This window comes from Centroberyx affinis, unplaced genomic scaffold, assembly GCF_046629955.1.
Source record: "Centroberyx affinis isolate AG114_WGS23_722 - 3 ecotype Tasmania unplaced genomic scaffold, CSIRO-AGI_Caff_v1 ptg006002l_1, whole genome shotgun sequence".
In the NCBI taxonomy this organism is placed as follows: Eukaryota; Metazoa; Chordata; class Actinopteri; order Beryciformes; family Berycidae; genus Centroberyx; species Centroberyx affinis.
Genome location: NW_027283053.1, coordinates 34,910 through 106,998, shown reverse-complemented (window position 1 = coordinate 106,998; position 72,089 = coordinate 34,910). Strand labels below are relative to the sequence as shown.

At 40.8% G+C, this 72,089-nt stretch overlaps 1 pseudogene; it reads left to right on the top strand.

Annotated features, from left to right (window-relative positions):
• The first annotated feature begins 16,225 nt into the window (after positions 1 to 16,225).
• On the top strand, positions 16,226 to 37,014 carry LOC139668057 (uncharacterized; annotated as a pseudogene).
• Positions 37,015 to 72,089: the final 35,075 nt, after the last annotated feature.

Genomic DNA, 72,089 nt, shown 5'->3' with positions numbered 1-72,089 from the left:
CACTGGGAATCCTCACTTAAATCAGCATTTTCTTGCTCATTCCAAACAAACAGCTGTATCTCAAAAATAAAAAAAAATTGACAATCACAAATGTTTCCATTTAAAAAAAAACACAACTTTCCCTTTAATTTGGTACCAAATACATGGCAAGGCGATTCAGGGCGTCTCCTTACTTCAGTGTCAACATTCACAGTATGACAACAAAACAGATCCTTCCTATCTTGGCTAACGATAGCTTTCAAAATCCATGCAAAACCTCCAGCGGCTCAACCCACACAGTAATAAGATCAGACAGTAACAGTCGCCAAACAAATATGGAAAAAGTCGACAAACAAATATGGATAAAAGTTGCCGCAACCCGGTCAGTCCTCCTACCGACTCTTCGGCGCTCTGCCTCCCGGAAAACAGCGTCCGTCTCCAGCGGTGAGAGCCAGGTAGGTCCCGCTGTTTAGTGAAGGTGATCTTGTGTCTTGTTTTTTATCGAGCAAGAACAAGCGATTTCGATCAAAAGACAACTCACAATATCTTCGTAACTTTCCACTACATACGGCGGGTCAGGTTCTGTCTCACAGCAGAATCTGACAGCTTCCAGAAGGTTTTAAAAGCGTGACGCTTAGCTGGTAAAGCCATTTTTAGATTTACCGGTGGAGAACGACTAAACCCGGGGAAAATCAAACGTCTCAGTGTCACCAGATAAATTTTCCGGTTCCGGTTCATCGATGACAACTTGAAATATATAAAAAACAAAGCTGATAACTTGATTTTCAGTTTTTGGTACATTTTAAACGATTTAAAAATGACGGGCGCTCTCTGGCGCTATGGGGTGTAGAGGGTTAACTCTCACAGACACGCAGTTGTTGTATCAAAAGCTCAGCAAGCAATTTCAGGATCACAAACGCCTTCAATTGAGTGAATCAGAACATAAACAAAGACAATAGGAAGACAACAGGAACACCATACTGCAATTAAAGATCAACGCTTTAATTACACGTTTTGTTATTCTATGTCCTATTTTACTATTCTCTTGGTGCCAACTTGGTTGTTCTTCAGCATGTCTCTGCTCTGCGTTCCCTGTTCTGCCACTGTGACTCCATTGATATGTCAAAATGAGATGCTGCATGCACCCTATCCTCCAGAGCTCTGTTTTAATCTTGCACGTTATTTTTGTGTATAAGAACATTACTTCACACACACACACACACGCTTTCTGTAAATACAACCTTGTTGAGGCAGAATTGATTGGGAGAGATAGCATCAGTGAGTGAGAGCCAAAGAAAACCCACCCGTGCTGGAACACCCACACAACTTGCAGAGCTCTGCTATTTGTCAGAGTGCTAAGCATGGTTGTGGATACGGATGACAAAACCTAGTTTGAAGAGAATGCAGTGTTTTGACAGTATAGAAAAAAAAACTGCTCTCAAAGACATGAATGGCATATTTCTCTTTAATCCACTGAAAGAGTTTTTGCATGCAGTTCTGAGGCAGAGACTTTATTCGTGTGGCTATCTGGTTCTGTCCCTCACACTTCACCAGATTCCTCATTTCAAAGTGCAGTCAGTTACATCTCAGCTTTTTAAAAAGGAGTTATTTTCTCCATATACATATAGCTAGATAGACAGACAGACAGACAGAGGAAGACAGACAAAAAAAGAGAAGAAGGAAAAAGATACAGATGGGTTAATTTACAACAATATTCATCGCTAATACAACCATTAATCTCTATCTGTTGGGAACCTTACACATGAACAAGTGCAAACTAGCTTAGTGCTAATTTCAAGCTCACCACCTGTTTTGTCTGTGAAGCTGACCAACAGCACAGCGTAAAGCATCAAACCCAATATATCAATGTACATTCACAGTTTCCAAGAATTCCCAATATCTAAGTTATGCTGATGACATCACACAAACAGCAAAAATTAAGCAATAAAGCATAAACATACGCTCTCTCCCTCTCTCTCTCTTTCACACATACACACAAACATTGCAACAACTTCAACTGGTTAAACTTGTTCGCTGCACCCCTTAGTGGCCTTAGCCAAAAATATATGTAGCCTTACATTTTTAAATGACATTAAAGGTCCCATATCGTGTAAAACAGGATTTCCCTTGCCTCTTTGATTATAAAGGAGTTGGATGTGCTATCTAAACATAGTGAAAGTGTCAAAACGCACGGTCGCCAACTAAATCCGCACAATCCATATTAGAAAACCGAGCCTCTAAACGAGTTGTTAAGACTTCCGTAACTTTGTGGTGTCACAAAGGTTCGCTCATTATCGTTTTTGTAAGAAATAATAGACTAACAAAGTGTTTTTTTCAAAGCGGTTGTCATTGTTTATTACCAGAGAGTTTTCCCTACCTGTAGCTGCCAGGCTGTGGTGTCTCACATTTCACTCTTGAAACGGTTAGCCAATCAGAAAAGAGGGGTTGTTGATATTTATGAGCCTTAAAGGCACAGCGAGATGCTGGGAAATGAACACGTAAAAATGGTTTGAGAGTGTTTTTGGTACATGACACCGCACAAACAGCTTTTAATGGACCTCAAGGCATAAAATAAAACGCTGAAAAGTGTAGAATATGGGACCTTTAAAAATGTTTAAAAAGCACCAATGCGTTGCGGCACATACACAGCCTTCCTCAGGGTGCAAGCTGTGATAGAGTAACAGTTGCCATATATAATCTTACCCCTCGTACCACTTCCAACACTCTTACTTTTAAAGAGACTGAGTTGCCATGTTTCACATCCCTATAGTGTATAGCCATAGGATAGTTTTAATTTGTGACTCAAATTGCATTCTTATGTTCTGCCAGTCTGTTTTGTAATCTCCTCTTTGTTCATCCCACATAAAACCATCCACATGGACATTCCAACCTGTAGATTACATGTGTGGTAACTATGTTGTGAACAATGATTACAGTGGCTACATGGGAAGGTACCTTCTGAAAAGCAATACATTTCTAGATGCACATGGGGAAAGGACGTACCGTATAAAATGCTTTCCTTTGTTAACTGCAATACCACAAATGTAATCTACAGGTTGGAATGTACATGCGGATGTTTTTATGTGGGACGAACAAAGAGGAGATTAAAAGATAGACTGGCCGAACATAAGAATTCCCTTACAGTCACAAATAACGGTCACGGTATAGGGATGTGAAGCATGGCAATTCACGCTTTTTAAAAGTAAGAGTGTTGGAAGTGGTACCCACAAAAAACGAAGATGGGGCGACAGACTTAAGCGACGGGGAGACAGACTTCAGAGACATTTTTGATTGTAAAATCCTTTTCTCCTCTTCTATAAGAGTTCTATATGGTATTATGGTTATGAGTTTCGGATTATTCTTTTTTATATTTGTACTCTTTCCTTTCTTTCTGATGTATTTGGGGAGGATAACTGTGTCTTCTTTCTCTCTGGTGTTGGTATTGGCACCCAACATTCCCGTGAAGAGAGCTTCACTCAGTACTCTTGTTTAGTCGGATGCTGCAAACATACAACAGTGACAATATGTGGTGACGTTTTCCAGGAATAATTAAACCACCAGGAAAAAAAGAGCCAAGAAGCTGTGGACACAGGAAACATAAAAAAGGAAAGGTACTTCAGTGAAAAATGGAGAGTTTGAGAAAACAGGGAATGGCACATCTGGTTGGGTTTGATTGGAGCACAGACATCATGTTTTGCTCTGTGTGCCGGGAGCTAGCCTCCGAAAACAGCAAGGGAAATCCATTTGTGGGACTAAAAATCTGAAATTGGAAGCAATAAAAGACCACAAGGAATCTAAAGCCCACAAGGAACATAATAGCTTAGAACACAATACATTTTTTATTTTTTATAAAATAACATGTTGTAATACAAATAAAAGAAAGTGATGCTATAATGTGTTTAATTCCAATGTTTTCTGCATTGGTGTCTTTGCTTGGCTATTTCTTTTGGTTTCAAATATACATATTCATCATGAACTGATGAGTGAACATTCCTATCTATATTCTTATTTATATTTAAATTTTTAATTACATTCCTGGGGCAGCTTTTGCCATCTCATTTTCCCTACACAGAATTAACTATAATAAAATCACTGAAATAGCGATTCCCTAAGGCTGCGTTCACACACAGCGTTTTTTCCCCAACCGCCAGCGCCCTTTTCATATAAAAAGTAATGGGAAGCGGCCGCAAGGCGCACAAAAGGCGGCCGCTCCCGAAAAGCATTGCAGCCCGCGTTTTTTTCGTCTGAGCGGAACGCTTTCAAAAGTTGAGAAATGTTCAACTTTTCAGAAGAGCGCCGGGTGAGGTGAACCGCTTTTTTCAGCCGACCAAATGCGATCACAGAGACGCTGGCCGTTTCCCATAGCAACAACAAATATGGAGAAAGTGAAAGTGCTGGTGGATAAATTAGATGTTGTAATAAGTGAATTTCCGTTTGAATTTCCGTTAAGCGATCTTAAAGGCAGTATGGATCATACTGGACATGTATTGGAAATATTTGGTAAGCCTTTGCTTGTTGCACAACACTGTTTTGTCTGCTATAAGAGCTAACCAGCTGGTTAGTGAGCTAGCAGCTGCTCAGCTAACGTCAGGTGATGTTGCCGTGATCCGCTTTTTATTTCTCCTCACGAAAAGCGTTCCAGGCAGCACTTTTTCCACATCAAAAAACGCTATGTGTGAATGCAGCCTAAGACAAAGAAATTAATCACTTAATCAGTTTCCTTCTTGCACTTTACATCTGCGCTCTCATTCTATATGAATTTGCTGTTTTTGCTGCATGCTGGATAAATTTTGTCTCATTCCATGGTTCCAGAAATGTGTGGACCCCAACGGAGGTCTCACACATGTTGCTGACGAGCTGGCTGAAGGTGTGATGTGATCGGTGTAGACTATCCCCCCGTCCCATTTACGGCCCCTAAACACTCCCCCTCCGTTTCTGAGTGACACTCAATTAGAAGTGATAGTGATGTATCAAAAGGGCCAGAGAGGGGGGTGTGACCCGTAGCTGCTCTGGGACGCACTTCCCTCTGTCATCACTTCTGTCGACGTGGCATTTCAGCTGTCGCCGCGGTGTTCGGTGTTATGAATTCAGTTTCATTCGAGATGTGCAGCGCTGCTTAGCAAGAAGAAGACACCTGCGTCGCATGATTGGCGCATTACATCAGATTGAGGTAAACACATTTTCTTAATATTGTTAGTATGTTGGTATGTTTTTTCAGAGCTTTATAGGGGAAACTGGTTTAACGTATTAAAACATCAATGAAAATAATCAGACTATCATAAATTAACGTTGAAATTGTAAAATGTACTGTATGTTTCTACCTAAGAGGTTACTCTTTCGTTTTATATCAACTTTGTATCATATAGTTTAACCATGTTTTCCTTTTTAGAATAAGTGCATAGTTGTCAAGCAGTCCTATCCATTCCTTTCAACCAAAATGTGGCAAATCAACATCTATTTTATTTACTTCATTTCTTATAATTAAATATTACAGTAATTTCAATTGTAGCCAAGTAATTTAGAGCTATATTATTTCACTTGTTGGAAGCTGTCTCCTCCTCTGCCATGCTTTCCACAGTAGTTTGTTATTGTAGTGCAATGCCTTGTTGGGCCAACCCACATTCACTTTTGAGCCAGTATAATCCCTCAGTTTGGAGGGAGCGTCTGAGGGCTGAACAGGCACTCGCCCTCGCTTTCTTTGGCCCACTTGGTAATGGGACACCCTCGAAAATGGTGTCAGGTCGTGCAAACGTGCAAATCTGAGGGTTAGTTCCCCCCCTAAGTAATCTTAGGGGGGGAATGTAAGAGGGGATACAGATGTGCAGCTATCTTTTCTAAGATATACACTCTACAGAGCTAGAATGTGAGGGCTTCTTTGATGACAGCGAAATTTCTGACACAGCATGACAGCAGCTCGTGGGTTCTCTTAGGAGCTTTTGCAAGGGCCTCTAACCCATATAATATGAGATTTCCACACAGCACCAGACCCTCTGAGGCTATAAATTGAGTGTGTTTTGAATTAAAAAGGAAAGCGTTATATTTAGTGCAATTACACCATTTCTTTCTCATTTAAACCCATCATTTAAATAACAGCCAGATAAACCTCTGCCAAAATCCCTCAAATTGGACATTTTACAGGTTATTTGTGAACTTGATGTTTACAGCATTTTACGCTCTTTAAAGTGTAAATTGGAGCAGCTGTTTCAATACCCAGGGTGACGAAGAACTAATTTTCACTGCTGTGAGTGTCATCACACTGTTCAGAAGGATGCTTTGAAAAAATGAGTTTTTACAACAAATGGCTGAAGGACATATTGTTTTGTACACATCAGTTGTGAGAACATAAAATGGACATTGCTGGCTTCTGTTGGTACAGTATGAGTGTAATTTATTTGTGAGCTTCTAGATATGCTGTTTGTTGTCAAGAGATGACATGAGAAGAGGTTGAGAAAACATGAAACTTGTGAAAATGTATTGTTCTTTGACATAATTTTTTTTAGCATACAATATAATGTAGTTATATCAACTTAAATTAAAAATAAGATTTTACATCAAATCCTCATACCTCTCTCTCTAATCACTCTCCCCTGTGCTGTAATTTAAATACATTAAAAATGCATGAATGCAAATTACAGTATATGGCAGAAGCCTGGCAGGATTCAAGGTTTATGTATATAATTACAATCTACAGTTGTAATTATGAAGGCTGCAGGTTAATCTCTCTCTCGGTCAATGGGAAATGTTGTGGAAATGGAGAGTTTACACCTGTTAAAGCAACCAAAACGTGAAATATCACAACAAAAAATCAGTTAAGTTTGCAGGCAGGCAACTGACAGACAAAACAAACTAAATTTGTGATGTAACCAGAGAAAAACTGGGGTGGTATTTTTCTGTTTGCTATGATTGCTTGGAAATTATGAGATATTTGAGAGGTGGAAGGGCCTGCTGGCGAGTCATAACTGGATTATATTCCACGCCTTCTTTAAACTATAGATGCAATCCCGCCTGTGGGGGCTGATGACACTAGGATTCACACCATCCTTAGTCCTTGCTTGCTGCATATCAGAACCGCATCAACTAGCTGCAATATGCATCTGCAATGTTCATTGCCACAGATAGGAAATTAGACCCTATGGTGGATGAGTGTTACATGAGTGAATCCAGTCTGCCCCCAAGAGCCCCCTAACTTTTTTTCCCTGTGTGTGAAATTCATTCGATTCATAATTTGAGACGGAGGATTATGTCTCGAGGTGCTTTATCACCTCCAATCCCTGTTATGCATTGTCAGAGTTTAAGGAGGTTTTTAGGTGCAAAGTCATTTTTATCAGTGCTCCTGGATTCTTGTGGGTTTAATGAAGATTTCCCTCCCTCTTTAAATCCTTCTTCCTGGAGTTCATTCTCCCCTCTGTCTCATAATTAAGTCAGTATATGAGCCGTAAAGGCTGAACTCTCCAGAAATAAACCCTACGAATTCTAGACCATCTGCTCCTCTTCTCTCCTCCACTGCTGCTTCCCACCATCACAGCTATACTCTCTGCTACTTGTTACTGTAGGCATGATCAATGCATGCAAACACACAAAAATGACTGTAAACACACACACAAATACAAGTATGGACTCATACACAAGGACACACCTTATTCAGTCATGAGAGACGCTCAGTTAATAGATTATGTAGCTAGCCTCATTAAGATTATACACAACAAATCAGTCCAGTCTCTCTCTCTCTCTCTCTGTTTCTCTTTCTCTCTCTCTCTGACTCACTCTCCCTATTCTCCCCTCTCTACAACCTCTCTCTTTCCCACTCTATTTCTCTGCAGTTGAAATGGGCCAGAAACAGAAAGCAAGGTATGAATGAATGGGCTGTCTCCTGCATAATTGGAAGCATTCATTGATTAATGATTTTGTGCATGCAGGCGTTAGAATTAGCAGCTCCCGCTGAGGGGGAGGATTCTGTATAATCAGCTGATTTGCTCCCATTCTCATCCTTTTAAAGCGCCAACCTTGTCAGGATGCCGCAAACTCACATTGTTAAATGTGAGGCAATCATTCCAACCGTGGTCCTCTCATCAGAAACAAAATACCCCCACTTGTTACATAAAACCTAATCTTTCCAGTGCAAGATGAATGCACATCTTTCTTTTGTGTGTAGCAGTGAAACTCATTTAGACCTCCCAGATGCATCATAGCAGCATACAATGTTGCTGATATAGAAGTCCCACTTTTGAACGGATGTGGCACATTCAACAATACATTACAGCAGTACTGTTGCCCCACCCCAAGAGGAATTGATTGGAAAATAAAAATGTGTTTTCTTTTCAGAATTTAGATGGGGTGGCAGACAGTTGACAGTTGTTTAATATTTTTAAAGGATGATTCTGGTTATTTTCAACTTGGGCCTTTTTTTTTGCCACTTCACTGTAGAGCTTTAGTGTATCTCCAGTTTGCAGGGAGTGCCAGAGCAATCTCCAGCAGTTGAACCCAAAAAGGGATTAAAACACATCCTTACACCCCTACCTTAGGTCCAGGGTGATGTCTTGTGGTCACAAAATGACAGGTTGCGTGCCTCGTTTGGGTCCAGCTCTCAGTGAAGCAGCTCATGTCGACTGTGCCCAGGTCACATATATCAGTAACTGTGGGCTGATGGCCGTGTAAGCCAGTCCGATCACTCAGCGTCGCAGAGCCAATCCCTCACCTTTATTCACCTGGCTGGCCTTCATCGGCTCCTGTCTGTCCTGCACCATTAATTATCCTGCAGCCACATGTAAACAACAACACGCTACACACCTCTCTCATGTAGTGCAAGGCGCCACTCCTACAGCTACAATATGAATCCTGGCTAATCACTGTTTACTTACAAGTGAATTGTTAAGGTATAGCCCACTTTATTCAAGGCTCCTCCGGGGATTGTGAGCATAAGGACACAAAATGCAACAAGAAGAAGTTGCAAAGCAATCCAATGAGTGCTCTGCTCCTTATTTCAGTCCAATGGGAATCTGCTGCCAGGTATTCTCCATCACATTGCAAAAATGCTGTTGTAGGCTTGCGTCTGCCAAATGCAACACTGACTTATACGGGGCAGTTTTTAACAGCTTCAGACTTCAGAAGAGTTGAAAATTTGTCAGGTTGAGAATCTGATTGTAAACTCAGTATTAACAAAATAGGTTTGTATGTGACTGTGTATGTGGGAGTGTGTATCTGTACATTTTATCCGTACTCACATGCATCAGGAAGTTAAAGGCCCCGAGCAGGAATGGAGCACACATACTGTACTGTATATAAGCATGTTTACATGTGCATACTACGCCCCCTCCCCGCCAATACACACACACAAAATCCTAAAGGCAGTTTTTGACTCAAGTACAGTCCTGTAATTTTTCTAAATGCAGTCTGAGGCACCAGTATATAGTCCAGGCTTAAAGCTATAAAAAATACCTACATTACCTTCATATGCTTACTCAGGACATTTACAATACTTCATAGGCATAGCCACCACAGCATATAGAAGGCAACAATACCTTTAAATAGGCTTTGCTTTAATTGCACAATATACATTATATTGCACTTCTCCAAGAGGACGGCAAGGAACGAAGACGCTTACTTTCTCAGCATCAAACATAATGCGATGAAGAGGAAATCTGAAGTGCTTGAAATCAACTGACTTTAAAAAAGCCTCACACAAAACTGCAGCAACTCAAATAAACCTTTAGCGAAAAACAAGGACAGGAGCGGCGTCAGGCTGGGGTGTGTGCCGTGTGCTTTCTGTGTCACGGGTTCATGTCCGACCTTCTCCCATGTTCCCTGATTCTCTATACTGTGGACTATCTAAAAGAGCAGAAATGTCATAAAAAATAATCTCAAAAACCCAATGTCATATCAACATCAGCCATTCTTTTCATCTATTCAGCTATTCTATTTTCAAACATTAAGTGCTGACCCAGGAATAGCTGCTTGCCTTTTGCAATCCCTCTGGGTGTACTGGGTGTACTTTTTATATTTTGTTTCTACTCTTCATAGAGAATCTTTACAAGTAGCATTGTTTGTACTGTGACCGCTCTCAGAAGTGCTGAAAATACTGTTGGTTTTGTCTTGTAGTTGGAGGCTACTGATGGTCAGAAATCTATTTGTAAAGATAATAATGGGTAATAGAAACTCAGTTCAGTGGTCAAACTTGTAGGCCCCAAGCACTAGCACCACAGGCCCAGTGAGTAATCTGTCACAGCACACAGAATGTGTGAACACACAGCATATATAAAGTAAACTATTTCGGTAACAGTGTTACCTTTGTCAGCCCACAAGAAAAAACAGCATTTAAATGCCACTTCAAAATAATGTAGCCCCAGTTTGAATTTACTTATTCTGAACTGCATTTATTCATGGGTCTGTTTCCCTTTCTTTCCCCGGCATTTTAATAATTCAACTGTTTTGTTTATTCGCATCCATACATCAGCATAACAACCTTTGGTTAATGATTAACGTGATTCCAAAGACTAACGAGAAAATGAAAAAAGCATTGTGTGCTCAGCTGGCCTTCATGCATATTGCCTAAAGTGACCATGGCTGAGTATGCCATGAGACCAGCCTTATGACACAATTTATGATCTGCTGTACCTTTTGCATTCCCTCGCTTGATATTCCTCCATCATGTGTAATTCCCAGATTAAACAGTTCATAAGAGGAGGGAATTAGTATTATTACTATAGTTTCTGGCAGACTGTGGTGCTGGGTTTTTTCTTTGGGTATATTTGGAGGCTAACTGCTGCTTTTGGCTATTTTTCAGTACGCTGTGCTGAAGAATTGTTTCAAGTTCCATAATGTTACCGTTCTTTAAGTTATAATATTTCAACATTTGATTGTGTGACTTAGACTTTCAGATAGCACAATGAATGGTGTGGAAGACCGATGTTTAATGTTATTATGATTCTGGTTATTTTCAACTGGGCCTTAATTCCTAGTTTTTGCCATCGTGATGATTGTGTTCAAAATTTGGTCACATACTTTATTTTGTGTGTGAATGTTAGGACAGATGTTAATCACCAGTTTTGATGTTTTGAAGTTATTTACATATTGGGCCTGGCTTAAATGGCGCAACCATGTTATCTTGTTTATGCTCTCTGTGTGTTTTAGGTCTACAATTTGTTTTATTTTAAGTCGACATGACACAACATGTTAAGTAGCTAGCATTACGATTAGGCTTTGTTCACTGTGAGAACTGCTTTCTCGTTAATGATGGTGTTGGCTAACGTTAGCCAGCAAGCTAACTTACCTTTACAATCGTTATTGCATTTCTCTTAGGAACGTTAGGCCATGGCAGGTGGTGATAATAGTAGACCTTGAGTTGGCTAACGCTTCTGAGCAGTTTATTTCACTATTAACTTAGGTCGTTTATCAACACTTGATATTGGAGTGCCTATTCTCTTTTCTTGGCCTTCATTAGTATCATGATTTGTTGATTGGTCTGCTTATCATTTTTGCTTTGCCTTTGTTGGATTTCAAGTTGGTTTACAATGTGAGTTTTAGCTTAAGTCGACTTTGTTAAAATTACATGACATTTGACATTTATGACATTTATGTAGCATGTTGGCTAACATAACGGTTAGACGATTAGGTTTGTTTAAGTTGCAATGCTAGCTAGCAAGCTACTTTTGCTAGTGTTACTGTGTTGATACTGTGGCGTGGAAGGCATAGGCAAAGTTTAAAATATCAGTTTGGGTGTGCAAACGGCATGGGGAACGTGTAAATTCAAAGTTAACTCTCCATTATTGATAGGCACTGGCCTTGTGGCTGTTGAAAACTTAATTACAACACACACAGGCCTATATTATTCAAAACGGCATTTAATTTAATAAAACCGAGTGGAACAATTTGGCATTGTGCCATAAAAACATTTTCCAATAACTTTTTTTTTTAATTACCCACACCAGATATAAGCAGCATTCACTACTGTGTTTCAACACTATGTGAATGAATATCTTACCTGATGCAGAGGAAGACGTCTCTTTTTCCAGCTGGCATAATGTCCACTGTTTTCTTTGGTGACAGTTCTGCATTGTGTTTTGTGCTGCAATATCACAGCATGGGAAATCAAATGTCCAACAACCAATGTTTGAGGAAAAGAATCATGGTTCCCCCATTACATGTATTATTATAGAACAATGCCTTAGGCTACATTGCATGTTAAATTATTCAATTCAATTTTAACATGTGTATGCTATGCATGAGCTAATAAATAAAAGGCTTTTTACTTTTTGTGTGGGAAGAAAGCCTTGGATAATTTTTTTTTAATGATCCTGTCACCCAAGCTTCTCTCCATACTACAAAGCAGCATTCCTCTTTTGTGAATGATGAAGACAGTGATATACGGTCGGTTTGACTACTGTTGACAAAATGTACTTATTGTAAGTCGCTTTGGACAAAAGCTTCTGCTAAATGACATAATATAATGTAATATAAATTGGTAAACTCCTACTTAAGTTCATTTGAGCCCTTGGAAAACATCCAGAATACCATTCCATCTGATCCACTCAGAAACCAGCCACATTACCTGCTTCTGGTTCCGCTACCACCTTCACCAAGTTCTCATCAAATCTGGGATCTCCCGAAACCTTTTCTCTGGTCATTCCTTTTTGTATTGGAGCTGCCACAACAGCATTCAGCTGTAGAGTCCCAGAGCAACTAATCTGACTCACGGGTCTCTGGTCATCCCAAGCCTACTATTTTTACATTCCTTCAGATCCGCGAGATCTGTGCATCGCTCACTTAACTCTGATCCACCATGGGTTGAAATGACCAAGGTCATTCATTTCCAACCTCAGTTGGAAATAAGAAATAGCTGATGCATTGCAGCTTTCAGGTGTGCAGCTAGCTAGCAAGTTAACATCACTACTGTATGTGATGATTACGCTACAACAATCTACACATAAATTAATTTGCTGTGTGAGTATTGCATGTGTTACTGGCCATTGAAAGTCCTATTAAATCATAATTTTTATTCTGTCACTGTCAGAGAGGCTCAAACACCTCTGCACACCCAATACAGAAAAATATTAGACTGCAAAAAAGTGGAGGCTGCTCAGGCTTACAGCAAACTTAAGGTAATTTATGTGCGTCTTAATAGAATTTTAGGGGTAGAATTTGTCTCAATTCATAAGCACAATGAATCACTCGTCTCTTTTTATCGTCTTTTATCTTCTTATCTTAATTTTATCTTACTTTTACTATGCCTCCGCGCCGGCGATAGCCGTAGCTGGAGGCATAATGTTTTCGGGTTGTCCGTCCGTCCGTCCGTCCGTCCGTCCGTCCGTCCGTCCGTCCTTACGTATGTCCCATTCTCGTGAACGCAATATCTCAGGAATGCCTTGAGGGAATTTCTTAAAATTTGGCACAAACGTCCACTTGGACTCAAGGATGAACTGATTAGATTCTGGTGGTCAACGGTCAAAGGTCAAGGTCACTGTGACCTCATGTCCGTCCCATTCTCATGAATGCGATATCTCAGGAATGCCTGGAGGGAATTTCATTACATCTGGCACAAACGTCAACTTGGACTCAATGATGAACTGATTAGAATTTGGTGGTCAAGGGTCAAAGATCAAGGTCACTGTGACCTCACAAAAGACGTTTTTGGCCATAACTCAAGAATTCATACGCTAATTATGACAAAATTTCACACAAATGTCTAATAGGATAAAATGATGAAATGAACTGTGACATCATAATGTTTTGCTTACCATTGTAGCTGAGAAAATGATCTTGGGTCATTCTACAAAAACGGTGGAAGTTCTGTTACTTACTTTTGCAGACATCAAAATCCTTTAAGTTGACCTAATTATCACATTAATTATATATGTTCAATAAATAAAGACTGTCCTTACAATGATAAAACAAAGGCATACAACCGCGAGGCGGTTATTTCTAGTTTTATCCTTACTGTTTATTTTGGTTTTCATCTTATGGTTATCCTACTATTTACTTAAATGTTGCTCTTTTCTCTGTCCTCCTGTCAAAGCACTTTGCAAACTCTGTTTTTAAAGGTGTGATATAAATAAATGTATTATTATTAACTTTAAGTGTCTGAATCATGTCAAATGATTTCATGTTGATTAAAAAAGCTTGACTGTCAACACATACCGTAATGAATACGTCATCACATTCTTTGGTTTCTCAAAGTTTTCATTACATTTTTAATTTCTATTTCATGCTCCTTGATAGAGCATGATAGCTCCTGTGGAGAGCATGCAGTAGCACAGCAACCTTTCTTTCAGCCATCATCTCTGCCACCTCCTACAATGGTTTACAAGTTGGTTGATGAGCACTCATGCCTGTCAACACTGTTAGCGGTTGCGCTGCTATCTGATGGTCAATTGTTTATGTAAAAAGCACATTCAAGTTCACGTTATTTGTTTTACAAAAGAACTACATGCAAGAACTCTGATGGCTTTAATAGTTATTTTGACAAGCCGAATGCCATTTTTGTTAAATGTAAAAACAAAACCCAATTTCCCAGGCTGCCAAGGATAAACCCTGCCTAAGGATCACAGACTCAAAGGGAAACAAAAGTTCAGAAAGAGAACTAACAATACTACTACTACTACTACTACTAATAATAATAATAAAAAAAATAATAATAATAACTTTATTTATATAGAACTTATCAAACCAGAGTTGCAAAGTGCTTCACAAGAATAAAAGAAAAGTAACAATAGTAGGAGGAAAGGATACATGACAAAGTAAAATTCATAATACAGATACATTCCCAGAAAAACAAGTTAAGTAAAATAAAGTCTAAAATAGTGTGTTTTTAAGGGAGATTTAAGGAGGACACTGAGGCAGGCTGAATTTGGTTGGAAACACCCTCAGGGCCTTAAATTTTGTCTGAGGGTTAGGGTTATTGATACTGTAGACCATGGTATCCTCATCAATAGATGAGGATACCATGGTCTACAGTATCAAATGTAGCACTGTAATCAAGCAGCTCCAACACAGCACTCACTGGCATTCATGAGGATATTATTTACAACCCTGACAGGGACAGTTTCAGTGCTGCTGTTGGTAACCATACTGAAATTTTTTTCAAATATGTTATTTTCCGAAATTTCCAGGAAGTGCCTTGACAGCCAGAGATGAAGGGTAATTTCAAAATAGGCCTGTAGTTGGTGAGAGGAGAAGCATCAATGCCACTTGTTTAAAAGAGCCTGAGCCGAAGCAGTCTTAAAGTATTCAGTTGACAACAAAGCTGGGTCCTAAAGTTTCTAAAACGTCTAAGATGACAAATATGTGAGGCATCTGTACCTGGCAGTGACTCTGCTTGAGGAACATTCAGCAGCTGTTGGTGGATTGCCACTAAAAGGTTTGAATGTGTGAAGAGTCTTCCATCAGAGACTCTTCCCTGGGTGCCAATGTGTGCATAGAGGAACCTGTAGTGGGCATCAACAACCGCCATCAGCAAGATGGAGAAGCGTGATTTACAATTCCTGTAAGTGCTTCCACTTTTGCCTGGAGTGAGGATAGCGATGTGCCTCCCATCAATGGCCCCAAGGCGATGAGATAATTGCCACTTGTCTTGGAAACCTTTAACTACCTCTCTCCACTCTGCCTCTGTTGTGTGTGTCTGAGAAAAAAAGTTCAGTCAAATGTTATCTTTCACTGTCCACTAAAATACTTTAGACAGTGAAAATGCACGATAACAACATAGCGTCAGTGTAGTACAGTCATGTAATGTCCTCCACGTTATTTAGAATGTGTTCCATGTAGTCATCTTTAAGAACAGCACCTCAAACCAAGCAATAGTGCAAATAGCAAATGCACTGCAAAAAATATCCATCTCAACAACAAAGTTTTGTCTATTATTTAGTCCTAAAATTTTTATTTTCTCAAAAAAAGTGCAAACAATCTGCCAATGGAGTGAGATAATTTCACTTGTTTCCAATGCAGTGATCTGCTTTATTCTGACTTATTTCAAGATGTCGACACTCAGTGGAGTTATCTCACCTCATTGACAGATTGTTTTCTCTTGGAAAATAAGATTTAAGGCTGAATATGAGACTAAATGACTTGTTAAAATTGATGTTTTTTGCAGTGCGGAATTAAACATTGCTAATCCTGATTGTTAACAAAGAATATCATCATAGTTATTCTTACCAGTGGCAAGGAATCTAACTGTCACGTTGAGTCTCTCCTTTGCAGTAATAACCTGTCTCAGGTGTGTGTCTCTCTTGGTTATGTAGAGTGCCACTAATCCTACAAGATGGAAGTCCTCAGCATTCATGTGAAGGAGGCTCCCAAAGCCTCTAGTGTTATCAACCTGCAGAACAGGTGTTACCCACTCAGACAGGACGATGTAGATTCCTTATGTGATTTGGTAGAAGAGGTAGCTGGCTACTAGAGGCATCACACTCTTCAGTTTTGTGTGTGTGTGTGTGTGTGTGTGTGTGTGTGTGTGTGTGTGAGTGAGTGAGTGAGTGAGATACCCAAAGGAAATTTAAATACAGGGCTATTAAGAAAACTTCACCCACTACAAAATCATGTCTACATATAAGCTATTTAATAGTAGTTATACATACTATTTTAAGTTTAGGGACAATTTAGAAGATTACCTCAAGCTCCCTTTGGAGGAGAGACAACCCATGTTGTGTTCTTCTACCAGACCATGATTGAGTCCAAATCCTTCTTTGCCTTTTCTTAATGTTTTTTTCAAGGCATAGCATTGCCATAATTAGGCCAAGTGCTCGTTTCGTTTGTGCCTCCATCACACCATTTTGAAACCGTGGGTTGGCGTGCCGCTGGCTGATGTAGTACGCAGCGCTGTCTTTCAAACAATCATACATTATGAAGACTTAAACTCACACAAGATTCTACACTGATCACATCCCACAATTTGACACATAATAAGCACAAAAGACAGATGAAATTGCACAGCCTGCGTGGGGTTTAAGTCGATGGTCCAGATGATAAAATGACCTTGAGCAAGACACTGGATCCCTACCAGCTCCAGGGTGCTGCTCCGTACGTGACCCGGTGCTCTGACCTCCCTGTGGAGGACGGCAAGAAAAAATCGAATTCCCCTCCAAGGAAAAATGTATTGCCAGGGTTAGGCGGCAGCCACACTGATCCATCAGAAAACTGACAGAATTATTGACAGGTAGATTACTGTCAATTGGGCTTTTTTGGAATGTCAGCATGGAGGCTGATGCAGAAATACTAAAATAATGCTGCTACCTCATAGAAACTAACAGTCTAACAGCCCCGCAACATTTCATTTTGTGGAAGCGTCCCTGCCGGGAATCGAACTCCGGTCTCCAAGTTTAAAGTCTGCAATCTAACTCTCTGCATCACATTTTCACTCATGTGACCAAAAGCTGTGAACAGAGCAACCGATTGACCGACATTGCGCTCCGTAGAGCCCTTGCTGTCGCGGGGCTAAAAAGAAGAAACGGACTATACAGTATAAATGAAATAAGAAACTCACCTGGAAAAACCTACAATCATCCCAATGGTATGCTTTCTCCATTTTATCTTTGTTTTGGTTGTACCGTTGTCTGTTTGCTGACAACAAACATAGAAATGCCTCTACTTGGCTAAACAGATGGTGACAAATCTGTCTATCCAGGAGAAGTTCTGCTGGGTTGAACTTTCTATCCATCAAAATGGATGGAAATCTGACAGACAGTCACGTCATCAGTCCTATCCGGACAACAGACAGCTCTCACTGAAAATTAATTCAAATGAACGTACATGGACAGACAACAGATCAGTGTGGCCGCTGCCTTAGGGACTGGATTCTCACTGGGACCACAAATGTATGCTCACATGGATAAAAGCATCCAGCAAATGTTATGTTGGTGCAGGGTGAGGTAATATACAGTGATTCATATATGTAATTGTGTAAAGCAGTGTCTAACTAGTCACTGACAGGAAAATCATAGGAATGGAACACATTCATAAAACATATCAGCCCTGGATGATGTCACTCAATCCAGTCCCAACCCACAGTGCAGCACACACCATGCAGCATTTCTGAATGCATCTTGTTCTGGAAATTTACTTAAAACTGAAACAGTATGGAAAAAAGGGGGTTTACAAATAGGGTTAAACAACACGGAATGGCAGGAATGAGTAAAGCAAAGGAGTAAGTAGTAGCAATTTAATGTCAGTTGTGTTTATGTCAATAAGCCTGTGTGGCAAGCAGGTAAATTAACAGGCTGTGATGAGTTATGGTCTGAGCAAGAGTTATTTTTACTGTGTGGATTTGCAGGAATAAAAACCAGGGAATCAAACTGAGGCAGCAGGGGGGTCTAGTGGTTAGAGAGTCAACCTTTGAACTGGAGGACCTGGGTTTAAGCCCCCCCCGCCCCAATCTGCGGAAGTGTCCTTGAGCAAGAAGAGCATCCCTACCAGCTCCTGCAGCTCTGTAGCTGACCCTATGCCTTTACCTCAAAATGGCGGGGGGCCAGCAAACATTTTTTTCCGGCAGGGAACAATATGTAGTATCTCATTATTTAATGAAGCTGACTGGCCAATTATTTATGAACATATTCCAACGCTACACCTCTCTCTGAATGTTTTCAAAACTCTCACTTATTAATTTTTATTTTTGGAAATAGCCAAACTGCATTACAATCCTAAACAAATTGCATACCAAATAACAAACAGCCAATGATTCCAGTGGGCACATAGATGGGCTATACCAAGATGAAACTGTAGAACATCCCCTACATCAAATGATTGTAGAATTAACAATGATAAAGACAGTCAGAGGGAGAAGGTTCCTTATAAAGTCCCAAATTGTGACCTAGCTCTACCAGTGTAAATCAATTTGAAGCACTCAAACCACGACAGTGTTCTGGTGAGATTTTTCTGCTTTGCTACCTAATGGGCAAAGGTGAGTCTGATGTGTTTTTGGTTTTTCTGTTTCTCAAAATCCTGCCTTTTAACATTATTCTGGATTTTTACCCTTTATATCCCACCGTTTCTCTGCTACACAAGTTTTACACCACTATAGTTATGTTTATAGTTGCTCTAATCCTCTTTCTCTCTAGATGTTTCTTGCGTCTGTTTCTTTCTCTCACACACACACACTCACACACACACACACACACACACACACATGCACGCAGGCAGCCACACAACGCATTTATTTTCACAAGAAGTTAATGAACTGAAGTGCTGAGGTCAGGAATTTAATCAAATCAAACTGTCTCTCTAAATATATCTGTACCACTTGCTGTGATAACATGGCAGAGTAAATAGGGTGGAAATATGGCAACAATCCGAGAACCAGAAACTGCATGTGCTGCTGTTCTAAATTCACTTAATTCCAGTCATCTGTTGAGATGCTTGTGTGTTTGTGTGTGTTTACGGGTTGAAATATGTTCATTTCTGTGTCTGTGTGTTTGCGTAGTCATAGTGTAACAGGCCAGTACCAGGTGTGTGTTTATGTGCATGCTTGTGTGTGTGCACATGTGCATGTTCTGAAGGGTGGCAGGATAATGTAACTATATTCTGTGCAAGTTAGATCTTTTCACTTTTACCTTTTAGCTGCCTGCCAGATGGTCCACAAAGCAGCTGGAAGGCAATCTGGATTGGAATCAATAGACATACTTTTTGAGAGGAAGTAGTGATCGAGTGATCGATTCACGTATCAATCGTTCATTAGCGATACTTTAAAGTGAATGAGTCAAATCGATCGGACGGAACTGAATCGAAATTTCAAATCAGGTAGTGTCACGACTGTAGGACAGCCTGAAAGAATCAAGTAACTAGGTGTTCTACCACTAAGAGGAAAATGGACAGTAATCACTTAGAATCTCCTAAGTAAATTACTTCCCACTGTTTGAGATTGTGTGTGCATCAAACTGTGAGTAAATTCTCCTCATTGTTTGTTCTAACTAATGTAGATATTGTGTTGAATTGCATTGCATATATTGTGTGTTAGCTGTCAGCTGGCTAAATAGCATTTTAAACCTCTTATATGGTTATAACCCATATGGGGATTTGTAATACACACAATTTGGAGTGTATTTACATAGCATTTAATCACATGCCTGTTGCCTGTTAACTGTATTAGTTCATTAGATAGATAGTTAGTTAGTGAAGCAGCCTCAGAGTTTAAGCTGTGAACCTGCAATTTTATTTGTTTGTGTTGTAACTCAGCTCTGTGATGGAATACCTTAAAATTGCACCATTATTTCAGTTTTGGTTTGCTTAATGCAATTAATTAATTAATTGGGCTGATTTACACCTGATTTGCCCATCCTGATCAATGTTTTCTCTAGGAAACACACACACACACACCCCTCTGTGTGCTAAGACCATAACTAAGATCTAAAGAAAAGAACTGACTACAAGAATATATTTTAGTGTTATGACTGTTTATTCTTTTACTGACACCCTCAGTAAACAAACAAGCAAACATCACTTTCAATGAAACCAGTGAAATAGAATATCAAGAATAAATGAATCCCTTAGATCAGTGACTCAGAAGATCAGGTATCATCTGTCTAGCCAGACGATTAGAGAGCATAGTTTCCTCTTTCATTTGTTGATAATCTCTCCCTATCTAGCAGGCTGTTTTGGGGAAGCTACTTTGTATCTACTTTATATCTCAGCTGATATGGTGTATAATAATATTTTCTAATAATAATAATAATAATCTATATTTATATAGCACATTTAAAAAAACAGAGTTTACAAAGTGCTTTACAGAGAAAATAAAAACAGACAGAAAGTCAAAAGTACAAACCAGAAAAATGAGTTTTGAGACTTGTGATTTAAAAATAGTAACAGATTCAGACAGTCTAACAATGGGAGGCAGATTGTTCCACAGTCTCGGTGCCATTACTGCAAATGCGTCACCGTTTGAGTTCTTCAGTCTAGAAGTTGCAACACAACAGCCAAGAGTCCTTGGTTTGAAGAACTAAGGGTCCTTGTGGTGTTTTATTCAGTTTATTATCTTAAACTTGTTTTCAAATGCTTAAATAAGTTAGTTCCCTTAGAGAACCTAAGTAGATGCATTAGTAGACAAGAGGGCAATTGAGTAACCAGAAGTGTAACTGAGGGCAACTGCAGGGAACCACACCGCAGGACTGCTTTTGAACAATCAGCATTCTCTGTAAAGGGAACCAAACTCTGGAGTAAACTACCAACTGAAATTAAACTAATTAAGGATACTAAAATGTTTAACTCAGTGGTCAAGAACTGGCTGAAATCTAATCAGGTCTTTATATTATCGAAGCTAATCTTAAGATTGACTGATTACGGCATAAAATGTTGTGCGGTGTTATGTGTGTACATTGTGTGATGCAACTGTGTTTAATGTAATGTAATTTTTTTAAATTTATGTACTTTTTATTAGCCTACACAAGACATTTTAGATAGTTAGAAATAGAAATAGAATTTAAATTGTGAAGTGTAATTATGTTAACTGCATTGTCCCTATCAAATAAACTGCTAAATAAAGAAACACACATGGATGAAGCAATTCAGTGATGTACTCATTTGCAGAAGAATTACATACAAGGCCAATTCTGAACTTTATTGGAAGCCAGTGTAAAGAGGCTAAGACAGGTGTAATGTGTGACGTACGCTTAGTTTTGGTCAACAAACTTGCCATTATTCAATATATCAACATCTATCAGAATCTATTAATCCTTCTAATATATTAAATACATCAAAATCTGTATTCACCAATGTTCAAGTCTTTGAGAAATTGGTGTTTATTACAGAGACTGATGTAAACTCGTTACCCCACTGCAGCTGCAGTGTGAGGTGTAAGCTTATGTAGGCTTTGAACAGCACTGCGGTTTTCAATGGCTGTCAGTTTATCCCGACTGAGTGAATTTAACACAACACTAGAAAGGCCGTGGGCTAATGTAACTGGATGTTGAGATTTTAAATTTCAATTTCTCTTCTGGAAATGCTATGGTCTCACTCTTCCATGACTTGTCCTAAAGGCCTTCAGAATTATATATATATATATATATATACATACATACATACATACATACATACATACACACACACACACACACACACACACACACACACACATACATACAGGTGTGATATCTAAACAACTTGAAAAGTAAGTACAGACAAGTTTTGCAATGTTCTCCCTACAAAATTCCCCTACAGGGCATTGGTACCAAGGTGAACGTCTCTCTCTTCTCATCCACTCCTACTCAACACTTGAATGTATTTTTTCCATTGATCAAGCGAGTGCCATCAAAACTCCATGGAAACTAATTTCACACATATGATTACAGAGTTTACACCAATGTTTGTGTTCCCAGACATGAAAGTGGGATATAATTGATGGCCGCATCTCCGCATGTCTCAAAGACATCAGTGCTTGGATGTCTGTGCACCGCCTCAAGCCCAATCTTGACAAGACGAAGCTACTCTTTCTCCCAGGGAAAGATTGCCCTCTCACAGACCTCTCCATCGCCATTGATAACACCACTGTGTTGCTCTCAGACTGCCAAGAACCTCGGGGTGATCCTGGACAACCAGCTGTCCTGCTCTGCCTACATTGCAGCGACAACTCGCTCCTGTAGGTTCTCCCTCTACAACATCCACAAAATTCACCCGTTCCTTACAAGGAAAACGGCAAAACTCCTGGTCCAGGCTCTTGTCATCTCCCGCCTGGACTACTACAACATTCTCCTGGCCGGGCTACCTTGTGCCATCATATAACGTGCCTGGGGAGATTAGGTCAGCCATTTCAGTGTCTTCTTTTAAATCACTTTTAAAAACTCACTTTTACCATCTGGCTTTTACTTGAACCTTTTACTGGCTTTTACTAACTTACTGTTACTGTTTATAACCTCTGATGTCTTACCTTTTTATGTCATTTTGTTTTTTATTGTTATGTCTTTTTATGTACTTATTGTTCTCTCTGTTTTGTAAAGCAGTTTGTAACTGTGTTTTGATAAGTGCTATATAAATAAAGTTTATTATTATCAGACCTTTACAGCACATTCAGAACGCTGCCGCCTGTCTGGTGTTCAACCAACCAAAAATCTCTCACCTCACTCCTCTCTTCTGGTCACTTCACTGGCTTCCCATCTCTGCAGCAAATCAAATTCTGTTATGAACACAGGTGGGACCCAAACGCCGGACACAGACATGGTGGTGTTGGTAAGGAAAAAGGTTTTATTGAAGAGGAGGATCTGCATGAGGGGCTGATGGCAGGGAATGGGAATCCGGTGGCAGGAGGGGTGAGTGATGGTGAGGAGGAGCGGGGCTTGGCGTGAGCGTGGGATGAGGGGGCTAGGAGGTTGCTAGCAGACAGGCAGGTGGGTGATGATCCTGGGACACAAGAGAGGCTGGTTAGTAATGTGACATGAAGAGACAAAATCACTAGGAGTTGGCCTTGAAGCATATCTACCACAGTGGTTGAAACAACAATCTGGCGAAGAACGGTTGAAGAACCGGGGTAGATATACTGCAGGCTGATGAGCTGATGAGAGGCAGGTGAGCAGACTGGGAGAGGCGATGAGCCGATTGCAGACAGGTGTGCAGGATGAGCTGAGCCGGGAGCCAGGAGAACGAGGAAGGGAGACCACGCCCACGCCAATACACATCCAAACAAAACATAGACAGAGAGAGAGACAGACAGGGGAGCACTGGGAACACAGGGAAGGGGAAACACAAGGAAACACTAGGGAATCTTCTGGCGGTACGGCCGCGGCTGTGACAAAATTCAAGACACTGGTACTCGCCTACAGAGCAGTACATCATACTGCCCCTCCCTATCTGCAATCTCTGGTCAGGTTCCAAACCCCGCCTCGTTCCCTCCGCTCCTCCACCCTTGCAGGTCGCCTCGCCCCTCCATCGCTACGTGGGCTCAGAAGTCGCTCATCCTCCACCACTCTTCTCATCCCTGGCGCCACAATGGTGGAACGAGCTCCCCTCTTCTGTCAGAACAACCGAATCATTGCCCATCTTTCGCCGGAGACTAAAGACACATCTCTGAAGGTTACACCTGGACCCCACTTGAACTAACCTATCATCTTACCCTTCTTTTTTTTGATCAGGGTCTTTTTATTGTAATTTTTCACATTATTCATCTTACCCTTCTTTAAAAAAAAAATGATGCACAGTTGGTTTCACTACTGTTGACAAAATGCACTTATTGTAAGTCGCTTTGGACAAAAGTGTCTGCTAAATGACAATGTAATGTAATGTCTCTGGATGAACTGAAAGCATTCATTGCGCTTCTGCATTTCTGTGGAAATACAGACGCAGGTGGGATGGCGTATTGGCGTGGTCGGCTCCTGTTGGATGGTACAGCAGGCGGTCTGCAATTTATGTGTTCAAATATTTTTTTGCTCTGTGTTCAAGACTTAAAACAAAGTGATCACAAGGAGAGGATGAATTATAAACGAAATTTATTGGATACAAATAATCTGTGCTACAAAAATAAAGAATCCAAACAATTAAATTTTAGAACATGCTATGGCCTGTTAACTTGTTTCAATAATGACCACCGTCATTAGATTTCAATCATTGGTGAACAAAATCGAATTAAATCATGATGAAACAAATCCACCATCATGAAACAAATCCATCCAAAAAGTCATCCAATCAAATTAAGTTTAAATGCGACCTTAATGAATCCATTCATCAACCAATGCTTTAGGACAACATTCCAACAGGTTTTAGTGTTAAACTTTAGGTCTACATACCAATGTTTTGTTTTGGCTTAGTTCCATTGTTCTGACACACAACCTCAAACAAACCACACTTCAACGAAGTAAATCCACAGCAAGCTTTTTGACAATACTTAAGTAGGCCTAACAACAATGGTCAGTTAATTTTGGTGTTAAAAAAAGTAGCTAAATTTAAGGATTTTGTGGGCAGCAATAAAGATCTGTTCTATTATATCGACAATGACATTAAATGACTCAATCTGAAAGCGGTTGTTTCCATCCAATAGTCCCAGTGTGTCAGGCTTGGTCTCATTCTTGTCAGCGAAAGCTTTTTGCTTACTTTTGTGCTTTGTGGCCTTTTTGAAAGTCTGACTCACTCCTGGAATATCCAAAGTGGCTTTCAGAAATTACTCAAACTGGTCCTGAAGAGAAGCCAAAGTCACAGAGAGACTCGAGCAAACACACACACACACACACACACACACACACACCTGTGAAGAGGTTGATGTCACACCTTTGCAGCATTGCACTAAATGCTGCCTCCAGGTCATGTAGTTTTATGCACAGTGCCTCTGCTTCATGTCTCGTCTCTCTCTTTTCTCCTTCATCAGCAGCAAGCATCTCAAAAGCCTGTCCTGTTTGGGAATAGTTATTCCACAGCGCTGTAGTTGAGTCCATTTGGCAACTCCACTCAGTACTGGATAGCTATTTGAGAGTCATTTCCACTGGGATTTCTGAGCTCCTGAACACCTTGGACCTGTGAGTTGACGCACTGCAAAATGCATACAGTGACTGAACAAAGTCCAAGAAGCGTCCTGCATTTGGGCAGCTGTTCTATAGCATTCACTCCTAAATTAATGGAGTGTGCAGCACATGGGATGTAGTGAATAAGCAGGTTGTCTTTTTTAAGGTGGGCTTGGCAAGCCATTATATCTCCCAGCCATATTGCTGGCATTGTCATATGACTAACCTTGACAATTTGACAAATCCCATCCCAAATCTTGTACCATGGATTTAACACAATATGCAAGGCTCTCCCCTGTGTGACAAAAAAATTGGCCGGAATCCCAAAAAACGCTCAAGCACCCTACCCCCCCTATTTAGGAACCTAAAAATAATTGCCAGCTGGTCTATGTGCGGCAAGTCCAGTGTTGAGTCCAGTAATAGAAATATTTGGCCTCTTTTAGCTCATTGGCTATTGTCTCTTTCACTTGTTCTTCCATCACCTCTATGAATTAGTTTGTTGACGACAAATAAGATGTACTGTACTGCCTCTCCCTTGTTGCTCATATTTTTGTAGTGTTCTGCCAGAAATGCATCTCCATCTCATCTGATTAACTCCAATATATCCAGAACGACGCCGATCTGTGGTGATTCCAATAATTCATTATCCCTCCTGAAAGCGAGACATCTGTCAGAGATGAATTTGATCACAGACACTACACGCTTCAATACTTCCCTCTTTTTTTCCACTTGTTGAACTCAGGCCGAACTCATGTTAGCTCCCTTTGCCCGTCACAATAAAGACAGCATACAAACTATAAACTCTTTGGAATTCTCTTCACCAGCATGCTCAAAACGTTTCCAGTCGCTAAAGAAACTCACAAAGGCATATTGCTTAGTGGAGAAGAGCTTGCAGGCAAAACAGTCCTGCAGTTGGGGAATATATCAGCCATTCATGCTTAATAATCTCTCCATTTGGTAGCGGAGGTCATTGGTGAGAGAACAGGTCTTTTACCGGCCACGCCTGCATCTTGGTGTGGCGCTGGGTAGGTCGCAGCTAGGTTCTGGAAGGCGGACGCCCCTCTACGATTAAAGTATGTTGAGAACCTCCTGCGTGCTGCCGCTAACAGATCCCCATAGAGCGGGGTCTTTTTTCTGCCCCCATTCTCTCCCCAACCTCCTATATCTCATTGTCTTAATTCCTCACATACTCTATCCTACTTGTCCTTCATACCAAACACAACAACTCTCATCCTACACTCCAAAACACCACTACACATACGCGCTCTAATATTATCACTTGACATACAACCATCCCTATGCAGCCCATCTCTAAACAACACAGAACATAACAACCTCAATCTCACCATCTAGCCCCCTGTAAACACTTCACTCCTTTTATTCGTACATCAAACCAAAGACAATGCCCATGAAGCTAAGCTCGTGGAACATTAGGGGCTCCAACAAAAGTCCTCAACCTACTCCAAAAACAAAGATCTGACATTTGGTTATTACAAGAAACCCACCTGACTGAAACACAAAAGATCTCAGCAAAATGAATTGGCCAAACACTCTACGTCACATTAAACTCCAAACATGTGAAGTCTCCATCCGAATCAGGAAAAATTGCCCCTACCTTAACAGCTCCTCCATCGCAGCTCCAGAACGACATTATATTATAATACATGGCAAAATTGACAAGACATAAACAACATAACCATAGCAAATGGTCCCAAGAGAGATTTACCCTCTTTCTTCCCTGCTGTATACTTAGAAATAGCTAACTCTCCTACAGATGGGTTCCATTAGCCGGTTCAATTTTGGAACTGGTTCCAAGTTGGTAAATTATCCGGCACTGGCTCAATCTGCCAGTGCAACCAGTTGATCTTCAGGTAAGTAGATGAACTTACCTGAAGATGAACACCCAACAAATTACCTAAAAAGATTCGATGAGGGATTCGAAAGGATTTGGATTCGATAAACAGATTTGATACTGGATTCAGATTTGATAAAATCCTTTCGAACCCCAAACCTACTCTCCTAACTGCTGCATCATCTCAGGTGGTGACTTTAATTTAGTAGTAGATCCACAGTTAGGTGCGTTCCATTTGGCTAAAATGACTCCTCGCTGACTCGGCATCAAAAAATGAGCCGCCATCATTAAGGATGTTCCAAAGACGCATGAAGGAGCCTTCATGTCTTCTCTCCTCTGTCCTCCAATGAGACGGATACACAGGTGTTTCCTCAATATGGAAATAATGAGTGAAGATAATTAATGTGCCTGTATAGGCTAAGCCCAGCTCCATATCCTCAGAAATGTGTAGAAAAAATAACAGATAAAATCTACAGTTGTAAGTAGCCTTCATGTATTTCTCATTCTGTCTCAATCTTTCTTGTGAATTGTGTTTTGTGTGGGTTGTCATTGAATCTCTCTTCGGGGAGAATAAATTCTTACTAAACATCATTAACAGCACTTCATTGTCTATTTTGCACATTATGTTCTTACAGCTACTGTTGATCTATGGTTATTTAAGGATATAAAATAATAAAACTTTGGTTCATTGCTGGCGAGATAGCATGAGTCAAATAGTCTACATGATCATTGCTTAACCCAAGTCACACAAAGCATAAACGTTTGACAATGATGCACAGACAGCTTAATACATTTCTTTTAGGTGTTCTACCTCTATGGAGGCAGACAAAGCTCATTAGGGGCCGACATAGATGAATTACACATTAATCTGAACTTTGTGAAACGTTTCTATGTGGATGAAACTAGACAGCTGTCATCCATGGAGGGGAAGGGGATATTGTGCGCCAGGAGCCTCAAACGCCACACTTCAAACGTCACTTCAAAGTGAGGCGTGCGAGGACGTTACAATTGACAGGACACGGTTCACTCGCTCCCTCTCCTCCATCTTCTCCTGCTTTCCCCTGTGACCTTTCTCCAAGTAGTCAAGGATGAGACGAGGAGAAATTGTTATCAAATGGAACGCACCTCTTGACTGATCCACTCTTACCACGTTCCTTCAAACCGATAATCCCGATAATCCCTCACGTTCAAACAATATCTGACATTATGGACTGGAAGATGTTTGGCAAACACAAAATCTACACTCGAAAATCTACAATCTAGTATTAGACTTGCAACAGATGGCACCCTTGACCCACCATTCAAGTGGCGCTTCAATAATATACTACTTAAAGATAAACATCCTTCCTGGCACACCAGAAACAACAGACTGCAATCTGCAGTCTGTTGCAAAAGAGTCAAGGTAATCATGAGGGGGAAAATAATAGCTTTCTCCTTGCAGAAAAAGAAACTAAAGAATAAGAAATGTTGCAGAAGGAGATTAAGAGACCAAACTCCTTCAGAAACGAACCATGAAAATCTACTCAACGCCAGGTTCAAATGAAACACACTTTGAAAACTCACCATAACACAAATTATTATAACAACACTTTGATTTAGGAGGAAAAAAAATGAGAACCTCTCTGGTAATATAACCCAAGACCCGTTGGAACTAAACCAATTCACCAGATAATTTTATGCTGAATTATATACATCAAAACAATCCAAGCACTGAAGACATCAACTATGTGTGTCTCCCTCACAAAACATTGATTGATGTAGGACACAGTCATGAATAGGCCTAAATATTAGATAATTGATTAGGCCTATACATGAATGTCCTTATTCGTGACTGGACAATTGAATTACGTGCTTGTTCTAGTTTATCTCATTCCTGTTTATCTTATTAACAATTGCTAAAACAAGTCATGTTGATACATTTGAAACTCAGGACTAAATTGTCGATTGAACATTTGCTTAACCTATCAACAGATTACTCAAACATGAAAAAACGTTCATCAACTTTTTGTCAGAGAGCACCCCCATTGCTCCCAGCACCATCAACTTACACACATACACACTCAAACTTACCTGTACACAGATGCTCTCAACATATAATCACCCATAGCAACCCCCCTCCCTTACCCCCCTCGACCCTCCCCACTGCAAGTTTCTCAGTGTGTTTTATCTGTCATGTTTCTACTATATGTTCATGTATGTATATATGTATGTATGTATGTATGTATGTATGGATGGATGGATGTATGCATGCATCTATGTATGTTATCACGAGTAAAATGCACATTATAGGAATAGTTACCCAAAAATGTATATTCTGCCATTATCTTCTCACCCTCATGCCAGTTGAAACACAGGTGAGGTTTGTTAGTACACATAAGACACAGGGAGGTTGCCAGCACAATTATGTAGCAGCCTTCTCCAGTTGTCTCACGTAATTACAATGGAAGAGCAAAATTTCTGTGTACTTAGGTCCATCCGATTGTCTTTAAGAAAACAAAAACACAAAGAAAGATAAAGAGAGAGAGATAAAGAAACTCGCATGGACCTAAGTGTGCAGAAGATTTGCTCTTCCACTCACTTTGTTGTTTTTTGACCTCTAGCACCTTCGCAAAAGATGATAGTCGAGTGTGCGGTGATCTTCTTACAGAACTCATGTAATTACGGCAGATAATGTATTTCCACTTGGTGTTACGTTAACAGGGTATGATAGAATGTTTATTAACCTTCCCCCTAAAGTACTGTAAAGTACTGTATTACTCAGCTAGTTGTAAATAACTGAATGTTGACCACACAATCACAACAGAAAAACTTGCGACCTTCAGTTGAATAATACCAAGTTGTTGCACGAGAACTACTTCCATTTACTCGCTCCGAGGCACATTCCCAGGTCTCCTCTGATATTTCCCGTGCAAGTTCTTCCCACTCTGCTTTAATCTTATCAAGGGATGTGGTCCTCAGGGACACAGTAATATCATAGATAATTGAGGTAAGGCCTTTCAAATTGCATGGGGTCTCAAGGGTGGAATCAAGTCCTCATCTTGGTGGCATTTTAGGGAAGGTTGGATCAACAGACTTAATAAAATTACGTAACTGAAGGCAACGAAATAGGCTGGAACAGGGAAGCTTAAATTCCTTGGATAAGTCATTAAAATGAGCAAAATTTCCCTCAATATTAAGATGTTTGAATTTAGAGAGACCTAGCCTTTGCCATAGTGAGAAAGCAGAATCTAGTTTTGCTGGAGCAAAAATATGATTGCTGCATATAGGTCCCTGAAATGAGAATATTCCTAAACCAAAATATGTTCTAAACTTGGACCAGTGCTTGGCTGCACAAAAACTCGTTACGTTTTATACCTTAAGCTCTCCTTAAGGTTCACCTTAAACTCAATTGAGTTGCACAAACCCCACTTACCTCACTGCTCAGGGAATATCCTTAGATACATCTGCAGATAAGAAAATATCCTTAAGTCATCCTTATATTATTGCTGATGGGTTGCAGAAAGCCCCTTAAGGGCATTTCCTTTCCTTAAATGTTAAGGTGCCTCCCATGGTCCCTTAAGTATTTATCCCATTTTTATATTGCTATTATTTTCAAATTAATTAATATTACAATCAAAGAACATGATGTTCTATGTGTAGGAGGCTTCAGGCTGTCTAGCTACATAGCCAAATATGCTTCCAGCTTTCTTTTCACTAAGGTAACAGCTTGTGCAATGCATTTTCCCATGAGCTAGCTTGCAGCCAGTCTGTTTTCAAGTACACAAAAATGTTAAATAATCTGGATGAAATAAGTATCTATGACATGGTTTGGTGTCACAGGAATGTACACTTTGATGAAATTGCAAGGGAAGTTGTTGTTGAGTTGAGTTTTGTAGATGTTGCACAATTAGCGATCTCTGCTGAGCCTCTGTGGATCGCGCACAACGTACAATTTACAACAGTAACAACAACAATACAACAGTGAGCGGTTGCCACAATAACGAGGGACCCAACTGCTGTGTTACAGCTAAAACTACTGTAAAACACTAAATACCATCCCTAAACTGAAGAGAAAAATTTAGGGGCTTTATGCAGCACTCCTAAAGAAATCCCTCAGGGAATTATTTGCCTAAAGGGATAAACTTGGATATCTAAGGTTTTTCATGCAACTGGGCACAGGTCTTCAGAGTGGAAACAACTATGCGATTACTAGTGTGATATAGAGAGAGGTAGCTGGGTGGTGATTAGGGCCAGGAAAGCTGAAATGCAGGATCTAGCCTCTGTTTGGCACCAGTCTGTTTCCAGGGATTGGGTCCAATAAACAATTTTTTGTACATAAGCATACCTGTAACAGAACATAAGATTTGGAAGAGCCAGCCCACCTTGGTTTCTGTGCCTTTGGAGGAGCTCTTTCCTTATTCTGGGGTGCCTTCCATTCCATATAAAATATGATAGTGGAGAGGACAAAACATTTTGAGAGTAAATGTGTGCTTCCATTCTGCTCAGTTCTTCTGTCACTTTAGGGAGCAAAGGTAGTGGCACTCAGCAAGCTGACAGCATAGCTGGTGACAGTGTAGGGTTGAGCCCCTTCTTTGAGGCAAATCTAGACTGGCTCTGTCTTTAAAGTGATGTTGAACTTTGGTAGTACGTTGGGCTGTGTAGCATCCTGGCCATGATAAAACCCCAAAATCAGTGATTCAGTTGCTCTGGTAGAGATGATTGTGTTTTTTCTCTCTCTCCAAAGCAGATTTTTGGAACAAAGAAACTGATAGCAACTGATAACAGAGAATTGCCTGGAGGAAAAAAGACTGTATAACTTAATAATTTGATCATCAAAATATAAGTTTGGCTCAAAAATCACTCCCAGGTTCCTAGCAGCAGGCAGTGCTAGGGAATGTTACTTTTGAAACTAACTATAGTTACTTGACTTTCCCTAAATAGTAACTAGTCAGTCTTTATTAAAAAGTAACTAATTTCTGTACTTTCAAGTTACCCACTTAAAAGCATGCCTTTAAAGTTTTTCTTTCACTTTTCAAAAGAAAAATTGATACTTACCTACTCACTACATTTTAAAAACAGATGTGTTACTCTCGGGAAATAAACAGATTATTATTTTTTTCCTCCGATCTAGTGCCAAATGTGATTGGCTGCTTGTTCACCAAAGTGACACTAAAAAGGAGGGAAAGGGACAGAGAGAGAAGCAACATGAAGAAGAGAAAATCAACAGGTGGAGCAGTGACAGGGTCGTCTCCCTGCCACTCCTTTAGTTAGGTCCCCACCTTTGATCATTCCTTGTGAGCCAACACCAGAAGCTTATTTTTTCTGCCTCTTCGGCCAACTCCTTGATGGTCTTCCTCAGCTTTTCTGCCTCCCACGCCCCAGTCCCTGAGTAGGCGTGAGGCTGATATACTAACAAAGCCTCGGCATCCTACCTCCACAGGGTAGATGATGGACTTCCAACCAGCATCCCTGCACTCAGCAGTCAGCTGTTAGTACTTGCTCCTTTTCCTCTATCCCTTCTTCCTATGGGATGGTTAACTCAAATGAGGAGTGCTGTGTTGGTGGGAAAGGACCATACTACTACATCAGGCTGGAGTGATGTGGTGGTGATCTAGATAGAAAACATATCAAAGTCAACCCTCAAAGCAATTGTTTCCAGAAGTAAAATAAAGCTTAAATAGAGATGATTTTAACATTTCTAACCCAACACCAAATGTAAGGAATTTAATTATTACTACTAAAGATTGACTACAACACAGAGTACGCAGTTTTCAAAAGCATGTGGCTACATAGTTTAACCATAGCAACCAATACTGACTAAAATTTCAAATTACAATTAATTGTACCTGTGACTTAACTAACTACTACACTTTCAGTGTGCCTCCCTTTCACACAGAAAAATATTAAAATAATATATGTACTTAACTGTTAATCTGGCAAAAAAGTACATCTAATATTTGCGTAAAAAGAGAATGTCAATTATGGAGCTAACAGTTTATTTAATATATTTACAAGGAAACATGAACATTGATGGCCACACACATTGATATTGTTTATCATAGTGCTACATGCCAAAATTGTTTGATTGTACAACAAATAGCTTTCATCTGAACTGTCAGTATTACATTTATTTATGTCTATTTGACTAATTCTCATGTACCATTGTTGTGATTGTTATATTCAAATGTGCTGTTATTTACTGCTTTACTGTAATATTACATGACATGTATATATATCATTTGTTTTTTGTCTTTTTATATCTTTCTGTGTTACTACAGATTACCATACTATTGATTACCATAACAGATTACCGTACAAACTGCCAGGAGACTGGACTCTAGCCTTGTTTCATCGGGCAAGATGCTGGTCTGTACTGTGTTTGTTTTGGGGGATACAACAAACACTATTGATTTGACTGTCTGGGGAAACAAAACTGTGTTAATGATTGGTACACTTCTCAAAATATCTCAGTGCGGGACTTGAATGGAAAAAGAGGACTCAGCATGACAATGGACGCCTCTGTGTTACCAGCTTGGCGGTCAATGTGTGACTGCGCCAGAGGAGTCACCAGAAATAATTTGTGGACAAATTGCGGGGGCAGAAGTGAAAAGACAATGTTTGTGTATTTGCAGAGCTCCAATACCAGCACACAACAATGAATCATTGAGCTACAAGTGCGGAAAATGCAACGAAAGACGTAAATGCAAAATGCTGAACACGGTGACCTCTGCACAGATTGCACTCCATAACAGCAATGCAACAGATATTTTGTTCAAGCCTAATGAACTCCTAAACACTGTCCTTCAGAATCAGTGGCAGTTGGAGGAAGCAGTCCTAATGTTGGATACTGTCAAATGGACAAGTCAAATCTATTAAGCAGGAGCATGAGGATCAAAGTGAAGAGGGAAAAAACTCATTCAAAGAGGAACCGAGGTTTGGGGACGACCAAAACACCAATACTTTGGAAAAAACTGCACAACCACCACCAGGAAATGTGAACATCATGCCCCCGGCAGTGTTAGAAAACACAACTGCCACCCACACCACCACAAAACATGCACTTACATTTCCCGCAGAGACATTTCATCACAAGAAAACACAAAGGAAAAGCAAAAAGCGAAACTGCAGTTCCACAAGAAACACAGCCAGATGAAGAATAGATACACCGAGATGGTCAAAGAGCGATGAACAAACTCAAAGAAACTGATTGTACAGAAGATTGAGAGAACATGATTGAAAGTTAAATGGTGACAGAGACAATGTGAGTTTAGATGAAGGATATGTAATTTTGGTTTGTTTCTTTATTTTAAAACTTTTCCCTTGTGCACTCCATCCCCAAACTCTCAACTGTGGAGTCCCTGGATGTCGACGACAACACCACAACCAACACACAAACCTCCAGCATCACACATGGTAGAGCTAAGTGTAAAAGCTCTGGGACACACACACACGCTTGCATTACCTACATGCAGTGACACTTCATTAGGTTTACAAAACACACAACAAAACAGTCCAACAATCTCTTAAGTTGTACTGCTCTGACACCCAAACTCACTGGGTTGATTTGACATTTAGAGAGGTTTGCATTATTTAAATGTCAATGTGAACAATTGTGGACATTTGTTTTTGAAAATAGTTCATGAAGTAACCATTGACATCACACTGTAATGTTTTGTTGATACTACAATACACAAGGTGAGACATTATACACAATTGATTCAGTTCAACTCCTTCCTTGTGTAAAAACAACATGATTAACAGTTGGAATGGCAACCCAGTCACTGTAACTTTATATAAAACTGATGCATACTGAATATATACTGACTTATTGTGACCAGCCCAAGGCACACCTGTGCAATAATCATGCTGTTTAATCAGCATCTTGATATGCCACAACTGTCAGGTGGATGGATTATCTTGACAAAGGTGCTCACTAACACGGATTTAAACAAATTTGCGAACAAAATTTAAAAAAAGCATAGAAAAAGTCTTAGATCTTTTATTTCAACTCATAAAGACAATAGGAGCAAAAACAAAAGTGTTGCGTTTATATTTTTGTTCAGTATATAGACATACCTACACACAAACCTATATACATTGATTTGATGTTTTCAGATAAAAAACCCCCAAAAACATTCACACAAACATTAAGCATTTTTAATTTGAATTGTATTGAACTGACACCAACACATTAAAAAATAATGTTTCTTTGTGACTTAGTAGAGTTTGCACTGTAAAAATGTTAAATCCTATCTCTGTAATTTTCAGCCTAGCTATCTGCTCTAATTTGCAGGATCGGAAGCAAATGGTGGATGTTGGTGAGACTTTGTCCAAACCCTCCAAACTGGGCAAAAACTCAAACAGAAAGAACACGATAACAAAACTAGAGAAGCAAAAACAAAGTCTAGAGGCTCAGGAGAATTACTGTGTCTTGTGGTGAGCAAAACTCAAGAACAAGCACTGGAAGAAAGTGGAGAGATTTAAGTGGGCTCATACATAGGTACCCTGAATCATCCATAATGAGCCTCAATCACCAGACCGCTCCAGACCTACTGCTCCTCCTAGAGGGGCGGGGGCCCAGAGTTTCTACCCATGACAGGTTTATGCCTTGCTGTATCAACGTTTCCCTTTTGGGACTAAGTAATACAGTCTCAAACTCTTGGACTTGAACTTGGTACCAGAGTAAAGTTAGCTTGATATTGGAAATTAGGTATTCGGTGGATATTCACTTTTTCAACATAGTTAAGTTAGGGAATCCCACTGATGAAAATACTTGTGATTACTGGAGGATGGAAACTTAATTTCTCATATTAACTAATGGTCTGAAACCAAATTACCTATCATCAGTTTTTTTCTATTTTTGTGCTAATACAGACAAAACAAACTAATTAACCAAAATGAGAGGCTGATATCTATCTCGTGCACTTGAATTAATCAAAAGGAAGACACAAGGTTTAACTCCCACTAACTCCCCACTCCCAGGCTCACCATTCACAATGGATACCTCTGCATTCTGGATGGTAACATCCAAGTGGGTCTCAGACACAGTCAAGATGTGGATGGTGGTATGCTGAGTAAGATAGTTCAGTTCATGTACCTTATTTCTGACACTGCAGATATTCAGATGAGCCATCATAAGGCCCTTTGTTGGAGATGTTAACATGTTGTATTTCATGATTTGAAATATGTCTTTACATTTATGAGGTTGTAACAAAATATGGTGATATTCAGCAGTTTAAAAGAAATCATGGAAAGTAATAGGGAATAAGACCACTTCTTAGTCATTGTCAGTGTGGTTATCTCCAAGTTATCCATCAGCAGTAGAGATAGTACAGTACATGGAATAATCCTACCTCCATGATCCATTAGTCCCCGCAGGTCATTCATTCATCGAACTTATCCAGTTCGTTGATGTCCCTAATAACGAGAACTTTCGCTGCCTCTGGTGTCGATCCACTTAATGAATACTTTGCAACTTGCGGTCCAAGTCACCTGGATCTTGTTTTGTTTTCTTACTATGTGTTGTTCTGGCGATGTTCGCGTTCTTCTTGGTGAGGTGTTCACTGATGTACACGTCGGTCCCCTTTAGTTTCCTTCCTTCTCTGCACCTTTGTTTTTGCTGGGCAGGGTGTGACAAGCTTCAATGTCACTGCTGTCAACAGAAATGCCGTTACTGTCCAAGAAGCCCACTACCTGTCGCTCCAGCGATTCTCTTTCGGACTCGGAAGCATCGACCCCGCGCCCGGCGGTGGTATCCTCAGAGGCTGCAGCCGCCCTGGCATAGGACAGGTGTCTGGTCCAGGCTGCTGAGGATTAGATCGTTCATCGGGGAGTATTGCTCTAGGTCGGCCACTAGATTCTCCAGAAGTGTGATCTTTTTTTCTTTTTCTTTTTTACGTTTTTTAAGTGATTGAACTTATCCCATCAGTTCCATTATCCTCTTTTGTTGAACGGCGACTGTTGCGATCTCGGCCGACATAAAGTCGAGAGATTTTTTAATCTCTTCCATCTCCTCATCGGGGAGGGTTGCAGCTTTCTTTGGCATTTTGCTGTGCAGTTGTACATTTACAGAGTGTGAAGTTACGATATTAAGAAACATGAAGTCACGATATTAAGCAGCAAGAGCTTCCGTGTTCTCTCAGCACGTCCGCGTTCTCTCATACCTTGGGCGTTCTCTCATACCTCGGGCGTTCTCTCATACCTCGGGCTTAAATTGAGCAGTTGCTTGGTTGGCAACTCTTCTTAATTGTCTGAAAGTCCTTGATGAGGAGGGCGAGTGCAACGTTCACTGCATGCAAACAGCCTTCTTTGATGCGGTCTAGATGATATTCAACTTTACAATGACCTTCAAAGATCTAATTTATAACACCCCTCACTATATTTCTATAGCTGTACAGTTACCCTCAATGATTCTGTTAAAAATATTGGTGTTACTGATTCAGACCTTGCCCTTAACAATCACATCCAAAACAACAGAACTTCCCCTTAGAAAAATCTCCAAGATGTAGGCATTCCCTCTTCTTTACTGAGGTAGAAAAACTGATCCCCAGTTTTGTCTCCTCCAGAATTAGCTACTGCATTGCATTACTCTCCAGCTGCCCCAATTCAACACTCCAATAACATCCTACTTATTCAAAACTCAGATCCCTGACTGCTCATGCAAACCAGAAAACATGAACATATCACCCTGGTCTTCATCTGTTTTCACACGGACTTTGGCCTCAATATACCACTGATTTGCTCACTCTCTACAAACCTATCCATACTCTCTGCTCACAAGACACAGGACTGTCATTCCACACATTAAGTCAGGACTCATGACCAATTTATTCAGCATAGCCTACAGCCTACCTTAATTCTCAGCTGCTGTCTGTCATCCACTTAGTTCTCCTGCAGACTGCGCTGCTATTGCCTGGTATTGTTGTATCCTCTCTCACACTTGAGTGGGCACACATAAGCACTCACACACACACACACACACACACACAAGCTCTTTGAGTTTGTAATATTCAGTACTTATTCCGTCTCTTGTTTTTTATCATTCTTTAAATTTGTTTGGCCTTTGTTTTCTGTGAAGCATTTTGTAACAATACGCTTTGCCTAAAAGCACCCTATCCATGACTTGCAGTGACATCGGTTGTTTTGTTGACACTGCCATATTGGCTCCCAAACAGTGTTCCATTATAACCACAGAGTATACAACAAGCGACCGTGAACAAGCAAACACCTCACCTGACTTCAGGAGAAAAGGAAAGATATTTGAAAAAGACTGAGGTCCTTGGAGGATGTGATCCTTACTCTCTGTGTACAAAAGTGCCAGTGTATTTTGGTATTTCTCTTCAGGGTGGGTGAACTATCTAAATGTTCTTCATCTTCAGGAGAAAAAGTTGTTTTTGAATATCGGGCAGGTAAGGTAATGTTATGTTTATAATTTGTTTCTACTATGTCTCTCTTTTGTCACAATCATTTGCACAACATGGCTGCATTTTAATTGCTACTGGGTAATTTAAGTGTGTCATTTTATAAAATGGCGATGGTAGGCCCTTTCTCGCACTAACTGAATATTTGTGTTGGGAGTCAAAGTGGGAGTCAACAGAACAGTGATGCCACTGCAAGTCATGGATAAATAAACTTGACTTGAGTTGTGCTGTTCTAGGTGCAGAACTCATGGTTATTATAGCCAACACACACACACACACACACACACAGAGTAGTGTAGTGCATCATGCTTTCGAACTGTAATGCTCTTGATAGTGATAAGGCACTCATCGTAATAGAGGGCAATTTTTTCCATTTAATTTCCTATTCACCTCCTAGTTATTAAAATACATGTTTTATATAATCAGATTGGAGAGTAGACTTAATTAGCAGTGCTTAGTTCATTTTAGGTTCTTTAACAGTGCCATTTAATGGCTCAGTGGCAATGTGAATGTCATTTTATGGCTCAATGGCAATGTGAATGTTAAGTAAGCCCACATCCATTAGTTAGGTGTCTATGGTTAGGGGAGTTAAAAGCTTGTGTTTAAAAGACAGCTGGTTTTAATAGCTGTGTTGTCGCTTCAGACAAGCTACTAAAGAACTGATAAACATACACTAGGGAGTTGAAACACTTAAAAACTGGGTTATACTGTACACATGCACACGTGTCCACCATGTGCACATGCTCAGGTCTCGCACCGCACAAACAAAAATTATTTCCCTCTCTCTTTCACATGCTCGCTCTCTCTCTCTCTCTCTCTCTCTCTCTCTCTCTCTCTCTCTCTCTCTCTCTCTCTCTCTCACACACACACACATTTTTATCAAACTGTTTTTGCAGATATTTATGATAGGTGTATTATTGTAGGTGTACCTTGATGACTGATAACTAAAATGGGGTAACAGAAGAACATAAACACACACACACACACACAGAGCCACAAACACGCACACACAGAGAAAAGCCTTTAGGACAATCTCTTGAACATCCTGCTTGCAGCTTTTACAGGTATTTGTTGAGGTGTAGATGACTGATAGTGGGACATCTGATATAGCCTGTGTATAGATTTTCTTACTCTTTGGAAAGAAAAAGGTTGCTATTAATGCATCTCTGATGTAGTGATAAAGGTTTCTCGGCACAAACAACACAGCAGTGGATATAACAGAGAGTAGTAAAGGACAACCTTTTAACTCTGATGCCCTGACTTATACGTAATGTGCAATCAAAGTCAATGCAGCCGCTGCATGTTTTTAAACCATTTTGCAGACAAGTGTCATCACTAGAGAAATATGTGTGGCATTCTGTTATCCTAACCACAGAATTGTTCCTTGACTGAGAAAGACAGACTTAACAGAGAAACAAAGACATCCTTTTTTGTAATGAAAATGGAGAGCAAATGAAAATATTATTTTTCAACAAGTGACAGTTGTAAAGTTATTGATAGAATGTCTGGAACCATTTAAATGCTTGACTCCAATTTTTGTTGGCATTTCTCATTGTGATGAATCTAATTTTGTTGCACGATATTAACACCATCAAAAATGGTGAATTATACATGTCTTTTGGATTTGTATAATTTGTATGGAAGGGAGTTTCTTTCTCTGTCTCTCTCTTGCTCTCCCTCACTCTCTCATCCTCTATAGGGAGGGAGTGTCAACCAGCCATCTGCTGGTTGCCTTAAACAAAAAAAACAAAGCAATCACCATCCATTTTCTCATAGGGAAAATTTTAATGATTGATTATAAATTAGTAACAGCTTGAACTTTCATATATCAGACATTTTGCCACGGCACATCGGCTATGAATGAGATGAAACAAGGTTTCTTGCAAAGCCATAACAGTGTACAACAAAAGAACTACAGCCAACAGCCTTGCTACTGCACTGTACGATTGCATCACATCTCTAAAACGAGAGAGAGCACTCAAGATGCTGCTCTACATGCCCTGACTCATACAGGTTTTCACCATGCTGGATGCTTTTTTGATCAAATTTTTTATCAAGTATTTCACAAGCCAGCTAATGGATATAGGCATCTTTGCCAATCGAAATTTGTAAATGTCCCACCGCTGGAGCTCCCTGGAGTGGAATGTGGCAGTGACATTGTCGGTGCAACAGGCTTTGTAGTCCGTTAAAATCTCAGTGAAAACTATAGTATTGCTTTTGAATGCCACCAGACCATTTGAAACACTGAGATAACGATCAGTCTCACAGGAAATATAGGAGTAATCGCACCACAGAGGTGTAATCGCACCTCATGTTGTGTAATGTGAAATGTGCAAACCATCCAGTTAATTTTCATGGGCAGTTTTGAACTCAAACAGCAGGGAGTGACATGAGGACTTTCCCTCTCTATAGCCCTTATAAATAACTTAAGGTATTTAAGGTAAGGAGATTAGGGTCGGAGTTAAATTTAGAGGTTACAGGCAAAGTTGTAGGGGTTATTATTAGCATTAAATTAAGGTTATATTCGGTAGGTGTCAATGATTATTTATATCAGTTGCAGTCCCCACAATGATATAAAAGAAGCACCTCAATCACATGCAGAACATGCATGTGATTGAGGCCTTACCTTACCTGCATTTCCTTGTATTGAAAAATCTTTCTCTTTGTCCTTCTGGCAACTATAAGAAGAGAAGCGGACTGTCTCCATAGCAACTCTGTATAGTAGCTCTCTGTAATATAGACCTAATCTGGAATCAAATTACAGCACCACCTGCTGTGCCGAGAACTATTTTTTGTATTTATTTCACAAATTTGAAGGCATTTTATCACTTTCTAAATGATGAATGGTTTTTGACAGAAGGACTTACCATGTGTCTCATTTGAAAATACATTCCCATTATTGATACAGTCAAACAGTAACAGATTGGTCAAACAGATTGGGGGTTTAAAATTACACTTAAAATGAATGTATTTTGAAATGAACTGTATTATATGCAGAGGCACTGAACTTTGAAATCCACCGTGACTATCAACACTATCAATAATCCCCTAGCAACTGAGTGGATCTGCACAATCTGTACATAATCTATTTTCATTTTAGAGGACTGACTGTCTCAGTGATTCAGACAATATCCTGTAGAGTTGTGCCTTGTTCTAAAGCTGTTACCAAGAATATCTGTTTTGTTTTATAATGTCTATGCTGAATAAAACCTAATTCCTATTATATTTTTTTACGAGATACTGTGCAGAGTCTAGCCGTTATAAAATCAATCAGAGACCTAGTCAAGACTCAAAGACCAATTTCAAAGTTTGACAAAGTAATGTTCACTTTGTGGCTGTTGTCCCTGACAATCTGGAGACAGGTATTGATGATGGCTGCATGTCTTGAAAGAAAGAAAGAAAGAAAGAAAGAGAGGGGGAGGCATACGTGTAAACAGAGACAGAGAGCAGACAGCTCAGAGGAGGGCACTCTCTGCAGCATTCTGCAGCATTCTGTTAGAAAGGTCACTTGTGCTTTCAGATAAATAAAACAACACCTGCCTCTTAGGTCAGCTGCCGGCTCCTCGCCAATTCCTGCAGAGAGATGGGGTTCTCAAGTGCCGAGCACAGGAGCAACCTGGAGCCGCCTCAGGCTGGCCATTATACTTTTTATACTTGGACAAACAGCAGAAGAGTGTATATAATAGAACGGAGTAAAGGACACACTTTTAATTTAATCTTGTGATACCCAGTAAGAAATGCAATGCTTGCTCTTTCAGTGCACATATGTCACCAAACCTATCACAAAATTCTTCAGAAAGACTTAGCTCCTAGATGGCACGCACTACAGCAACCTGCAGCAGCCTCAAGTAGACACACTTTATAGTTACAGTGGGCTCACTTCCTAAGTAAACCTGATTGCTTTCCAATACCTCAGCCTCGCACTGAGTTTTGATATTTATGTATTTTATATGGTGATTTTCATAGCACAGAAGCAGGAGAAAGACCTGGCCAAGAGAGACTGCTTACAGGCAAGACTACTCCATAGGTACAGTTAGCTTAGCTGTTAGCCTTTATGCACGGTACTTTGCAATGTTTGTCTTTGATAGGCCTCCGTAGTGCAGTGGGCATATATGTTTTTTTGGCTGGACCGCAACAGCGGGGCCAGCCCTATAAATGCGAATGTCTGTCACTCACTGACTGACTGACTGAGTGATGAAGTTACACATTGGTCGGCCGTGGCACGTGGCACATCATAGGATCACAGAGCCACGGCGAACAGCGTTTTCGGCACCGATGGGTACAAGAGCGACCGGGGCAGTGGATTTGCTGTGCATTTGTTTACTAATTTGTTGCAGTTTCTGTCATCCTCATGTGGTCAGAAAATTACTCATAGTGCAGCTTTAAATCAAATCAGATTATTGGCAAGATTAAAAACAATGCATTGTGACCACTATCACTATAAGCCGTCTCTGATGAAGACTACTACCTTGTCCAAATACAGGCTTTTAGACTTTATATAATGGGCAGAATGGCTTTGACTTTCTTTTGAATGACTCCAATTCATAATACATTTTTACTAGGTAGAATTACAAATTTTTCTTCAACTGCGGTTGATCTTACCTGACTTTTCTAAAGAGCATATGCAGATATCAATCCTACAAAGAAGAACTAAACAGCTCTTCAGTTTTGTTTCATGTATAGTGGCCATTTCTTCATAATGTACATCTATTTGTTTGCCACTATATTCATTTAACTGTTACTGTTTGGTATAATCTATTAGACTTCTGTCATTTTTATCAGTCCTTCTTTTTAGTTTTAGTACAACTAATCTCTCAAGCAATTCAGCTGTTACTGCCTTCTGTTAGAGTGGTAAACCATCCTAGTGAAAGAGGAGAGATGCTCAACTGGAGCAGATGATGGCAAAGCAGTATTAAATCTCACAAAAGGAGTTTGATCAGCGGATAAGACCCAGTAAGGCTAGGTCCCACCAGAAAGTGAAGGGTTTCTGACTCTGCTTTGCTGTGGCTTGGCAACACACCTAATCCCACCTGGCTCTCATTTCCTCCTGCTGTTGATGTCAGAGACAGAGGATGTCAGAGGCATAGAAAGAGAAATACAGACTTCATGATGAAATATTCCCATTATAATCATAAAATATGTTTTTAAAATTACACAAAATGCTACTAATGTGCAGTTTCTGTTGACATCAATTGATCTTTAATTCAGTTATTCCTTTCTGTAGTCATCCTCAGACCTGTCTGACCATGTCTGCTGGAAAAGCTAACAGTATATTTTGGAGAAATTACCCATTTTTATTGATTAGTGACATCAAAATTCTTGTTGGCATGCACCTGAAATAAATGTTGAACCAAGGTTTAATGAATTAAATAATATGAACAAATAATTGAATAATTAATGGACAAACTAACAATTAAACTAACAGTGCAATGCATAGAACAAAGGCCTAACTACATCAGTTTTAGGTTGTAAGTATTTGGCTCTTCTGAGCAAGGTGCAAGGTGTCCCTATAACCCTGCTTTGTTTTTTCTGCTGAGTGATCTCTGTCTGTGTTATTAGAATCCAATATGATTCGTTACTCTCATTTCTACTCTGACTATGGCTGATTGCCTGCAGGAATATAAGCCTTGCTGTGCATTAATTCAGGGAGTCTAGCCTATCATTCAAACACTTCAAACAAACCACACATATTTACAGCACAGCTAATGTGAGATATCTGTGACACACCAAAAACATGTTAGCTAACTTCTGACACCTTCCTGAACCCATTCTCTTGTGCATTCTCTTGTTGGGAAGTTGGGACCTTAGTAGTGAATTTATAATCTCAATCTTCAACATCCCCATGTTTGCCTTGGCACAGCAACTCAGATTCAGACCTTTCTACCAGCGAACGATAGAGTCAAAGAGAGTGAGAGAGTTTGAAGAGAGGGTAGGAGGGAGTGGAAAGGGACAACATCAAAATCAAGTGAGCTGGTTGGCTGGGGAATTGACAAAATTTTTTAGCAGTTAAGTTAAAAACAATCGGCCTCTTTGGTGTATTTTAGAGTAACAACTTGTTCCATTTTGATGTAAAAATGTGGAGATGCTGCGCAAAATATGTACAGGTTGGCAGGTCTTTTCTGACACAAGGCCAAGTTCTTCAACTGCATGCAAAATGAGGTGATGAATCCTCTGCTTCTCTCCTATCAATTTTGGAGGCAACCATCTCATCTTTAAACTAGAAGGGCACTTGAAGAGCGCAGACCTCTGCCAAGGTTCGTGCTATTATTGCTTGTTCGTGAGTCGGATCCGGATCCGGTCAAAAATGTCATGGGTTCTTCCTTGACCCATGCTACGCCCTTCCACAAAGTTTCATGAAAATCAGACCAGTCGTTTTTCCGTAATCCTGCTAACAGACAAACAAACAAATGAACGGCACCGAAAACATAACGTCCTTGGCGGAGGTAAAAAAGGATGGGTTGCTGTAGCCAGGATGGCCTCATTGACATCAGTCTTCAATTGTAAAAAGCTACTGAACGTCTTCTCAATGGCTGCTATACTGGCTTGCAAGAGCTCTGAGCAGTACCGCAGGTTTGAGGTTTCAAAGTCCTGAAGTTTAGACCGACCAGCAAATAGGGTTGATAGGCGCTTACGATACTAGTGTGAGGTTTGACTTGGTAGACGATCGATGTGCAGAGGCAATGGGTTTCAGAACTTTGCACTATTCGTCCAGAAACTCTAACTGAAGCTTTTTGAAAGGAGGGAGCCATGATCTTTGGAAGTTTCTCTTAGGACTATCAGCTGATTCAAGCAGTTAAAGGTGAGCTCCACCGACAAATGCACAGTGTCACAAGTTGCTGGGTGCTCAAGTCATGAAGTGTTTCGGCTAATTTTGGTCTGCTGAAAGCATTCCACAGAGTAAAACATTTTGCAGTTGAGGCATGATTTAACCTGGAGAGAGTGGGGTTGTTTTTCATGTCTTTCTTGGTGTCAATAGTGGAGACCAAGCTCAGTGTGTGGGTGGCACACCTGAGGAGATTTGGCAGAATAATAAACTACCTGGGATACATCCTCTCCCTCTGGATTTATGGTAATCGTGATCCTGTGTAACAACATCAATGTTGAACTCTTCAAATGCCTTTGTGAAGTTTGCATTGTCAGTTACAGTAGCAACAACAGATCAGTTTGTCAGACCATATTCACCAGGGATTTCCTCTAAAAGCCGAGCAATGCAGTCATAAGTGTGTGGACTGGGAAAATGTCTGAAAGAAATATCAGGTGATTCCTACTCTAAAGCAGACGTATTCCACTTTGTTGATCCATGGTTTGTTTTGTAGTGCTTCTTTGCATTGTATTCTTTCAGAACTGCTACACATTCATTGCATAGCAAATGCACAGGCAATGCTGATCACAGTTGGTAAAGTTAGTCAGTTCGCTTTGAAATTGGTGATTTTCATCAAGAGACATTTTGAGGCACACATTTCTAACTCACCTAGCTGAACTTTTAGTTATTAAAGATGAGGGAGGCAAAATAATTGACTGATGATTGACAACCAAGCAAAGCAGACTTAACTGAATGAATGACAGTTGAGACAGAGAGAATTATAGCAGTGAGCAGGCTTGATCTTTTTAAGTGAATAGTAGTCCAAAATTAAAAAGAAATGGCTGCAGTGAGGTTTAAAAATTTTTTTAATCCTTATTTAACCATGACCAAAACCTTACCTAACACTAACCCTAACACTAATCTAAACCAAAGTTTTAATCTAATTCATGGTGTTGGAATGTAATGTTCACATAATTCATATTCACAACATGTAATCAGTATTTCAGAGTTATCATGCTCATTTTACGAAATTGCATTACAAATGGATTTTGTATTGGCTTTTAGCCTAATAAGTGTGCAAGGTGGATGTCTTGTCTTGACAACGTATTCATCATTGTGTTATATCCAGATTAATCATACAAAATGTGAATTGTTTTTTTCATTCAAATACACTTTTTTATTAAAATACAGTCCATCTCTGTGCACATGCATGCATTTGTTAGAGGGATCAGCAAAAAAAAACCCAACAAATCCCTAATAACAATGTGTTATTCTTACAGGGATTGTTTCTGCAGTTAGGGAAAAATAACAATCTCTTTTTTTTAAAAACATGCATAGAATCACCCAATCCATTTGACCTTGGTAGGTCACCTGGCAAGCTGAATATTGATTTGCGTAAAGAGAGGAAGAGATAGTATTAACAACAGCAAAAAAAGAGGAATCAATGAAAACCAATTTTGCTGTGAGGATTCTGAAACCCAGATGTTATCTTTTGAAGTAACGCATAAAAAATAAATAAATAAACAGAGCGCCCTTAAAGAGGGAGCTCCAAATGAATGTGCAAAGACACAATATCAGTCTGTTTGAACAACTTTATTTGAACATTTATTTTTTTCAGAGGATTCCTGGTATGAATTTATTCTCTGACACTAATACGTTCAGACACCTTAATGAAAAAATGTAAGTTAATGGGCAAAAAAGGTGGCACCATTGATAATTTTCCTCCGACAATGATGATATTTGCCCTTGACCTACATTTATCGAACATTACAGATGTTGCCATAATCACTGCAATTATTTTCAATTTGCCATCCCTTTCTCCTTGGTGAATTAGAGAGGACTTTGAATGAACAAGACTGCAGAGATTGTCCCCATGAATTTTAAGTGTCATTCTCCTATTTAGATTAGATGAGCCTCGGGTCACCTTTTCCAATGTTCAGACTTTCCAAAGTCTTTAGCTAATCTGCTGGGGAACTATCATCAGCCTCTGTGGAATATGTAAGATTAGTTATGCAATGTCAATTACATCAGTCATCAGTTATGCCACAGTGAACATTAGATCAGTTCTGAGTGATGGTGGGGGTACACTTCACGACCTTCCACTGGTGAAACATCTTTTTTCTTGAGCCAGAGTGGCCCTGGGGTACGTGAGGTTTCTGTGTCAGGGAGGTAAAGTGTCAGGTCCTTTCCGAGCTCGAGGGACAGAAACCAAAGTGGACAGCTGCCGATGTCTGAATGCCCCAGCACACAGGAAATGGCTAAGAGACACACACATAGCTGTCTGCTGGCATTAGCATGAGTGACAGTCTCACCACCTTCAGAGTCACATGGACATGCATCTCCATGTCAGAGGGGAAATGATACTGAACGACAGAGATAGGTGATATAGACACATGAGGCACCGGGGCCTTAAGAAAGTGATGCAAGCGCAGAGGCAGAGGGAAAACACTAGCTGTAGATGCTGCATCACAGAGACATCAGCAGAACTGTAACATGTAAAGCCCTTGATACTATTGGGAAGGAATGGAGCAGGGGTATTTAACCGTGTCCCATGGAGCGACGAGTGTAAGCAGGTTTTCATTCCAACCAAAGACTACAGCAGCTGATTTCACTGCTCAATCACCTGCTGTAGTCTTTGGCTGCAGTAAAAACCTCCATGGCACACGGTGGAATACTCCAGGAATAGAGCTTTGTCTTTGGTATGTTGTCTACTTTTTCTTCATTCCATAAAGTTCAGCTGAGGTTTGCTTTATTTGCACCATCCATCCAGTCTCTGTAAATACGGGGGCATATTGACTGAAAACAGTCAGAGTGAGGACTCATCCCTTGATCCTTCTCCTGCTCTCCAATGCAGTATTGCCCCTCCACAGTCAGGTCATTAATCTTCCAGTTATTGGAGAAACGCACTGACATCTCTCCATAAAATGGCACTTAATTTATGCATTATTTATGCCTCATTTATGTGCTCAGGTCCTCAACTATTTATCAAATGTCCCCACTTATGTCAAAACATGGAAATTGAGCACCGTTACTCATGATACTCTCAGCAAACACATCAGTGGACAGCAAGTCACTGGGGACCTTCGCTCACTGTCACAAGAAAGACTCAGGCAGGAGGAGCTGCTTCTATCTAGCTGGTACCCACACAAGGGACAATGTATAACATGATGCAATGCCATTCAACACAGATGAATGTAGAGGACGCGAATACACATCACTGATTAAAGTTTTTATGCTCCAACTTTGACGTGAGCATGTATTTTTCTGTGCATGTTCAGTACGTACTGTACTTGTACATGTACACAACATGCACAGAGTTGCCTGTAACTATTAAAGGATGAATAATTAATGCGCTGAAAACACTTAAACTTCATAAGTGGGCCATACACGAGAAGACCCTCTCTCTGACTGTGCTCACCAGTGCAGCAGTGTGTGACAAGCCAGAAGGCGATGCTACCCCCCCCCCCCCGCCAAGGCCCAAGGGCTAGGTGTCTCACACTTCACAGAGCACCAGGCTGACTCACCTGCACCACCTCTGTAGCTGCGCGCGTCACCTCAGCAGTCACCAACTAGCATCTCCGCAGGAACGGAACCCTCTGGATAACCATGGCAACCCCAGCTGCCTCTTCTCCTCACTGTCAATCTGGATTCAATTCCCAACTGAATGTGAGTTTTTGACATGTATCACTTTTGCTTCTTTCATTCTCTGTTATGTCTTGGTCTATCGCTCAATTTTTTTTGTACACTCTCATATTGACAATTCAGGAAATAGCTTGAAATGGAAGTCAAGGGGAAAGGACATAATTTACTCTATTATCTATTTAAGGAGAGCTTTATGAAGGTGTTTCTCTAGCCTCTCTTCAAGGTCTTTCAACATCATATTTCATGCTTATAAGATGACAGCTTTAGTTAACTTAGTCGGATGAAAACGGCATAGAGTATTCAAATACACATGCACAAGCACATAGAAAGACAGATAAACAGCAACACACATACACGCACAAACACACATACACACATGCTTGTGTGCATGCGACAACACACACTCATGTTCCAAGGCTATACATTACAGTGAGTCTTATTCCTCTCCCAATTGAAGAGCCTTGATCCTCCAGAGACTGGACTATGAGAGTGAGGGCTTGGCCTGACTCTCCTCCCCACACAGACAGATCCATAAGGTCTTCTTACAGGAGCAAGGGGTCAAAATTGTCTGTTTTCCCCATGAGCATGAATCAATGGAGGAAGGACAGAGAGAGGACTTATCTCAGCCATGGGGGGCTCTCTCGGCGGATGATGCATCTGCAGCTTACATAAACTCTAACAGATGTGGGAGCACTTACAGCACTTGCCCAGCATAAAAATGACATAAAGCAGAGGGTAACAAGGACACAGATGTTTTCTTTTTGAAGGAAGAAAGCATCTGTGCTTATCCGTTTTCTTCACTTACTCCACCATCCAGTTTTAATGACACAAACATTTCCATGTCAACATTAAAATGCAATATTTAGAATAGGAAAACAATGCTGTTAATTTTTTAGAGCATTCCAATTCAAAACACATTCTCAATTACACACGGTGTAATTAAGAATTTGCATATTTCTCAAAGACTCATAAATGTATGTGTTGAGAATTTGCATATTTCTCAAAGACTCATAAATGTATATACATTACAGAGCACAAGAGCAGCAAGGACCTGTTATACTTATACTGAATGCAGACAGCTAAGCTAAGCTACTGTTATACAGTATTTTATTTTTCCTTCACATTTAGAGAGGTTCTGTTCAACCCTTGGTTCTAGTGGGTTCTAGTCTAGTCGTGAATATCACAAAATTAATTAGAAATTCTGTTTGCAGTTCAGTAACCATTTACTTACACTGGACATTATAATGGTTATAATTATAATACTTTGTAACACTAGGGTGGTGGGAGGCATGGTAATACCATAGGATTAAGTGATGCTTCCTTTTACTGTCCAGTTCCTTCCAGTGACTGTAAAAGGGTTACCATAAACCTAACTACATATAAACCTGAAAATTAGATTTCATTGCAATATTTTTAAAATTGTAATATTTTTGTAACAAACCATCTTGCAGACCACAGCATGCATGACCAGACTGAAAAGACTGGATGGGTTTGTGTAATGGGCAAGAATGAAGATCAAACCTTTGAAGATGCAAAGCCTGTCAGAAATGACAGTGCCATCTTTGTCGCAGGTGGAGAGAAAATCGGCTGAGCACCCCATCCAAAACCTGGGGAGGCAGTACACTGCAGAGCTCTCTGACAAACTGATGGGTAAAATCATACAGAAACAACTCTCAGATGGTCTGGAAAGAATAGATCAAAGCCAACTCCCCAGAAAGTACAAGGTGTGGTGCTATCAGTTCAAACAGTTCCAAAGGGTGATATCACTAGTGATGTGTGTGAATCCCTCATCAACAGAAAGTAGGATAGATGGGAAAGCCAACTGATACATCCAAAAATGGCTGGAGTTGCCGTGATGCTTTTCTGAGACAGGCCTCTTTGGGAGCAACATCTTGCAGTTGCCACTTCAATCCATCAGCCTGGGCTACAAGCAAGGAAAGACCAGACTGGTGCTGGAGCTGAGGGAGTCCACTAACCAGTCAGTGAGGTGTGCGGATGCCCAGGTGCGCACAGGCCGCACTGGCGTAGAAATTGTTGGCATTGTTGGCCAAGTCCTGTCCATCCAGGCAGGACGGACAGGACTTGGATGGGGAGAAGCACAGCGACTAATGCCAAAAGGAAAGAGGAGAAAGAGATGGAAGTGGAAGGGTCAAGGGTCAAGACAGTGTTGCAAAGTGGACAATGTAGTAAAGTATTGTCAACAGGTCGATCAGTTGGTCGGTCCTGTGCAAAATTCCGCCATCCCGACTCAGCTTCCTCATCAGATCAACCTGCCTTGTCCCCGGAACCTTCACCAGTGGTTCAGCAAGGATCAGCGCTGCCCCCTCAGCAATGCTCCCAACTCAAGTCTCCATCACTTTCTGTCAGGATGAAAGACTGAACTGTCCACAGGACGCACAGAAGGCAACACGACCGGGTCTTAATGAAGGTCTGCAGACAGGACACAAACAGAGGTTGTCCTCCAGCAGCAGAACACCACATCCAGTTCGTCGGGGATGGAGGGAGTGCCGAAAGCACCAGTTCAAGAGCTGGGTAGCGTGCGATGTCGAATAGGACATCGCACGGATAGGTGGTGTGCAGTTTGGGTGGTGGGTGTCTGGTAACTGGATTGGTGGTGTGCAGTTTGGGTGGTGGGTGTCTGGTAATTGGATAGGTGTTGTGCAGTTTAGGTGGGGTTTTAAGACTCCTCTCCCCCGGCAAGGACTGGAATATGAGGATCAACCGCAGCAGGCAGCTTCAGTTCCTCAGTGAGATTACCACCACACCCCTCTGGTCTGTCACTGTGGTGTGGTCCACTCCTACCGAGATGGTACTCCTCATTTAACTAAAAATCCCATGGGAGGAGGATATAGAGGCCGCCGATGAGAGGAAAAGGCTGAAGTGCTCACAACTGGCTGCTGAGTGCAAAGAGGCTGGCAGGAGGTCCATCACCTATCCTGTGGAGGTAGGATGCCGAGGCTTTGTCAGCACATCAATAACACGTTTACTCAGGGACATGGGAATGGCAGGCGCAAAGCTGTGGAAAGCAACTAACAAGCTGACTGAAGATGCAGAGAACGGTAGCATTTAGGGCTGGGACAATATATCGGAATTCAATATATCGCAATACAAAAATGTAACAATACGTGTCGTGGGGCAGAAAAATGAATCGCGATATTAGCTCCATTTTATGCTGCTACAGTAATCAGAAATGAGACATCTTGCCCATCAAGCTTTCACAAGCTCTCCATCCAAATTATATTATTTGCACTTTGTAATGACATTTTTAAATTGTTGTTTGCACTCTAACAAGCCAATGCCATCGCTAACAAGATTTGTGTCTCAGAAATAAACATAATTCTGCACAGTCACACTTTGTTGTCATTGAGCTTTTATTTATTACATCGTATCGTGGTTCTATTGAATCGTGAACACCATATAGCATATCGAATCGGATCATGCGATAAGCATCTTCCCATCCCTAGTAGCATTTGACTGTTGCTGAAGAGGAAGGATAGAAGTTGGGGAACAAACAACTAATCTGAAGGCCACCTGTAGGGGGTGGCAGGGAGACGTACCGGGATAAGGAGCGAAATGTTGAGGATAGGGGGTCACTGGCTGATGACCCTCCAGCTGACCCAAGGGTGCTGAGGTGCGGCAGGCATTAATGCCCAGCAGGTTTTAACACCCACCTGTATATGGCATTTTGTGGTATGTGGTGGTGGGGTGTTTCAATTCAGATGATATTCATTACCTTATTTATGTTATATGAACTTTCAGTCCTATTGGTGGATGACTGATATTCCATCCACTTTACCTAGTAAATGCATAAAGTTCTCCAAAAGGAAAATTAGATTCATAGAACATTTATTGACTCTAGTCGTAACCTCATTCATTCATTTACTTTGAATCAAATTGCTATATTATAATTTTGGATTTTTCATGAGCACAGAAATGAGTTTTAAGCAATAGCAATGAGATTTTCATTGAGTTATTTTTTCCTCTTCCCCAAACTGCCTATTGATGCTTTATTTATTAGATTTACAAATAATTACCCTGTGTTAGATGTGTTTACAGCGGCCGTTGGTGATACACAGAAGCAATGTTGGAGAGAAAAGGCCTTTAAGTCTTTGTACGGCCATACACTGTCTATATACATTCAGAATTGTGTCTCCTTGATGAAAGCAAGGAGAAATATGACTGGGTTGAACGTGATTATGCCCTCTGGCCTTGGCCCTGTTTATTAATACGCATTACTTTTTAATGCTTCATAATAAATAATGTATTGGAATTGTGACAATATGCAACTTGGCCATTACCCGTGGGCAGTCAGATTGATGGCAGGGTCCAGCACGGGCCTTGGCCCCTGCTGACAACATTAGCTATAAATTAATGCTTCGACACTAACAGAGAGAATTTATGATGAAAGCAACACAGGGGGATGGTAAGAGCACCACGCAGCTTCTTCCACTAGTGCTGAAAACTATAGAGGAAACTGAAGTTATATTACCATCTACCCCCCATGTACCCTCCACTCTGCTTCTTACTTTAAAAGCCGGTGCATTTTTCCATATGGATGATTTTAAAACGGTAAATGGGAACCGTTGCATAATCTGATGCACCAGAGATTTTATTGTGATTTTAAAGATACCTTTCTCCTCACCTCTCTGCATTTCCTAACATTTCAGTAGTTCACCTATTCTAAGGGAAAGATACTGTACGTGCTGTAGTCTGTTTATCTGCATGGTCCACTTTTTGTGAGGTTAAATTCATTTTGCTCTTTTACTTGACCCTATTCCGTTAGATTAACTGAAGATATCGTGTTCCATTTAATAACCCCACCAGCGCTCAAAACATTTTTTTTTTTGAATGCGTGAGCAGAAGACAGCGTGGGTGTTAGAATAAATGTGACTCAGAAAAAAAAATCAAGGGTGCCCTGACCAAGTGTGGGCTGGCATGGAATAATGTGCGAGATGATAATGTATAAGAGACAGAGAGAGAAAGAGAGAGAGAGAGATAGAGAGCGCGAGAGACTTCTGATCATATTTGATACAAAACGTAGCAATTATGATTCCAATAAGAGGAAGATTAGCATGCATTGGCCAAGTGTGGGCTGCCTTGGCATAGTGCATAGAGCCAAAGAGCAGGAGCAAAAGAGAGACTGAGAGAGAGAGAGAGATCTACACTGTATCTGTACTGTGGGCACCAAGGCAGGCTGGCAGGGGTTGGTGAGAGCATCTGTTCGCAGTGTAATGAGTGTGTCCCTCCCTCCTCTTACACACTCTCATCATTAACAGTGTTTAATTAGAGACATCCCACCCTGGTGGTTGCTGAAGCTGCTGATAGTCAGGTGGGGAGGGTCATGACACAAACTGAGACTGAACACCATAGATACACAATGAGAGGCAGGGCTAAACAGAAAGGGTGCACCCGTGTCCCCCGCCCCGTTATAATGCAAACCACATGACGGCAGTGAACCAACTGTTCACCTTTTATATTTGTTTGTCATGATGCTAGCAACATTGACATTTATATATTTGGTTTGTATCTGCTGTCAACAGACTATAAATTTGTACAGCACCATGGCTGTTGGTGCTAGTCCTTCTGGCTGTGATGCCGCCAAAAAAAAAATGTCCACAGACAACCATTGTCTTCTGCCTGAAAGCTCCCACACAATGTCAAAATATCAAGCATTATGGGGTTCTCCGATTTTCACTACTTTTTTCTTCACATTCAAATTTTATTACAGTTCAGTTGTTTTTGATAAATTACAGCTCATTATCCTCATTATCCACTAAATCAGGAATTGATGCAAAAATTAATTATTGGCACGACTGTATAAATAAGCTAACATAGGCTAATGTAACCTAATTTTCCCATGGGGATCAATAAAGTTTCATCTTATGTCATCTACACAACTGTGTTACTTTTCAGAGGGAATGCAGAAACAATCACATCTGACAGTTTATGATGTTGTTTTAAATCTTTCACCAAGCTTGAATCGTTGCTCAGACAGATTATTATTTACATGTTGCAGTTTACCACTTCATCGCCTGCTTTTTATTACCAGCAGACCACCCACATCCCAGCCAGCATGTCCATGTGGGCCCCATGTGAGTTAACTGTGGTCTTCATAGGCAGCAAAAGGGCATGAGCTTAAGAAGAGCAATTTACCTGGGACCCTTGTGGGTTAACCATCTGGGTCACCCTTGGGCAAACCTGGGCTAATTATGTGGGACTTCTATGGATTCGTCATGGGCAATGTCTATGGGGTCAGAAGAGACATATTATCTTGGATCCACTTGGTTTAACCATCTGGCATACAGATTGACAAACTCTGTGGGTCTTATCTTGGTGATGCAATAGCCATGGGCTAAAATTGGGCATCATATATCTAACCCACTTAGATTACCCATCTGGGTCACACTTCAGCACACCCTTGAACTGTGTGTGTTAGATATGGGCAAACGATGTAGGCTTAGAAAGGGCATCTCCTATGGGACCTTATATTTCTAGTGAGAAAAGGAGAAAAAGAAAAGTATAAAAGTATGATTTTGTTCAAAACCTTTCCCTACATCCTATCAATGGAGTCTCAGTCTCATTAGAAATGTTGAGTAAATATTAAAATTTTTCCCCAAAATGAAAAACATGTATACTTTTGCAAACTTAGATTTCTGTCATTTCAATGTAGTAGTTTAACATACATTTCAAGAAATAATGTAATTTTGATCGACTACATTGTGCAAATCTCTGACAAAAAAATCCTAAACAATATTTTTCAGCAAACCAAAAATGTAAAAACATTTATGTAGCACAATAGCACTAACCACCTCACTTTTCCTCTACTTTTTGCCCAAAATTATTTTTTAAGCTACTAATGACAAATGTTTCTGTCTCAAGTGCATAAAATTTTAAACACATTCATAAACAAGCTATTTGGTTAAATTGATTTAGTTTATCAATACATACAAATTGCACAGTTTCAAACTGCAACAGCCTTAGATGGAGGAGGAATAATTATTGGGATGCCGAAACAGCAGAGCATAATTATTTTTCCCATGGTGCAGCTGAGGGCATCATGAGGCATATTCAGGTCAGGCAGGCAGTCAGTCAGTCAGTCATCAATGCTTCGTCAGAGGGCCTCTAGAGGGCGTTTTTGCCTGTGAGATGCAGTGTTTCTCATACATAGACTCATTTGTGGTGTCTCTGGTTGTGAAAATGCAAGTGAAACTTAAAATTCCACAATTTGCTCCAAACTCACCTGTGTTAGTAACGATATAAACAGTAACCTGTGAAGTGGAGTATGGGGCTCCCTGGTGGCTCAACTGGTAGAGTGCGTACTATTTAGGCTCAGTCCTAATCGCAGTGGCACGGGTTTGAATCTGGCCTGTGCCCTTTGCTCAGTAGCGTAACGAGTCAGCGTCGGGCCCCAATGCAAGATGGTCAAAGCGGGCCCCGCCCATCACAATGCATCATAATGTTCCGCTTGCTATTCAGTCTGCGGCCTGCCTTCCTCCTGCCTCTCGTGCCTCTCCTCCTCCCCTCATAACGTAACATAACGTAATGTCAGTAGCGAATGAAAGAAGTGAAAGCGCGCAGCTTTAAAACGCCCAGCAACAGCGAAATGCACTGCACAGCTGACGCCTAAATGAAATGATTACTAGGAAAACAGACCACCGTGCTATACTTGACAAAATCTGGTGTCGGAGCACCATAACAGATGAAAACATAATCGGTGACAGTGCACCCGCACATTGACAACATTATTCATGTCTGTGCAGAGGCCTTATAAACACAAAACACAAGTGTCTAGGTTGATTATTAGTCAAATAAATAATAAATAAGTTCTACTTACATCATAGGCGTTTTCGCTCCTGAAACCCGCTTTTGTGATTGTACTCCATCTCACTTACTTGCTGTCTTAACTCTTCTAACGCAGTAGTACGCATGTGTCCATAATCACCACAACCCAGAATTCCGCGGGGCGGGGGCGCATTTTGCACATCAAATCGCCCATTAATCCTTATTTAAACTTAATTTAGAAATGTAACATAGAGGAGTCAATAAACTATATGTAAAACTGTTTTATGTTATTGTATTGTTATTTATTTGGTGAATGAATGACATCAAGTATGTGACACCATGGAGCAGACGACTTGACTCATTGAGTACTATAAATACTTACCGCTTACCCTTCAGATTTAGTGGCTATGTGTATACTGTAGACTCAGTGTTCCAGATCTAACGATACAGTAGTGGCAAGATAAAGAGGGGCCTGTGTGTGCGGGCCCTAAACTGTTGCGGGCCCCTATGCAGCTGTATGGTAGTTTCGCCGCTGCTTGTCATGTTCTGTCTTTTCTCTCTCCACTGTGACAGTGTAATAAAGCAAAAATGAATAAATAAATAAATACAAAAATAAAAAATGGTGTATTGCAAGTATAAATGTTTCTTTGCTAGGTGAAAGAAAAAGTAAAATTTTAAAGAAGTCTGGGGTTAGCTTATTACTATTCTGGTCACTGGGTCAGGGTAGCAGTGATCAAACCAATCTCAAAGTGCTCTGATTCAACATCTCTTAACTTGACACAGCCACTCACCTCTCTTCATGCATATAAAACCTCATCCGGCAAGCGACAGTATTGATAGTTTGATCATCCTATTTAAAATCCACCCCTTGACCCCTTCCACATCCTGTGTGCCTCGTTATGCCTTGTTCTTTGAGAACAGTTAAATTAAAGAGATGCTGAGTCAGGCAGGCTTTGGAGGTGAGAAACTGTTTCTCCATTGACGTTGTGGAGATGATTTACAAGCCCAGTTAACCAGGGAGGTCTGCCAGGCAGGGTCAGTGTGTGTGTGTGTGTGTGTGTGTAGGTGTGTGTGTGTGTGTGTGTGTGTGTGTGTGTGTTCTGAGGGAGGGCGGGAAGAGTGATGCAGTGGAGAGTAAACACATGTACTGTTAATCCATGTTTTTATTTGTGAAATTGAGCTTACCAACATTTTATAAATGCTGAATCTACATTAAAACAAAGAACAGAACCTGCCTCCACCCCTCACCCTCAGGCCTTAATTCCTTCTTCCAAACAGCACTACATTCACACAAAACACATACATTCAAGCAAAACAACTGCAATTGAATTCTCGAACAATTCAACACTGATTGTGATAACTTCAAACAAGTAGTAGTATCTATGAGTAGTAGTATATCTATGATGGGACCTACAGAATTTTCTCATGGCCATATGGCATGACTTCTATAAACGTTACAAGGAATATGGTGCAAAGAACAACACAGCTAAAAATGTAAACAGTAATGGCTGGCAATCAGCATGGGTTACACTTTAGGGCTTGTGAGCTATACATTATTATCAAGTTTAATGATTTTTCTATGGCACATCAAAAAAGACCACTTTTTCCAGTTGTTGATGTGTGTTAGCAAGGCTTTTGCCAAACGACCAGATGATCATCATAGAGCTGATGGGCGATAATGTTATTCTCTTCCCTGCACACTGTTAGGTAACTCTGCTCTGTACACATATTTACAGAAGAGAACATAGAGACAACATAAACTACATCAAATCTAAGTCCTCGGGCCATCTTTATCAAGTTTCATCCAAATCAGACCAGAAATGTCTGAAATATCACCTGAGATGGATGGACGGACGGACGCAGCCCGATCTGTTGCAGAAACCAGCCCAGAAACCTGAATATTGTTGGCATAGCAGTGAGAACAGATGCTGTTCTGACAAATAATACATCTAAGGGGTACTATACAATATTGGCCCAGTAAATAATTTTCTGTTGGGCAGGTAAGATTGAAAATCAATCCAAGACAGTGCCAAAGATACCAAACAAATGTATCAATTAGAATAGTATGATGAATCTTGATGAAGGCTGCGCTTTGGTGAAGAAGCAGTTTTAGTACTATGATGTTTACAAAAAATTCAACTCAATTTTTTTAATGTTATGTATTTTTTTCCACCACCTCAAGGAAACACTTTGATGCCACACTCTCCAATGATCGGAGATAAAAGGTAATTTAGAAATATGTGTACAGTTACTAAGGACTAATCGATCAAATGAGGGTGAGCACTTAAAGTCAGGAATTCAAGCAGAGAAAAGAGACCTATTCAGAACAGAGAGCACAGGGCTGATAGCCCCCATAACGTCACTGAAGTGAGAGGGAATTAAATCTAGGGGACTGGAGGATGGTTTCAAATGTGATAACGGTATTAGCACACGCACACACACACACACACACACACACACACACACACACACAGAGACACTCACACTGATAAGTTCCTAATGAGTATTGAGCTGCTTAATGATAACAGGTATGTGGGAGGGTGTAGGGGTCCATCCAACAGCTATCACAACTGGGAAGTCAGCACAGTACAATGTTTCAAAGCCCACTAAAGAATAGAGACACTTTTATTAAAGCCTAAACTGACCAACTCAACCGAAATTTCGAAACCTGTATCAACTAGTTGGCCCCTAGTAATAACAGTGTGTTTAAGAAATAACAGATATTGGATATTGATGTGTGGGGAATTAACGGTTGTTTAGTTGGAAGGGTGAGATATGAAGGATTTGAGAGGACTTGTGGAATTGACAATAAAATATTCTGGGCTGTCGGAGGGGGTGAGGGCCAGGGATCGGAGGTCATGTAGAATTACGACAGTTTTGGTGGACAGGGTCAGCATAGAGATAAAGTGTTTGCTGTGCCGGTACAGGACAGGACAGTACAGTAGTGAAGTTTTATTTTGCGGCTGTGACACCTGGGGGAGCCCCGGTGGAACAGAGCTGTATTCAGGCCCACTGGCAGATCTCCCAAAGCTTCTGCATAGTTGATATAGGGCCAGGCTATCTGCTGTGACAACTCCTTATTAAAATCTAGTGTGTTAGTCCTTTTGTCCCTCCCCTCCTCTATGCCTTTCTTTTCCTTTCTCTCTGTTCCCTCCCCCACCTTGTCTGGGGGTGTGTGTGTGGGGGTGTTTTGCTTCCACGGAGCAGGACATAAATCCACAGAGCTGCTCCAGGCAAGGTCTTCATCAGAAGCTCATTTCTCATCACTTTACATAAAGTCAGCAGTCTAACTAAATAATTACACTGGACTTAAGTGAATATGGCTGAAGAAAATGCATTGTGTGACTGTTTCAAAGGCACATTCCAATGTTCACAAAGTCCAATAATTCATGTAGTATTTGCATATAGTTCATTAAACGTTCTTTTTTTTAATTATGTTTATTAATAGCAGTATATAGCCAAACCATCTTCATTGGTTGTGAAACTGAACAAACACTCTGTAGTATCTATGATAGTCTGTCGCTTTGTGTATATTCATTATTATGCGTCACCATTGCCATATTTACATTTACATGTTACATTTCAGGCATTTAGCGAACCCTCTTATCCAGAGCAACGTGCAAAGAAGGCAACAGTAAAAAAGCTTCGGTTCCTAGATGACCAACATTAAAAGCACAGCTATAGAACCCTTTTCCTATGACCGTAGAATGATCATGTAGAAGAAAAATGATAGAAAATTAAACAAAAAACAACACGAAAGGAGAGAATAAAAGCAAATTAGAGTGGGTACAGGCAGAAGCTCTGGGAAAAGGGTGTTTCATGTATTCCATATGCCGTTAAATAGGGTTGGTTCTCTTTTTTCTTAGAATGGTATTGTAACCATTAATGGATTTGATGGATACTAATGGCATGAGTGGTGAGTGCATGATCAGTGCACAAACTTAAGGATGTAAGCTCAGATGTAAGATGGAAAAAAAAAGAGACTATAAAGGAGAGGACAGTGAGATGAGTGAAAAATATCTGTGGAATTTTTTGATGATTCCGCACTCATAGCCTGTGCTTAATTACTTCATTAATTATCCTGCCAAGAAAAATTGGGGGATATTTAACAAGTAGTCGTTAGTTAATCTTCAGTTACAATGCACAGGCACGAAGGTCAATACCATAAGTCATTCTAAATGAAATACACGTTCAGATACAATGGCTTTTGGAGGTATGTTTAGACAGAATTAAACACTGCCACCAAAAGCAATTTGTCACATTCATAAGGCTACAAAAAAGGACCACAGTGCATTTTCAGAATGCAAACCATAACAGGGTTTCTATCCAATGTGAAATATTTCCTTCTTGCAACTCTGGTAAATGCTAAAAATAGACATTTAATCATTATCTCTGTGATGGAATAGAAATGGAGATCGAATTGTCTGCGTGTGCATACCTTTATACATTTGTGTTTGCACCTGTGTGTGCACACGTGTATATGTGACTTTCCTGGTGATTAATGTCCCATGTCCCCATTTGGTGATAGGGAGATGATACTGTGCAGTGGTTTTTATGATCTCATGCTGTTGTAACGCTTGCACCGAGAAGGTGTAAACAACACTAGCAATTCATTGAGCAAACATTTCCACAGAAAACTATTGCTGTCTTTTAGTGAAAAACATGCCTTGGGGTTAGCTATAAGCAGGTTAGCAGGCTACCAGCAGGTTAGACTACTGCAATGGTCTTTTCTCCGGTCTCCCCAAAAAAACTCTGGGGCGGTTACAGCTCATTCAGAATGCTGCTGCCAGAGTTCTGACTAAGACTAAGAAAACAGAACACATTACACCAGTTCTTAGATCACTGAATTGGCTTCCAGTATCCCACAGAATTGATTTTAAAATCCTGCTGCTTGTCTATAAAGCGCTAAATGGCTTAGCTCCAAAATACATTTCTGACCTGCTCTTGAGATATGAGCCACCCAGACCTCTGAGGTCATCTGGGACCGGTCTGTTAGTTGTTCCCAAGGTGAAAACTAAATCAGGTGAAGCTGCTTTTAGTAATTATGCTCCCAATTACTGGAATAAACTTCCAGAAGAACTGAAATGTGCTCCCACTGTCAGCTCTTTTAAAAGTCGGTTCAAAACATTCCTTTTCTCTGTGGCCTTCCGCTAAATCATCTGTATGTAGATGTAACAGGTGTTCTTATCTTTATTTATTTATTTTATTTATTTTATGTGAGTTTTACCTATTTTATCTCTATCTCTATCTTTCTTTCTTTTCTTTCTTTTTTAATGTCATTTTAAATGGTCTGTATATGTATTTTTTTCTGTTTTATGTGAAGCACATTGTATTTGCCCCTGTGTATGAAATGTGCTATATAAATAAAGTTTGCCTTGCCTTGCCTTTAAAAAACTGTCAGTTATAAAACACACCTTTCCATGTGCTTCTCATGCTCTTCTCAGCACTTGTGCTTAGAGTCCAACAATTAATTACAGCTCGCTCTGTTAGCTCTTTACTAGCTATAATTATCTCACTAGCTAGTTTTCTAGCTGATGCAAAGACTGTGCTAATGCATCTTGTGATGCTCCTAGACACATCTTCAGTGTGTTCCTGGGCTCATTGGGTGTTTCAGGTCATTCAACATAATACACTCTTCCCCAGGTGAACCAGCTGAGTTTGATCAGACCTCAGCTTGCGTCCAGGTGGCCAACTACCCAACTGCCCATGGCTCTCCTCTCTTAAGCATAGCTATCTTGAGGCTCTTTCTGCCGCTTCGGTGGTGTGGTGCATGGCTCTTCTCCTCCTCTCCCCCACAATACACAGCATGCTGAAGGCTCTGAAGATGGATCAGGCTGCAAAACCCCTGCATCCAACTTCAATTGGCATGCACTTTGCTGTCCAGCCACCTTTTTGACACTGATCAACTAGCCCCTCGTACTTAGCGAGTTTCCTCTTGAAGGCCTCATCTAAGTGAATTTCCCAAGGGACTGTCAGCTCCAGTAGGACGACTTTTTTGGTGGTCTTGGATACAAGGACTACAGTATATCTGGTCTTAGGGTGGTGGCTGCACTGTGTTGGGTGAATTTAAGGTGTCTCTCCAAGTCTACCAGCAGCTGTCAGTCCCACATAGATTTCAGGATTCCTGCAGATAGTTTTGCAGAGGACCTGGGCTGCTCCTCAGTTCTAACGAATGTGATGGCTTGCGTTGGGGGTCACATCTGCTTGCTGTCTCCAGTTCCTGAGTTGATGGCTTCTGCAGTCCTGCCGCCAGCGGTACCGCCCCGTCCTAGAGCCTTGGTACAGCAACTCAAGATGTGCTCCAGGGTTCCTTGTTTTGGGCACACCTTGGTGACTTTACGTTGCCTCAAATGTACAGGTTTCATGGGCTGGTAATGGCATTGTGCACAACCTGGATGAGGAACCTGATATGGTGGGGCTCTGCTTCCCACAGCTCGGTCCAGGTGACCTTTCTCTCCAGTGTATGGTCCCATTTTGTCCAGGCGTCCTGTTGTTTCATTGCCACCATTCTGCAGGACTTCTCCTCCTCCACTGATGCTCTCACCTCCTAAACTAGGCAGTGCTTCTCCTTTCCCTTGGTTTTGTTAATATGGGCAGTTGGAAAGGATCCCAGGCCAGCTCTACACTAAGTCACAGCTCCAACCAGCCTGTTTTTAATGCAGCCTTGACTCTGCTTGCAGGACGGCTTCCTCTGCTTTCCACTTTCTGACGGTCTTCACCTGTACTCCTGTACTTTGGGTCTCTTGAGTCTCTGTATCGCATCATCTCCCTAGCCTGTCTCACTTTGAACTCCTCCTCCAAGGATCTCAGTGGCAGTTTCAGTTTGTTGCTATGCCCGTAGAGGGTGATGCTGCATGGACTGCATGCCTTGAACTTCCCTGATAGTTTAGACTAATCTACTGATCTGAGCCAGCCCTCCAGCTCAGTACAAGCAGCTTGGATTGATGCTGTGTCTCTCAGGGCACTGTCAAACACAGTGATGGTTGGGATGGTAGTGTCTGTGATGCTTAAGCAGAACCTGTCAACCTTCCCTTTCTTCAGTACCATCGACCTGGACTTTGCCGGCTTGAGGCTCATCCTGACCCATACAATCAGACCCTGCAGGATCCATCTGCAACCTGCCAACACAGCAGCTTGCCATCCATTTTGGAACAAAAGTGATGGCAGTTGATAGAGTCTTGCTTGAAGATGATTGGTATGGTGGCCCAGAAGTGCATAACATGACATTTGTGAAGCAAAAAGAAGATGACAACACAACAGCATTAACTCACAACACAACAGCATTAAACCACAACACAATGACATTTGTAAAGCAAAGATGACAACACAACAGCATTAACTCACAAGACCCTTATTACCTTGTGGGCTTGCAACCTGAAAGGCAAAGAGTAGGGGTCGGGTGCAGTGCCCATCAGGCAAAGGACAGGGGTGAAGTGGATTTAGGCCTTGTGGACCCTTGCACTGGAAACTGGCCCTTGGAATGTAGAATGTAAGAAAGAGCCTGAGCTGGTGCGTGTGGTTGAGTGGTACCAACTAGATATACATAGTTGGGCTCACTCACCTCTGCGGACAGCATTTGCTCTGGAGGGAGATACTCATGAGGCCAGGGTCTCATGAGTATCTCTGTGGTTGGCTGCGTGTTGTGGAGAGGAAAACTCTGACTGTTGATTGTGCGTACGCGCCGAACAGCAGTTCGGAGTATTCGGCTTTCTTGGAGAATGTGGATGGGGTGCTGGTGAAGGCTCCACCTACTGACTCCACAGTCTGACCGGGAGACTTCAGTGCTCACGTTGGCAATGACTAGGATACCTGGAGGGGTGTGAACGGCAGGAATGGCCTCCCCGATCTGAATGTGAGTGGTGTGTTGTTGTTGGACTTCACCATGTTTGAACACAAGGAGGCTCATAAGTGTACATGGTACCAGAGCACCTTGGGCCAGAAGTTGATGATCGACTTTGTAGTTGTTTTATCAGACCTGCGGCCATCTGTTCTGGACACTCAGGTGAAGAGAGGGGCTGAGCTGGGTGCAGGTTGCCAGACAGGTCCGGTAAACCAAGTTTGGGTCTGTTGGGCCATGTTTGGGTCTACCATGTGGGGGTTTGCTGGGAACGCCTGGAGGAGGACTCTGTCCAGAATGATGTCAACTCTCACCTTCGAGCAAACCTTTCCTGTATATCCAGGGAGAGGTTGGGACATCGGAATGGTCAGAATGGACCCTGTTCAAAACCTCTTTTGTAGAAGCAACTGCAAAGTGCTGTGGCCAGAGGTTGGTTGGTACATATCATGGTCATTATCACAAAGCAAAGCTCTCGATTTACTGGTTGACCTTTGTCCTGCCCCTCAACAATGGTCACAAGCTTTGGGGAGTGACTAAAAGAATGAAATCACAAATACAAGTGGCCCAGATGAGGTTCCTCACTCTGCGTGATAGAGTAAGAGGTTCAGCAATCTGAGAGTACCTCAGTATTGAACTGCTACTTCTCCACATTGAGAGGTTGGTTCAGGCACCTGGTAAGGATGCTTCCTGGGTACCTCTCTTTGGAGGTGTTCTGGGCACAACCGACTGGGAGGACACCTTGGGGTAGACACAAGATATGCTGGGAGGACTACCTCTCCCAGCTGAGAGAGTGCTTAGGGATCCCCCAGGAGGAGCTGGAGGAAGTTGCTGGCGTTATGCTGTGTTCAAAATAAAATCACAAACATTTAAACATGTAAAATATTGATTTAAACCAATTCACTTGTTTTTCATCACCAAACGCAATAAGCGAGAACTCAGATTAATGATTGATGTCATAATAACAATGAAAAATAGCATAATATGTGGCATTTTGAGGCTACAAAGGCTGCATTTGAATGTAATACTTTATAACTCCTGAAAAGTACAATGCACTCTTGCTCTCAAATGTTAAAGACAAGGCTGCGCATACTGTTATCCCACTTTTGTGAGCCAAAAGTTTAGGAGCCTTCTTTTGTGCGCTTCCTGACATGAGTGCTCTTCCCGAAAACAACAAAAACAATCCAAATCCAACCCTGTCACTGTGGGTAGCACTTACCATCCTTGGCAGGAGATCATGTAGCACTTTCACTTGTCCCCACTGCTTCAAAACATTTTGCGCTCATAAACAGCTTTTGACATTAGTTGTGTGTGTGAGGAGGGAGAGCCTTCTCCAGTCAACAACCCTATTGAGCTCCTAACTTATATGAGAGCAACAGCAGCCTTCCTACATTAATCGTGTTTGTACAAACAATACTATTTCATAAATTATAAGAAGCACCATAGTATTTGACCCAGGTCTGCAATTTACATAAAGGATTCTTCTCCATTTCACTATCAGCGTGATTTTGTTAAAGCAAAAGCAAAATTATAATTATATTTTACTTAAGTTTAACTAAAGTATTTGTCTTGATGTCTGGATCAGTCCATTAATAACTCCAGTACAGAAAAGCTGAAAGTTGAGGCAATTTTCTCTACATTTTTGCAGCACTTACGTCATAGCTCTTAATGATCTCTACAATCTTAAATAACTTGACAGTTGTTTCTCTCTCTCTCTCTCTCTCTCTCACGCGTGCACACACAGACACACACACACCCACCCACACACCCACCCACACACACACACACATAGACAGTCTCTCCTCTCTCTTCCCTGCTCTTTCTTTCTCTGTTTCTCCCTCTTGCAGTTCTCTTTCTCTGTGTATCATGGTGAAGATCTCAAATGATTTAATATGATTTCACGTTATAATTAATCCAGTCAGTGCTGTGAGGATTGCATATGAAGTGACCCAGTAAGTAATAAGGTCCCTTGAGGTGAGATTACAATGTTAAAAGACAGTGTCCTGAATGTTCAAAATGAGGTGGCAGCTGAGCAGAATATGAAAATGCGTGTATTATAGGACGTAAGTCAAGTCAAAGTTATATGTGAAACATTTAAACAAGTTTGCCACAAAGTGCTTTACAGACAATCAAGGACAAAAACAGTTGAAACGAGAGACTGAAAAGAGCAAGAGCTTGAACATGTACATTACACACTCCAAGAAATGGGGCCAGAGCTTGGGCGTTTGTGCACATGTGTGTGGGCGTATGTGTGTGACTGCACACCCACACAGCTGTTTATGAGTGGATATGAATGCCCGAGGCTACACCAGAACAGCCTGTAGGAGAAGTATGTGAATTATGGACTGCAGAAAAGTACACAAATGGAAAGGAATGTCTAGTTAGGCAGGAGCTGAGGTAGCCTGTAGGCTGTACTAAGTAATAAATGGGTCTTGGCTATGGACTTAAAGACTGAGACAGTGAATATCAAATCTAAGAAGGCCTGGTCACGCCAGGTCAATACGTAAGTCCTTGTGAAGAATATTCTTCCCAAGTTGTCTTGAAGAGAAAAACTTGAGCACAAAGTGAACACAGAGAAGCATCCTTGAGATTGTGTGCTTGACGTTGTGTGCATGATCAATTAAAGGTGCAATATGTACAATATTTACAGTCCCATAGCACAAAATGAACAGAATATCCATAGGGTTGACAGGGGTTGTTGTCAATTCAAATGACTCAACCCAGGCCCGGCACCAGGATGAAGTGACTGAGGGGGCAGTTAAAAATGGCGAGGGGGCACATCTTTTAATATAGTAAAACAGTAGGTTATCATCCTGCTATGCCTATTTCTGCTTTTTTTTCATCCTGCGGGTGGCAGTATAGTGGAGTTTTGACTAGATGAGAACAATTCCCTACCTTACCTTTTCCATGTGTTTGTGCGTCATGGCCATAATATGAAATAGGAATATTTGGAGCAAATTGCCAGGTCACCACCTAAAATTGGTCTGGTGGTATGAAATTCATTGATGTAACCATGCAATAGCCTCTGAAAGGCTAAATAACAACAACACAAGAAAAACTACTGTTTCAAAATCAAATAATACATTTATTTCACAGCAGTGGTGAAGCCAGTATTAAACCTGAGTGTCTTCACACAATTTAGGGAATCGGAGCACTCGGAAAGTAGGTCTACGCTAAATAATAGAATTTATGAACGATTAGATGACTGCTAAAATCAACAAAATAATAGCCAATCAGGGTCATTAAGTAAAAAAAAAAAAAAAAAGATGATCAGATCATTCTTTCTGCTCATGCCATGCAGCTCTCTTGCTCTCTCTCTCTCTCCCCTCCCTCTCTCTCTCTCATTGACCGAAACTTCCATTCTGTGGATTGCTACAATGGAAAAAATAGAATTAGGGCCGAAAGTTCTATTCACAACCACGAAAAGCAGGCTGAACCGAAGTGATGTGTTCTGTCTATCTCTCCTCCGCTCCATTCAGTTACCGGGGACAGCGCCGTGCGGCCCTATGCAAATAGCCTAAACGTATCTCCGACATGCCAAACCAGCAGAAAAATAAACCAGCTAAATTCTGTCTTGCCTTTCCTCAGTAGAGTTGCAGCCTCCTTGTTGGTTGTTGAGCCGGCTCCTCTGTCCCAAGATCGACAGGAGCAGTCGGAGCTGCGGGGGGCTGTGGGCCCATTCTGACCTTGCTTGCCACTGGGGAAGCATCTTCTACGGCTGGTGGAGCTAGCAGATTAAGTTCGGGCTCGGTCGCGATATCATTGCTGCTGCTGGGGCTACTGGCCTTGGCTGGGATCTCTACAGTATTTTTTTTCTTACAAAGCCACATTCTGATATCCATCCTTATTCTGCTTTTTGGCTAAGCAAACAAGCTACGTAACGCGCCTGTCCATGGTTCTGAAATAACAGCGCTATGTTTCCATAGGGTACATAAAACTTAAACTGGGGGGGGCAGAAAATACAACGCCCCCTCTTGCCCCCCTCGAAGCACCGGGCCCGACTCAACCATTACTTCTCCAGGTATTGAGATTTCTGGCTTTCTCACTTTGCTGAGATTTTTTGGCTTTTTTCACTTCACCCACAGCCTGTACCGTTTTGGGACAAGTTTCTGAATCCCTCCTAATGGCGTTAAAGGGAGGGAGCTGTATAGGAAGAGTCTCTGCCCCCAACTATTCAACACTTATCTTAGCCCTGTCAGATACAATGTTTGTGTTCATCAGATGTTTAATTCTTTTTGACAGGTCCACTGTTTTGGTCCAGACTACAGCTTTCATGTTCTCAAGATTAGGTCCTCTCCCCACTCAGAGACAAATGATGAGTAATTACCTTTCATGAAAAATTATTTCCTTCGCTGTTGCTTGTCTTTTGGCCTTAAAACTTATTTTTTGAGAATACCACAGAGAGTTTTATTGTATTCTCACAGAACACCTTCCTCCACAGGAGATGTCACTGAGATCTGAGGACACTAAAGAATAACGTTTATGTTTTACCTTCCCACAAGAATACAGCCACCATCACTGCATCCCAGCAGGACACGATGCAACATTTTTACATGTTTAGTTTGTCCACATTTCCATATGCTAAATAATGTTCCAGCTCTGTGTAATTCACTCAGTAAAGGGGTGTATATTTGTGATTCAAATTTGTTAACTGGCATGCTGTATGAGACAAGCAGGTTACAGTCATGAAAACTGCATTTCTAGAAGACCTTCGTATAAAAAAGAAACACACTGCACTGTGCATAACTCGAACGTGCTTAATGAGGCCAAGATGCTGTTTCACGCATGCTCGCTAAGACACATAGTGGAACACCCGGGGCTCCTGATGTCAGTTTCATAAATCACGTTCCTCCAGGTCTGGATTTAAGAGTTGAGCAGATTCAGAAATCCATTTTGATTTCCATTGTGGCATAAGGTAATAAATCATTAAGCGCACTCCCTTATGCATCCTCTTAAAGAGCAGTGAACACTAGATCGTAAATCTCCTGTGACTTTGCCATCCTCCTCTCTCCTAAGTCTGGGATGAAAACAAAGCCTTACGCATCCTCACTTTAACATGTTTTACCCCAGTGCTTCCAGCCTCTTGATGTCTGAGGAACAGTTGTGTACCAGGACAATCGAAACAAGACCACAAACCACTGAACAGCTTCCACTGACAGCACACTTTGATTCTTCTCTTCTGAGTCATGTCTCATACTAATACATACAGGAAATCTTTGAATGTTCAAACAGTGAGCTGTGACACCCCTTTAAAAATACATTTTTTTTTTTTTTTTAATGTAGGACTGAGTTATGTGAGTCTGGAGAGAGGAGGGAAAATGGAACAGGTAGCTGTTTTACACAGTGAAATTTGTAAGCAGGAATTTGTAGAACTACAGGTAGCAACACAATACATCAGTACAGTATAAGCAAGCTGTTATTAGACATTTAAACAAATCTAGATAACAACATAGAATGTGCTGAAAAACCAAAAGGAGTAATCTTGTTTCCACCGAGCTGATTAGTAAAAGATTACACATAATGGGGCTACTTAGAAATAAATGGCAATAGGGCGTCCCATTAGCCGTTGAAGTCCTGAGTTTGAATCCAGCCCAGCACCTGTCATTCCCTTCTGTCTCCACTTTCCACTGTAAAATATGCCAAATGCTCTTTAAAAAAATAAATAAATGGTAACTGTAATTTGTTATACTTACTGAAAGTCATCACACAGTCATCTGATAATAGAAAATGTGAGGATAGATAGATAGATAGAAAAGATAGATAAAGATAGATGGTAACTTGGCAAAACTCATAGGCCTACATGTCTTTAAAAATAAATGCATTTTAATTGTGGCATCACAGGCACAAACATCATTTTACTGTACACAACTTGAGGTCACTGATAATCAAGATTGTAGATGATGAGAATAATACTATTCCAATTGCTGTCTGAATTTGAAAATAATTCCCATACACTTAACAGTAACTTTACTAAATTGCAATAATCCGTTTTATTACATTCTTGAATTCAAGTTTTAGCAGGTAATCAGTAATCGGTAATCACTAATCCCTCAATAGGCCACACATTAAATATAACAGAAACTTCTATTTTAGTGGAGTTTACTCAAAATGTACTGAACTACTCCATTGTGAGTGTTCTAAGACAAAATAATAGTTCACTTAGATACTGGTACTTTAAAATGAAAACTCATATAATGATGACCTTCTTTTTAAACAGAAAAGGAGAATGGGCATTCCACTCAGCCTTTATTTTAATTCTTTAGTTTAAAAAGTAGAGTTTAAAAAGTCTACCCGGACTTGATGCCATGCCAGTGGTTCCAGAGGCAGGGACTTAAAACCACTTGAATCTGTGTGTGGACCAGTGGTAAAGAGAGCTGAGCCATAAAGCAACACTCAATTTACGGGTCAATCTTTGTTCGGACCCTCACCTATGATCATCAGCTTTGTGTAGTGATTTTTGGCTGCCTGGCTCACCATGACATCACTTGCACTGAAATGGGCGGGGAGAACACTATAGGGGAGTGCCAATACAATTGGCAATACACATGCAGAGATAAGGTGGCTGCTGCTCACAGGTACACATGTGGCTATTGAAGGATGTTCAAATTTCCAGCTCACTGCCTCAGAGAGTGTTTCTGTTGGCAACCACACCGAAGCTAATTTTACTAGTTTCAGAATATGCTGAATTGTATGACGCCTCTATATCAGTGAACAAAGATCTAAATTTAACAAATAATTGGGTGTTCATTTTGTTTCAAGTTTGTGAGAGAGCCTCTTCCTTGTTTCTATTTTGATTTTATTCCTAGGATAACATGCAAATTTACATGGTATCGCTTGCTGCGGCGACAATGTTGTTCCCTCTGTGTTAGTTCACATTGCAATTTCTTTCCAGGTTGGTTTGTCAGGTATAGTATTAGAGGCAGATATGAAACAATACTATTTACCATGCTGGTTTACACTGCATCCTCCGTCCAGGCTGATTTTTCAGATATAGCCTCAGAGGCTGGAAGGAGGCTGGAAGGAGGATGCAATGTGAACTAGCACGGTAAGCAGTAGCATTTAATAGCAGCCCCTGAGGCTGGCAAACCAGCCTAGAAGGACCCACAAACATGTTTCCCAAACACTTGTGGTTGCATAGTACCTTAATTGCTTTCATAAACTGCATTTACTTAAAATGAAAATTAATAGTTTGAATTAGTGCTGAGTGATTAACCGAATTTTCAGTTCAGTTATTTGAATTATGCCAGCTTTTCAGATTTTCAGTTTCAATTTGCTGCAGTTTCTAGCTTGCAGAAGACAGCTATTCAACATATCTAAGTCAGAATATGCAGTAATTATGACTGCAGTGACCACAGTCCTCTGTATGGTGGAGTTGGGGCGCGCTTACTAGATGGAAAGGAAATGA